Source organism: Lactuca saligna, chromosome 4, assembly GCF_052625555.1.
Source record: "Lactuca saligna cultivar CGN05327 chromosome 4, ASM5262555v1, whole genome shotgun sequence".
Lineage (NCBI taxonomy): Eukaryota > Viridiplantae > Streptophyta > Magnoliopsida > Asterales > Asteraceae > Lactuca > Lactuca saligna.
The window spans coordinates 324,095,924-324,157,878 of NC_136420.1; the positions used below are offsets into that span (position 1 = coordinate 324,095,924).

The 61,955-nt window shown below is 40.0% G+C and overlaps 2 protein-coding genes across 2 annotated transcripts; both read left to right on the forward strand.

The window, feature by feature from the left end:
- Nucleotides 1–20,360: 20,360 nt before the first annotated feature.
- On the forward strand, nt 20,361–21,741 carry LOC145040910 (uncharacterized). Its single transcript, XM_078988793.1, has 3 exons — nt 20,361–20,623; nt 21,082–21,428; nt 21,506–21,741. The coding sequence occupies exons 1-3, from the start codon at nt 20,361–20,363 to the stop codon at nt 21,739–21,741; spliced, it is 846 nt and encodes a 281-aa protein (XP_078844919.1).
- A 188-nt stretch (nt 21,742–21,929) lies between these two features.
- On the forward strand, nt 21,930–33,384 carry LOC145040911 (uncharacterized). Its single transcript, XM_078988795.1, has 4 exons — nt 21,930–22,570; nt 22,874–22,965; nt 32,547–32,762; nt 32,912–33,384. The coding sequence occupies exons 1-4, from the start codon at nt 21,930–21,932 to the stop codon at nt 33,382–33,384; spliced, it is 1,422 nt and encodes a 473-aa protein (XP_078844921.1).
- Nucleotides 33,385–61,955: the final 28,571 nt, after the last annotated feature.

The following is a 61,955-nucleotide window of genomic DNA, read 5'->3' on the forward strand; positions in this document are numbered from 1 at the left end:
TAGTTTCATTACTTAAAATAAAACCACGTATCGTATTCCCTGGAATCCTCCAGTTTATAGTAGCTCTATTTATTAAAATAACACTAATGAATAATGAAATCCCATAAACAAAGGTTGGTTATACTGTTGTGAGTTTGGCATAACCATGCTTGATATCACTAGTGACCTCTTCGACACTCTTCAGGCATCGAGATGGTATGATATTTGTCAACCCAGGCATGCCTGCCTAACTATAGATAACAATTTAGGTGTAGGATTGTCACTCCCTAATAGATCTACTCATAACTATCATGCTCTCCCTCTAGGAGACTATGGTTATATTGTGGTAAGATTTAGCCCGCACCCCGAAGGGTACACCTGAAATAGTGCCTCACAACCCTGTATTAACTAATTTACGTGTAGTGTGGTATTGTTCTCTTGTACTTGAAACCGTATGTATACTTGTAGAGTAAAAATAATTATACTTAAATAATTATTTAGCGTTGTACTCTTGTGTTTAGAAGGTAGTAAGGTATACCATAAATAATCTCTACCATAGTTTACATGTTCGTTAATGTATAAGATCTGAATTGGAAAAACTGTGTATTGAAATCCCAAACTATACCTATTATAGTTTGCATGTATGTTATGCATTCGATCCATGTATTGTACTAAAAACCTTGCAATTATGGTTGTATGTTGAAAACTTCCATAATGCTCAGCATGTTACAAAAGGGATAAAATATCTAAATATTTTATAAAATGTAGTAATCTCTTAGCTATATCAATTGCATAAAAGTTTTAATTTTGTTAACATCCTATGCATAAGAACACAAAAATTATTTCTATTTGAATTGTATTCCCCCCCCCCCCCCCCCCAAAAAAAAAACGTAAGGGTATTAACTCACAGTTGATTATGTGCACGCGCTCAAAGGCAAAACGGGAAGGATGACCCTCGACTTGTAGTATGCAATATTAACGGTTTCCTAATGATAAATAAGCACATACTTGTATTTTAATTAGTGAAACCATTAATTATAGTGTTCGAAAACACTTGCTTTTTGTTTAGGAATGTTACTATGACATGTTTGAAATGGGAAAAGTGGGTTTTCAGCCAAAGTTGACGGTCCAAGGCTGTTTTCGGTTGGAATCTCGAGTTTACGGCTGGGAACTGTTTGCAGCCGTGAACCGTTTGCAGTCTTTGAAGATTTGATGGCTGCTCTTCATGTTCTTGGTGAAAAAATTGAAGATTTGAAGGTTTGCTCTTGATGATATGAATGTTTTTGGGAGATTCTTAGGAGAGATTTGAGAGTGTTTTTGTGTGAAAAGGATGAAAAATGAAGAATCTCTCCAGGAAAAATCTTTATACCGGTTGTGTTTGTGGTAAGAATCGTGTTCTAGGCTGTAAACGGGTTTACCTCCCAGGGTTTACGGCCAGAGGTTTACGGCCAGGGGTTTTCGGTCATAAACGTAGGGCTGATGGGATTTTTGCTGATTTTTTAAGGAAAACCCGGTTTTCATGTGTTTTTGGTTCCAACTCTTATGTAAATTTTAATATATAATTTGAATGATTTCTAACCCACAAGAATTTAACGGAACAAATAAAATTCAAAATTTTATTTAACGGGATTTGACTTTCTATGACTAAAGAAGGTTCGGGTTGTCACAAATGTATCCTACGAAAAGACATACCACACTTTTAAAACTTGTAACAAGTTGCAACGCCATATTCCAAATCGTTTCATATTTCAGGGTAGTCATCAAAGATCGGGTATTAGCAGGCTCAGGACCTTTGAAGAATTGAGATCTGGACTCATTTGGAGGTGGGTGATGTATATTAGATGATTCGGGTGTTCGGTTTGTCGCTTGGAGCCAAAGGGAATAAGAAACCCTAATTTTAGGGTGTTGCACCATATATAAACACCTTAAGTCATTAAGGATGGCCTCTTTACCAGCCTTTAAGCCTTTAAAACCTGAGAAGTCATCCCTTAGCCTCCATGGTTGTGCATTTGAGTTCCTAAGAAGATTTTGGTGGTTATTTTTCTCCTTGTGAAGGAAGTATAGAAGTTGGAAGTTTCTTTGCTTTGTGAGAAGGTTATAGATCCAAAATCATCACCATTGTTACAAGATTATTCAAATATCAATTTTAAACGTTTTATTCTCCATGATTGGATCTCTTCATTTATTTGTTTTATGCCTTAGGTCCCTTTTTGGGTTGGTTTGAGGAGTTGTATCGTTTTAAGGACCCATTCTTTTAGATCTGAGCTTGTTATGGACTCCTATGGCATAAAGTTGCAAAATTTATGGGATTTTTGGTCACATGCATGCACTAAGTCACTTGTTAACTCCTTGTGAGCTTTAAGAGCTTCATTAAGCCATGCATGAGCGTAAAGCTAGCAACTTTATGTGAATACACAACTCAAAAAAGTCAGATCTACATTTTTGGGAACAATGTCTTAGTGGATTAAGAAGCAAATAGATTTTGGGCTGAATGGAGGAGTATGTTGGGCATACAAGCCTATACGTGTAACGAACAATCCTTTAAGCCAGTACGCTTAACGTACAAGCAAAGTATGCACCTCGTACTCAACAGGAATGGATTTCGATGGTTGGCCTTCGTTTTGGGCTATCCTTTGGACTTTAATGTTTTGGGCCCTATTGGACCATCACATTTTGGATTGATAATTATTTTGAAAGGCCCACTATGGGATTTGGGCCCATTTTGGAAAATTTGGTCATATCTGGGCCATGGGTGTTTATTTGGAATTTGGCCTTTTGGATTGTTGAATTGGGCCTTCGCTTTAGGAAAAATTATGATGAGGGTAAAAGGTATGTTACCCTAGTTTGAGCACTTATGTGGGTCGAGTCTGATTTTTGATGGATGATTAACTTGTGATTGATAGTGTGGGGATTCTTGTGGGCCAGCAGCCAGAGCTTTTTTTTTGTGAGATTCGACAGTGTGAGGTGAGTCTCCTCACTAATATTAGCGGGTCGGAAGCACCAATGTCGTCCCATGGTTTATATGTTAGGATGCTAGATGTATGTGATGGGTTTTATACAAACAATCCTATGTGTGCATGCAACCCTAGTATTGGATCTATGTTTTCACTATTAGTTATACAACTTTATGAACACAAAAAGAAACCTGGCATGCTACTATAATTTTCGAAATTCATATATAAAGCTAGAATACATACCTTTTGTTGTTATATAGCAATAACAACTAGTTCCTTGAATTTCCTTAGCTCTTGAAAGCAAGTACCACAAGTGTAGTACCTCTAATGGAGTCACAAACACCATATGCAACTTGGATGAAGAGGAGAAGAAAAGGAGGCACCAAAAACGGCTGGAAACCCTAATGGAAGTGTTGTCCACGTTTTTGGGGCCTAAGGGGTCCTTTATATACTAGTGTGGGCTTCTAGGGTTTCAGTCAAAACCCTAATGGACAGCTTAAACTCTAAGCAGCCCATGGAACCTTCTGGACAAGGCTATGGACGAAAATATGATGGGCTTCCATCATAATTTCGTTCACCCCTTATTCCTATAGCATTCCTTAGCCCAATAACTCAATTATCCAATAATTGCAATCCAGTCCCCTATATTTAATTAATCTCTTTTAGCCACAAAATTAATTCTTAATTAATTCTTGACTAATATTAATTAAACAATATGATTTCTCCTTTAAATATATTATTCTCATAATATATTAATAAATCATATTTAAACCTTAATCTCCTTAAATCATCCTACATATTGCTATGGTGAAGGCAACCCAAAAGGACCATGCTCATAATCGGGTCAAGTACATACCAAAATAGTTATGGACTTAGACACTAATCCAACAGTCTCCCACTTGGATAAGTCTAATAACTATTTTCCGTATGACTTCAGAACCTGATCAGCAATCGTAGCTTTCAAAAGCCGCTGTCAACTCTGATCTTATCAGATAACGTGTCCTTTAGATAAGGGATTATATATTCCTCCATTCTCAAGATATCGTATAGACATAAGACATGAATTTCAATCATTCTCTCTATACTGTTTCCCGACTTCCGATTCATGACGACTGATAACAGACTACAATTGAACACATCAACTTAGTCCCGGCTTGGCCAAGCGCTTTGGTGTCATCACTAAATCATCGAGAGGCCCATAGATATCGCTTTTATCCCACTTTGGGTAAAAGGAATGGATAAACTTCGACTCAAATGCTCGCTTGCATTTACTAATCGAATCACACACAACAATAAGTTTTATAACACCAAGTTACCGGTGCGTTTACTTATTATCAATGTGTAACTGACCAACAAATAATAACTCACACGTCTCGGTTTCAAGAATATACAATATTATCGTCTCACTAATCACTCGTGATAAAACCGTGAAGTGATCCAAGTGAGCGTGGGTTTAATCCAATACTTTAATCTTATCAAAGCACTCACGAACTCTGCAGCAAACTTGTGCCATGTCTAAACACTTCAGACAATCTACAGACAGATTCATGACAGTCTTTATTCATACCTACTCCCAACGTATGACCAACTGTGGATGTTTGAATAACCTAGTTATTCTGGAAGTCAAAACATGCAAATTGAAACATGACAACAATACTTAATCCTATATGGCCTCAAACTTGTGAGAGTAAATAAAACCCTTCTATTTATCCACCATATTGATTACTCATTATTTATCATTTAATGTTTCGGATAATCAACTCATTACTTGAATTATACCAACAATTGTCCCATGCTCTAAACATGCACACTTTGTTTCCTATGGTCCATGCTTTGCGAAATAGATCACCTGAAAACTTTTCCAATGATGCTCATTTCACAATTCCTTAATCCTAATTATTAGTGTAAGAACACAAGGTTCTTGCCACTACTAGAATATGCTAGATTCTAACATTTTATGCAACGATCCCTTTGCAAAATCATAGCACAAAAGTCACCAAGACGTAGCTAATGAAATTACAAAGTACTTTCTTAGAAATTGTTACAAGACAATTCCATAGATGTGAAGTCTCACATTCAAAGTACATTCCTTTGAACATCCTTCTTGCATAAAAGTTTCTAATATAGGCATAGACTCTCAATATCCAACTCCCAATTTGGAAACATTTCCACATTTGCCATATGACAACTCATTCTTAATAGAATCTTATCTATTCATAAGAATGTCGATATGGTCCATCCAATACCATACTTCCAACTACTTATAAGCGATCAATCCTCAGCGAACTTTGGATCGTCCTTTGATAGTTGTTAAATTCTTTCAGTCAAAACCAATTCTATTCCTTTTTCCCTCTTAATGCGCTAGACATTTGGAAAATTTTAGAATGGTAAAATACTATAGCATTTACAATCGATCCTATACCCGAAGCGTATGGGACACGATGCATAATGTCTTACATAAAGATATGATACTTTACCAATCTTTTGCCATAATATTTTATGTGTCATGTTCTCACAATTCGAACTATGAAGAGGGATGCCGTAATCATAATCGAATTTTAAGAACACACAATGTATCCTTTGACTGAAAATATTAAAATTTCTTAATCTAAGCTTTAGATTTTGAAACGGAGTATAATATTCTCTCCCTTAATTATAGCAAAACAACTTTTCAACCCATGCAACTTTGCAAATGGAATCTTTGTTTTTCTATAATTAATATTGCTAACTTGCAATACTCGCCATAACAATCATACAAGCATAACACTTATGCTCCCACTATCATGATGATTATCATATAAGCATAACATTTATGCTCCCACTAGCTTTGACATGTATTCAGAAAACAAATGAACTTCCAGAAAACAATGTCTATTGAATTTCTGAAATTCATATTTCTAATACCAGATGCTTCGATAAGCCTTTATCTAAGCTTCTTAACCTTATACACCTTTGCCTTAGATAGCTCATATGTGTGTTTAAACAATTCATAACTTATGTTACTAAGCTCCAAATGTTGAAACTAATTGCCAAATCTCACAATTCGAACTATGGAAAGGGATGCCGTAACCATAATCGAATTTGAGAATACAATTTTCACAATTGCTATCTTCTTAAAATCTCTCTTAGTGAAAGCATTTCCTCACAGTCATTTTCATGAAGGAGGGAATCTTATGACACTTAGATTTTATGGTGTATGAGTTCCTATCCATGTGAATTTGCCAAAAACAAGGTTTGCGACAAATCCAAACTCATATGGACTGAACTTTCTTAATCTTGATTTCTTGCCCTATGGTAACACGAGTGCCCACCATGCCTTCCAAGTAGTTTAGTAACTTGTCCTTACATATCAATTTACTTTCCATCGACTAAGGCTTTAGTGTGTATTCAAATGAGAACTCATAGAACTCATATACACAATTAACTCAATTGGAATGGCACAGAAACAAAACAATGTCAGCACGATAGGTTGTAAACCTCAAGTCGTGTGCTAGTGATGATCGATAAGGTTTATTCTTGATTTGTTCTTGAAACATTTCAAGACCATTAAGACTCCCACTGACTTCTTGACATATAAGATTCTCTTGTCAAGAAACATTTCTTGACAAACAAATATTCAAGAGTTAGTGAAGTATTTATCAAGACAAAACACTTCACACAATTGGTCCTAGTTGGTCTTTGTCTTATCCAAGACAGCACAACTTACCAATTTCAAATGTGCAAGAATAAGAAAACTTTTCCAAATTCCACATTTGATGAGTGTTATAAACCTACTTAAGACTTTTCACTCAATGTCACAATCTTGACTCTAAGACTCGATATTGGAACGAAGTATGATTGACTTATTGATATATCCATTTCTACAATACTTGATTCCTCTTCTTAGACATGCAATTGCACTAAGACTCACTTAGAGGATCTATTGAGACATGGTTCTTAATCTTTAAGACTTATCATAAAACACAATAAAAGGTACTCTCCCTTCTTCCTAGAAAAGAGAAACTTTTATCTTTCTGCCTACTCGATTCTTCTTTATTCGTTTTACTATTCATTGAAACTTTTTCAATCAACTCAGAATTATACTTAATCTTATAAGTATAATCATATTTACTAAGCTTTAGTAAATCATGACGAATATCTTTGTCACTCTTGTGGTGGACTTGATCAACACACAACCTTGTGTACTTGACCTCCTTGTCCTTTAATTGACACTTTGCCAAAGAATTAGTCTAAGTTTCCCAAATGTGAAAGTTTTCCATTCATCATACAATACACATTGCATGATTCCAAGTTTCTGTCCAATTGAAACTTGGGCGATGAGAAACTCTCCTTACTTGGTAAACTCTTGACACTTCCACAAATAATACAATTAAGAATCAAATCCATTATCTCTAATAATAGAAACATTCAAACATCAATTTTTCATACATGCCATCGCAAGGATAAATAAATAAGATAAAATCAAAATTTATTTTATTGCGGAAAAATTTGTCCTTACAATGTAATTCAATTGAAAAACTATGTTATTACATATTTCTTAACAATCTATTCTAACTCCAAGTAGTAGCTCAAGAATCCATTCTTCAAGTAATGCGATCGACATCCATTTCTTCATGATTAGATTCAGCTCACTTCTTTTCTCAAGCTTCCTCTCTTTTCCTCGATCCTTCAAAACATCAAAATGTAATCTTATCACATCATGTATTAAGAATCTAGAATAGGAACTTAAAAGAGTTAGTTAATGGATTTTACCTGAAGCAGAGCCATACGTCTTGACTCTCCCATCTCTTAGATCTCTCAGGTAATTTGGGCAGCTTCGTCTCCAATGCCCCTTCTCTTGGCAATAAAAGCAAATAGACTCCTTTGTCACAACACATCGGACAATCACAGACTTAGTTCTTTCTGGACTTCCAATGTTGCCAGTGTGCATTAAAGTTTGGGAGATTGATTCACTAGACAAATTTGCTTGACCAGCACGCCAAATCATTGCTGATTCAGCAGCTATAAGCAAATAGGTGAGATCAATTAGGGTCACGTCGTGGTCCATCATATAGTACTCTCTAACGAACTCACTATATGATTCAGGAAGTGACTGAAGAACCCAGTCAACAGCCAACTCACTTGAAATCTCGACACCCAACATGTTTAACCTATCAATGTATGACTTCATCTCTAAGACGTGCGCACACACAGGTTTCCCATCTTCGTGTTTACTTGCCAAAAGGGCTTGAGTGAGCTTGAACTTTTCAAGCCTTTGAACTTGTGGGTCAGGGAGAATAGTTGGAGGAGGTGGAGGAAGTGAAGCATGACTCTCATTTCCTTGATCATATCTCGGAACGTCATCTTCATTTGGAAAGCTTGTTCCAAAGGATTTGGGAAGACCATTGTAAGATTCTACAAAACGGGAGAAATTCAAGTTAAGTTGATTGAGTCCTTAATAAAACACCCAAATGAGTTATTAAGGCTAGGATCCAACACAATATTCTACAACCTAGAAAAGGGATGCCGTAATCTAGTTGCAAAATATTTGAAGGTAGGTAAATGACGATTTACCAATTTCCACCATGAAAAACGAAAAGAAGTTTAAGTTTTAAATGAATTGAAACTCCTAGATCCTTTGAGATTCATTGAACTTTTCAATGGCATGTTTAATCTCGATTATGCCCTACTATTTGTGACTGGGATGCCGAGGATCACAAACAAGGTGTGAATAACCATACAAATCACGTGGTGCACACAATGCTACAATCACCTAATCAATGTGCCGGTTAGCCACACACGCTCCATTGATCTATGATAAGCATCGAGCCACCCTTCGCCACCAATGTCATCCCCAAATTAGTGTGCCAGTTAACCACACACGCTCCACTAACGTTTGACAAGGGTACGAAGTGTAATTCCATGGGTTAGCATACAATTTCACATTTTGCCTAAAGTAACTATGATTTGGGAATTTGAAAAAAAAACATTTAGTTACTTTGTACTTCATTATACTTATAATGGAAGGTTTCTGTCCTATCCTACCCGTTCGGCTAACGACCCTCCACTAGTCAAGAGTGCGGTGGGTAAGAGTGGATACCCATTCAATCGCCATTTTATAGGCAATTTCCTTAAACACCCCTTATAGACTAGCTTCGTGAATGAGGCCTACTAACGGTAAGACTGACTTTTTGGTTATACATATATAATATTAAACTTTTAATGTTATATATAGTATAAGGGTGTATTTTACACTTTTAAAATACTAGGTGGCTTAAATTATACTTTTAATTAACCAAAATCATTATGGATTTATTAACTCTCTTTTAATTATACACTTATTTAATTTAATAAAACCATAAGGGTTTAATTTGAACTTTTCAAAATCAGGGTTTTGGAATTTAGACTTTCAAAATTAACTTTTAATCAACAATTTAAATTCCAAAACTTGAGGGCAAGTTTTGAAACTCTTCAAAACAATTAGGTTTTAATCTCACTTAAAATTTTCGAATTTAAGACATTTAAATTAAAATTTTAAATATTAAAGCACTTGATTTAATAATTACCATAAATTAAATAATTAATTTAAATTATTAAATCACAAGGGATTATCTAGATCATGAGGATAATTACTAATTATACATCTAAGATATCCTTATCCCTTGAATCCCTCTCTAAATCTCGAAAATAAGGGATGGGATAAATCATGATCTTTAATTACCATATTTAACAATTAAAAGATAATTACAAGATATGGGATTATCCAAATCCCTAAAATTTAGGATCTAACCTTGGGGAAGGAGGTAATTTCGAAATCCAAGGGTTAGATAACCCTAGATTTCAAAATCTTGGAGGCTAAGGAAAGGATTTGGGAAACCCTAGCAAAATCCCCATCTAGGGTTTTGCAACCCCAATTGCGAAAATTACCTAGCCTTTAGGGTTTATTAGCCATAAACCCTAATATGTCAAGTTCACAAATTTGAATAAAAGCTAATTGAAAACAAAAACCAATGGCTCTGATACCACTGATGGGTTTTATACAAACAATCCTATGTGTGCATGCAACCCTAGTATTGGATCTATGTTTTCACTATTAGTTATACAACTTTATGAACACAAAAAGAAACCTGGCATGCTACTATAATTTTCGAAATTCATATATAAAGCTAGAATACATACCTTTTGTTGTTATATAGCAATAACAACTAGTTCCTTGAATTTCCTTAGCTCTTGAAAGCAAGTACCACAAGTGTAGTACCTCTAATGGAGTCACAAACACCATATGCAACTTGGATGAAGAGGAGAAGAAAAGGAGGCACCAAAAACGGCTGGAAACCCTAATGGAAGTGTTGTCCACGTTTTTGGGGCCTAAGGGGTCCTTTATATACTAGTGTGGGCTTCTAGGGTTTCAGTCAAAACCCTAATGGACAGCTTAAACTCTAAGCAGCCCATGGAACCTTCTGGACAAGGCTATGGACGAAAATATGATGGGCTTCCATCATAATTTCGTTCACCCCTTATTCCTATAGAATTCCTTAGCCCAATAACTCAATTATCCAATAATTGCAATCCAGTCCCCTATATTTAATTAATCTCTTTTAGCCACAAAATTAATTCTTAATTAATTCTTGACTAATATTAATTAAACAATATGATTTCTCCTTTAAATATATTATTCTCATAATATATTAATAAATCATATTTAAACCTTAATCTCCTTAAATCATCCTACATATTGCTATGGTGAAGGCAACCCAAAAGGACCATGCTCATAATCGGGTCAAGTACATACCAAAATAGTTATGGACTTAGACACTAATCCAACAGTATGTGTGTCTCTTACATGTGTTATGTGATGGCATGTTTACCGTGAGAGGCCTGATTCCAGGTGAGGCTTGATGAGTATATTGTAGGCTACTTATCAGTATGTGTGTTATGCTACCGGGCAAGACATGATGTTGGGCAGGTCTCGCAGACTGTATGGTATGCTATTGTCTTTTTGATTATTGCAGGTGTTAGTATGATTATATACATCAGGCGGGGCCCGATGTCAGGTTGGGCTTGGTGATTGACAGATCTGTAAGACGAGTGGGGACCAAAATCGAGTAGGACGCGATGCTGGGCGGGAGCCTAATATGTGATTTAGTATGTTTAGTATGTGGAGTATTAGGGAACTCACTAAACTTTATGCTTATGGTTTTCAGTTTATGTTTCAGGTACTTCAGTTTTAAATTGGAAGACCTCGGGATGATTGTAGAGCACACACCACATGTTTCTGCATTCTGTGATTTACTTTGATAACAATGATGTATTAATTAAGCTTGATTTACCTTGGTTCATGAAAACGAGATGATGTATTATTTTAGTAATCCTAAAAATGAAAAGTTTTTTTCGGGTCTTATTTTTGGGACTTTTCACAAGTATACAAAGTAATAAATATTTTCTAAAACTGGTGGATCGGTCATTGAAGAATTTAATCAAGTAACATAGGTTGGAAAGATAATAGGTTCCAACATGAACTGATTGGAAAAATTGTAACATCCTAAAAATAAAAAGGAAAAAAAAATCATTTTAATTAAGTCAAAACCATTCATTCATTATTTCAATAGACGATTAGAGTATGAGTATCCACAAAACATCAAAGTAAAATCATAAACATTTGTTGTGGAATAATCTCCATTGGAAGAAATGTTATCAAGTCGGACCCTTCCTTCTGAAACCAGAAATACTTGAAAACATTTTAAACATAAACCGTAAGCACAAAGCTTAGCGAGTTCCCAAAAATACCATATACCATACAAATCAGTGGGCCTAGCCCTCATGTATATTCCAACCAAACATACAATCATGGGCCCAGCCCTGGGGCCCTACCCTGGGGTTTCTTTCAACTTGAACACATAATAATGGGCCCAGCCCTAGGGTTTCATTAAACCCAACATACAATCATGGCGCAACCCTGGGGTATATTTCATTCCAATCAAACATGGAAGCGTCACAAAGATAGCTAGCATCCTATATAATATATTCTAGTGGGTTGGTATTGGTTCCTTCGACCCACAAGCATAGTGAGAAGACTCACCTGAATCACAGCACCGACTAAAACCCTGCTCACTAACGTGCCGACCATAGATAACAAATCTCATTGCTAAAAGATAGGTGTTAAACACCTCCTAATAATCCATGCAAGGCAAACGCTAAGTGTGCCTTCTAAAAATAGAAATATGACCAAAAGTCAACCCATGCTGAAACTCAACAGTCAAAGTTGACGGTTAACATTGACTTTCGTCAACTGCCATGTTGTGGCCCTCATACAACGTTTACGGTTATGAATTTCCTAGTTGCCATGCCATGAAATACAGACTATCAATATTGAATTAAAAGAATAAATCTTTTAAATTTGAATGGATGTATATAGTGTTATGTGAAGATAATATGAAATAACATAAAGTCTTATATTTTTAGTTATTAAAAAAAATTATCAGTTGGTGTTCTAAGGGTTGTCATAGTTCAAAAATATATGATAATTTTCTTCCAAGCCACAATTAAAGATCTTACGGTTTATATAGGCATATTTAATTTACTGAAAAAATATTAACAAATAAATATTTAAATGGGAATTAAAACTTTATCAAATTTTATAAATTATTTGTCAAAACTTATTTATGATTCAAATGTAAATAATATCAATTTAAAAATTAATTAAATAAGAAGCTAATTAGATTACTAGTATAAACAATATTGAAAAATTGTTAATTATATTAATTTTAAAACAATAATGAAGTACCTACAAAAAATTACAGCTAAAAGGGAATACAATTATAAATAACAAAAATACAGGGGCCATTTATGTTAGGGACTCATACATTATTCTCTATTTCTCTAAAACGATTTTTGTATTATACTATAAGCATATGTTCAATTCAAAAGAAGATGACCAGCAAAGAATGAGTTTTTGAGGGTATAAAGTTAAAAATCAATCATCGATTTGAATAACAGAGGGAAAGAATCGGTAGATGGTTTGATATGATATGAGGTAATCTTCAATATTGATTCTGATTTATTAATAGAAAAAAAAAAAGAACCACGCCAGGAAGAAGATTATATTGCTTTAAAAGGTTAGGAAGCGGAGTTCTTACATAGTGGCTCGGTTTGTGTTGGTCTTCAGTTCGTATTACGTGGTCTAGTACGATTAAAGTAAGGAAGCCTCCGATTAACATCCAATAAACATCAGGTGTAAATTTAGGTTTTTTTGGAGATAAATACTTGCCACATATATAATTCCAATATATATACTTTGATTGTTGTGCAAATTTGAATTCATAAATTATCTCCTATATATTCTGAAAATTTTGATTCCTGCTTTTTTAATATTAATAGATTTTTTGTTTATGGGTTTCAATTCCAATTAAAGTTAACCCCTTGCAAGTTCAAAACATAACACACCTATAAAGCATCAAAAATATAGATATTAGAAAAAATTACTTCAAATCAGCTATCAGTTCAAAAAAGGATAAGATAGGAATTATTAAGAGCTCGATGCATAAATTACATTTTGGGCAATCACGAGACTATAGCTTTTACAGCGGTATTTTTGTAGTTTAAATATGTAAGAAGAAAAATGTTGCAGACTTGTAGTTTTGAAAGAATCTAAATCATTAGTTTAAGAAATAATTTTGATAATCATAAGAGTTGTTTTTTCTTTATTGATTTATTCCCTTTATTTGTATGTCAAGAAACCTTCTTATTCTCTCAGCCTCACCCTTTATATTCATATATCTAACAGATATCCAATTTGTCAAATTTGAACTCATTTCATCACTGGTTATCTCTAATAAAAAACCGACAAAAAATTTAGTTTTTGATTATATTTTTTTATATCTCATACGGGTTTTCACTAAATCCATAAAAAATTGGTTTTTTTGGAATAATTTAAGTGTGTTATTCTCATTGTTTTCTATTTTGACATTTTTGAACCGAGCAACAAAATTATATGCATATTTAATTGCACACACAGACATATACATAATCATATAAAACAAAATTATATACTATCAGTTATAAATAAAAAAAATGTATAAATTTTTTGCCCTTCCGATTACAACTTAGCATTTTGTATTACATACATTGGTTTTTAGAAAACAGCAACCTGCAACAAAAATACAGCAACAATAAAGAACCGAATGTCGGTCCAACAATGTAAATAAAAAAATACATTTACTGTCAAAACATTCAAACTTTCGTTTCTTCATGAAAGTATAATGATATTTTAGAAAATGGTATCTTTGGTAGACAAAAAAAATGGGAAGTATAAGAAGAGGCTAGTTTGCAGGGATATGGATATCTTTGAGACCTCAATTATGATTTATGCCCTTACATTGGGTGGTTATAATCCAGTGGCCAAGTTATTTTCAAACATTTTGGATTATAATCCACTGTTAAGAGTAAAGAACGATAACAAGTAAAATAAATGGGGAAAAACTGATAAAAGTTGGTTGCTATTCCTCGAAATGGTTAACATTTTAATAAAAAAGAATGAATTTTTGAACTCTAAAATTGTATTGAAACAGGAATGAAAACTGAGTTGAAATCGATTAAGACTTTGAAAAAAAAAAAAAAAAAAAAAAAAAAAAAATCTAAAAGTTAAAGAACAATGTAGTCTTGCTAACTTGATAATGAATTTTTGACATCTGAAAGCATATTGAAACAGGAACGTAATTGAAACAAGAACGTAAACTGGTAAATGTGTATATGTATACAAATATTTAAATTAGGAAGAGTAAACATGAACGTAATTGATTGCCTGGGATTAATATTTCATATTCCATAGATAGATAGAGATAGAGTTAACAGATATTATCTTCTAGATTTTTTGCAGATATGTATGTTATAATTGAAATTTGAATTTGAAATTTTGTGATTTACTGATTCATAGTATTTCGTTTCTTGATTTGCAACATGTTTTTCGATTGCAAGGATAAAATAGGAACTTCAGTTATAAGTTTTGAGCGGGAACAATGAAGGGGAATGCCTTATTGGAATTATACGTGGCGAGTTTAGTACGGTTTTACTAGAAGAGAAGATACAAATTAAGATGGGCTACAAATTTAATAGACAAAGGGCCGTATAACACAGTGGGCCAAATAAACAAATACATATAAAAGTAAACAAATACATATAAAAATCAGTAATACTAATTATATAGCTTACATTTCGAAAACCCATTATGTTTAGTTGAGAAGCCATTAATCTCAAAACCTCATTTTATGGATGAAAACCCCATAAATTATTTATAAACTATTTGGTACAATAACTATTAACACTAATTATGTAGCTATCATTTCCAAACCCCATTGTGTTTAGTTGAGAAGCCATTAATCTCAACACCTCATTTTATCACTTCTATGGATGAAAAACCCATAAATTATTTATAAACTATTGAGTTCCACAAAGAATCTCCAACGTCATTTCAAGAGCAACACTCTATTTAATTCGAAAAATATAAACCTCTCCCTTCTTCTTTAGAAGTCGCACCTTTCTCCATTTAACCCATGAAATAATTAATTCACCAATATTACCTCTCCAAAAGAACTTAGCATGCAAAGTTTCATGAAGATAAAGAACATAAATAGGAGCTCTCTATAGATAGGCAAAAACAAGTAGATACACAGATTGCCAAGTACCGATTTAAGAATTGTCACAATCCTCCAATAGATAACACAATTGTGATTTTCGGATAGATGTACGATTTTACGTTTAGTATTACTAGTAAACGTGAGAGCATAAGCAGTAATATGTCAACAATTGCAAATTTTATTAGAGTAAAAATGACTTCATCGGGGTTATTTGTTTATGTGATAACTCAAATTAAAATAAATATTTAAATATATGATATAAATATATTATTATAATTATGATTAAGGAATTTATTAGGAGTAAATAGAGAAAGTATGAAGTTTTAATTCCAAAACTCATTACTTTGATTAAAATCATAAATTTGGATTTTTTGGTGAACTAGAAAGATTACAAACTTGGGTATTATAAAAGGCATGAAAAAATAGAGTGGAATGCCCACTAGAATTGCAAGAAATGTTGATAATCAAGTGAGAAATCGGAGAAATAAAGTGTGAAGATTTACATAGCTTTCTAGCAAATTAAGGTATGATTCTTTGATTTTAGTTTGGTATAGTCATTTGATTAGGGTTGTACCTCTGCATTAAGTGTTTTGGTTCCATTTAATATCTCTGATCTGACCAATAAGAGTTTAATTGATGAAAATCTTGAAGTGTTTGAATTTTGATAAAAAAAAACTTGAATTCATATTCATTCGAGAGTATTCCTGAAAAAAAAATTATGATTACGTTTGATAAGAAGCAGAGATGATTAATGTTGGTTTTACAAATTAATTTACATAAATTTTGAAGCGTCAAATTGATAAAAAAAGAAATGGTAGAAAAATATTGTCGAGTAAAGAAGAAATGAAATTCAGGTATTGTTTTGGGTGGGTAGTAAGAACGGTCAAAACAATGTAGTCAACTATTTATTTTTTATTTTTGAGGGATTCTGGTTTTGATCATGTTTTCGTTTCCTTGAAATGCTTCATTCTTTTTATTTTGAATTAAAAATTAAAGTTACAAAAATGGTAATTGAACTGTTAACATGTTGACAATACTAAATTCTTTTATATGAAAATAAGAAAGACAAAAGTGGTGCATCAAATTTTACTAAACAGCTAGTTTTATTGTTATTATTAAAACCAAACATGTTTGTATTTCAAAGTTTCAATTGTTTTAATATATGAGTATTATATTTGAGAGTGAAACTTTATTTATATGAAAATATTGATGCAAAAAAAGATAATACATGTACTAAAACTATTACGTACGTTTTAACTAACATAGATGGTGATTATTTTGATTGACCGAACGAGACACATGGATAGTTGAACCAAAATGAACACATAGGATGTTGTTCTAAAATTGTAGCCTTAGAAAACATGTTGGCTAAATGTAGGGTGTGTTTAGCGTAACAAGCTTCGGTTAAGGCCTAACGTCATCGAGGTGAGTTTTTTTTTTCGTGTTCTGTGGTTGCTCACACATAAATGTTTATCATTCGTTTATTATGTGGTTTTTATATATTTATTGATAGTATGTTTTATGATAGGTATGAGTGTGTGCAAATGTCATTTTGAGTTGTATATCTATTGTGTGTGTTTTTTTTTTTTTTTTTTTTGGTGACATGTTTAGTGGGAACATGTGGGGTGTTTAATCGCCGTGAGTATGACGGATGTGTGTGATCGGCGGTGATAAGAATTGAGATTTATACTCATTTCCTTGGATATTTAAAATACTTGAGTACAATGGATGATGAGTTGTCTCAAGGAGGAGTTGTACTTGTCTCAAGAAGAAGGGAAATGAACCTTTAGTTTTTTCTCTGGATAATTAATCGTTCCCCTAAATTCTGTTATCGAATGATATGTTTTGTTGTATGATTTATTGAAGATATGATAAAACTATATGTTTTTTTTAAGTGATGGACATGTATGTGCAACATGAACTCACTAAGCCCTAGGTTTACCCTTTTAGAAACTTTAAATGTGCGTAGCCCAGGAAACTACTTAACAAATGATAGTAAGAAGGCTAGGGAGAGGGATTGGTCAACAAAACAACAAAGGAGTTCCGCAAAGACGTAACACCCGAAGCTCTTCCAGTGAAGACTATATTTGGGAGATGTTGGAACGATTATTTATAATTTAAACGATATTTGAAAATTGGGGTGTTACAGTTTCTACTTTTCACTTTTTATTTTAACTATAAATAACTATTGTTTCAAATCTAATTATTATTTTTATATATGGCAATATGAACTTTTAATTGAACATTTTTTAAAATCTAAATACATTTTAAATGCCTTTTTTTACGTATACGACTAATTTCTCATTCTAGCATTTTTATTTAACTTGTTTTATCTATTGAAAATAAAATATAAACCAAGCTTTTATATTTTACTTGTTCTACAAATTACAATATCAATATTTTATATCTTTAATACTTGATATCACGTAGCCCAATCTTAATAAACATATGAGAAAATAAAAGGTATTTTGTTTTGGGTTGGGCTATCGGACTATTGAGCTTATTAATATTTTTTGCTCTTGATAGGCAAAAATCCAAGGCCAGAAATAACACATCAATTCGGACTTAAGAGTACTTCATTTCACACTTTCGACCATGTTAGAACAATATTTGAAATAGTTTTCTTAGAAAATGAAAAATCATATCGAAACGATTAATTATAACCTACTTTAGTTACATAATAAATACGGAATACCATCACGAACTTCTTCAAAGTATTTTAAATTTTTTATGTTTTAATTTCAATTGCAATTGTTTTTTCTTTAGAACATATTTATATTATAAATTCATAATAGCAAAGAGCTAGAGAAAAAAGATACAATTATAAAATAATAGCATCAATTGGGTTTGTACCAAGAAACCTAATTAATATGGAGTTTATGATTTCTAGTACCAAATTATCAAACACTAGGGCTCACGCAAATCAAATGGAGTGGAAGGAAGTTCGCAGGAGAAAAACAACGGAGAAACTAGGTATCGAGATAACTACTTTCTTTGTCACAAATGTCCCAAAGGAAGCCTCAAAGAGGGAGATCTATGAAGCGTTCATCTGATTCGGTAGACTGACGGACGTATTCATGGGGTAAAGAAAAGGAAAAAATGGAAGATATTACGCCTTCATCAGTTTTTGCAGATGTGAAGAATGTAAAACATATGGAGAACCGAATTGATGGCACAATGGTTAGAGGAACAAGACTGGATGTGAATCTGGCGTTACACAAGAGAAAAGAGCTCCCGTCCATGACAAAGAAGATTAACAGCAACCCTTCCGCGAGACACAATGACCCCTTCACTAATAAAAAACCTGCACAGGGGGTGTGGGGGAGACCAAGGGACCATAGGACGTTTGCAAAAGTTCTTGGCAAGAAAACGCATTCACATACTGCACCCCCGCCACCGCCTCCAATTCCCCCACATATCGCCCTAAGCAAAAATACAGAAAACTGGATATGGAAGACGTCTCTCATGGGTGAGGCAATGTCGTTAGATCATTTGGGACACATGCCCAAGCTGTTGTCATTCCGAAATGATATTCTCATGGAGATTAAGTATGTGGGGGGAGGGGGGGGGCTGAAAGTTCTGTTGCAGTTCAATGACTCAGTTACTGCAAAGGAGTTCAAAGACAATAAGCAACGATGGCAAGAGCATTTGAAATGGGTTGATTGGGCAGAGAAGATTGATCGGGAATTTGATAGGGTTGCATGGATTAGGATTGTTGGTCTTCCTATACATCTTTGGGGGGAACGTAATTTCTCAAAAATAACAGAAGGATACGGGGTTACAATCTCACCATTTGATGAACTTCCTAACCGGGTGGATCTCTCCTGTGTAAAAATTGGTATTCTTACCAAAAGAAGGACAAGAATAAATGATGAGATCTTTGTTTCATGTGAAGGGAAGTTTATAAAGCTTGGTATTATTGAATTCGATGAAGATTGGTTTCCCTTTAAGTTTGATCATAGTGAAGATTATTATGAGAAAGATGATCTAAGTGAAGTTGATGAAACTGATGAAGAAAATGAAGACGAGGAGGGAGTCTCGGATACGTGGATGCATGAAGATGGCGGTGAAATGGAAGAAGGAGAAATAAGTCCATTTTCAGTTGTTAGGGAGGAACCATTGCAGGGTGACAGATCGCCAGAGACGGAAAAATCTGTAGGTGCGCCGGTGAAATCGACGATGTCGATTAGGGCAAACCAAGAGACACCTGGGAGCCCTCAACGAATGGAGACATATCCTAGGGAGTCAGGTGGACCGCCACATGATACTCTCTCGGGAATAGTTGGTAACAGTATAATCCCTTCCCACCAGTTCTGTGATGAGATGATTGGCGCCACTAATGTAATTACTACTCCTCCTCCAAAGGCCCACATGAATAACTTAGTAAACGGGCTTCCACATGGGTGTTTTGGGCCCTTCCCTTCCCACAATATCAATGGATCTTCATACATCCAAGTCCAAAAAAAATCCATCCCCGGGTCATTAGGCAAAAGAAAACGATATGATATTTCCGGGTCCGATTTTCCATTAACTCAGTAGCCCATATGATTGACCTAACGGATACAGGGCACATTTCTCCTTCTACCATGGTGTCCCAAGTAAGGAACAATGTTGAAATTAACAATATCCCCACCAACATCGATCTTAATAAAAACCCGGCTACTCTCCACAATGATCTTTCTTCGTGCTCCAGGTCTCTTTCTGTGGAATTAGATAAAACGACAGAGGTTGGTAAGGAATTGGGTTTTGAGATAGACTCAACTAACCCAATTCTACTTGAAACAATGGGTGTAACCGGAGAGGAAAACAATCCGCGATGAATTGTCTAAGTCTGAATATAAGGGGAATCGGAGAAGAGTATAAGGTTTCATGGGTGAGAAGGTTAACAATGAAATACCGCACAATGTTCCTAGGGGTGCAGGAAACACAAATTTCTGATGAAAATCCCATAGATGTATCTGGTTGTTGGTATAATGGTGAATTCGGATTTGCGGCAACACCTTCCACTAGAAGATCGGGTGGACTACTCAGTATTTGGGACTCCAAGCTATTCCAGGTCGATGAAGTCATAAAGGCGAGGTATTTTCTAATCAGAATTAGTAAGTGGTCGGGTATTCAAGGTTAATTTATCCTTGCAAATATTTACGACCCTCATGATCCACAAAACAAAAAGAAGCTCTGGGAAGACCTGGGGCAGATTAAAACCACTAAAGCTGGAACCTGGGTATTTTTTGGAGACTTTAATACTATAAGAAAGGAAAGGGAAAGATTTAATTCCCAGTTCAATCGGTCTGAAGCTTTCTGGTTTAATCGATTCATTGAAAAAGAATGTCTGCATGAACCTAGAATTAGGGGGGATGGGCACAGATTCACCTACTTTTGCCAGTCAGACATCAAGATGAGCAAACTTGATACATTTCTTGTGTGCAATAATACCCTAAGTCTATTCCCCTCTGTGTCAGTCACAGCTGCTCCATGGGAGACTTCAAATCACTACCCCATCATTCTCCAGACAACCAAAGTTGACTTTGGCAAAGAGATGGATTTGAGCAACTCATCAAAGATTTGTGGAAGAAATTCAAGGGATACAACAACCCAGATGCTTACCTTCCTGCCAAATTCCAATTTCTAAAAAATGAAATCAAGAAGTGGAGAGCAAAAGATCACCCTAAGAAGATGGACGAACTAGCGAAGCTTAAACACAGGGTACATGAACTCGATATAGCTGCTGAAACAAAGATGCTATCAGATTTGGAATTACAGGAAAGGAGACTTGATGTCCAAAGGATAACCGAACTTGAAAAATTGGTTGTTCTTGACCTAAAACAAAAGGCTAGAATCCGATGGATAATAGATGGAGATGAAAACTCCCGTTTTTCCATGGGTATGTAAACAACAAGAAAAGTAAGAACCATATTCACGGGTTGTGTATCAATGGTTCTTGGAACACAAATGTGGCAGCAATTAAAGATGAAGTTCTCTCGTTCTATCAGAAAAAATTTCAAGAAAAGTTGCCTTCCAAGCCAAAACTTATCAGCAGTGATTTCTGCATGCTAGACGCAGTCACTCGATCAAAAATCGAATCCCCCTTCATAATGGTTGAAATCAAACAAGCCATTTGGGCGTGTGGAGGATACAAGGCTCCAAGCCCAGATGGATTCACCTTTGAATTCATAAAAAATATTGGGACGTATTGAAGGGCGAGATTATGGAATTCGTTAAATACTTTGAGAAATACGGAACGTTGGCCCGGGGCTGTAACTCTTCCTTCATCACCCTTGTACTAAAGATAAAAGACCCACTGCTCATTGGTGATTACAGGCCAATTAGCTTAATTGGCTCGCTATACAAAATAATCTCCAAGACCTTAGCCAACAGACTCAGTATGGTGATTAGCAAGAACAATGGAGATATTCAAACGACTTTTGTGAAGGGATGCAATATCCTTGATGGTCCGCTAATCGTAAATGAGAAAGCCTTTGACTCCGTTAACTGGGAGTACCTTGAATCGGTACTTATTCAAATGGGATATGGAGATAAATGGCGCATGTGGATCAAAGGATGCCTCCAATCAGCAAGTCTCTCAGTTCTTATAAACCGGTCTCCAATGGTGGAATTTGGAATGGAAAAAGGTGTACGGCAGGGCGACCCTCTCTCACCATTTCTATTTATAATTGCCATGGAGGGATTAAATGTTGCAATGAATGTAGATTGCAAGAAGGGTCTTTTCCAGGGTATAAAAATTCCATATTCAGAAATCGAAATCTCCCACCTGTACTATGCCGATGATGCCATTTTTGTGGGTGAGTGGAATCAAAGAAACATAAAAAATCTAGCAAGGGTGTTAAGATGCTTTCAGGTGGCGTCAGGATTAAAGGTAAACTTTAACAAATCCACGGTATTTGATGTCGGAGTAGACATGACTGAAGTTGCTCGATGGGCCGCTCCCTTGGGTTGTCAACCATCGTTACATCCCTTCACTTACCTGGGGGTCCCGGTAGGTGCGAATGTAGCACCTGGCTCCTGGTATGTATTCTTGATTATTAACTCTCCTTATGTATTGCATTTTTATCTTGGACTCAGCGAGTTGAAGGACTAACTCGTCGAGTAGAAGCAGGTCTAGACACGGGATTAGTTATGTCTACTCGACGAGTAGGCCCGTGGGACTCGGCGAGTAGACCCTGTCTGGACTAAAACCCTAACCCGGGTGTTTGCAGCCTATTTAAACGATCTAACCCAACCTCCATTTCCCCTAGCACTCCCAGAGGTCTGTAGAACGAAACCCTATCCCTTTGTGTCCTTGTGGGTGATCTTTTTAGCATTGTGAAGGTGGTTTGGAGCTTGGGAGAAGAAAGAGAAAGTTGAGGAGTGCAAGGAGAGAAGAAGATCCGGAATCTACTCTGTGAGGGACTTCTATTCAGGTAGAAAAGTTCCTACCTTGATCTTTAGTTCATTGAACCCCCTTCTTGTCCCTAAAAAGAGGTTTTAAGCCCTAAGAACCTACATCTCTATGTGTTTATAGTTAATGTTCCACAAGGACTTCGTATTTGGACCTTTAGGACATCCTAGTAGCATAAAGTCTCTGTGGTTGAAGTGATTGAGGTCCCTATTGAGTGTAGGACCTCTTAAAGAGCTTGGAATTGCATGTTTGAACTCATTAGGCCGTGCATGCACGTAAAGTTTGCAACTTTACGTCGTAAACATGCCCTAGGACCATAGATCTGTGGTTTTGAAGCATTGCATGTCTCAGATTTGGCCTACTTGGGAAATGGGTCGAGGAACTCGGCAAGTCCCAAAGTGGAACTCGGCGAGTTCTATGAAGATGGTCTTAGACTAGGCGAGTCCTATGAAGATTTCCTGGAGCTCGTCAAGTTGTTCCTCAAACTCGGTGAATCGGTACTCGAGTCGGCCCCATAGTCCCGAGTGTTGAGTCGAGGGTGACTCAGTGAGTGGGGAGAGAGACTTGGCGAGTAGGACCAGATTAGTAAGGGAAGGACTCGTCGAGTTGCTCGCGGACTCAGCGAGTCCAGTCAACTGGAAGTTGACTTTGACTTGGATTTCGACTTGGTTAAGGGTAAAATGGTCATTTTACCCTAAGCGCATCTAGTAGTGTTTGACTGATCGTTTTGTGGGAATTATAGCCGGAGGGCGTCCGCAGCAGTAGCAGTATACAGTCAGTTTCCGATCAGATCAGTAGCTACTTTGAGGTGAGTTACCTTCCAGTAGCGGTGGGTCTACGGCCACAATGCCGGCCCACCAGTAGGAGTTGTATGTAGATGATTGTCTCTGTGATATTCATCTAAGGGATTACTACTACCTGTGCTGTATTTATGTGCTAGTGACAATAGGTGGAGATAGTCCCCAAGATATCTGGTCAGTAGGGCCGAAGGGGTAGTCATACCCAGCAATGTTAGATAGATTCTGATATTGTGATACATGTTATGTGGTAGTAGTAGAGGGGAGAAATAGCTTCCCGAGTATCCAGTCAAGAGGACCGAAGGGGAGGCCAGCACCCAGATATGCTAGGCAGTATCCGGTCGAGAGGACCGAAGGGGAGGCCAGCACCCAGATATGCTAGGCAGTATCCGGTCGAGAGGACCGAAGGGGTAGGTCGGGCACCCAGATATGCCTGACAATTTGTGTATGTTATGTGATTATATGGTATGTGGTACAGTGGGGGAACTCACTAAGCTTCGTGCTTATAGTTTTCAGTTTTGGTTTCAGGTACCTCTTCAGCTAAGGGAAAGGAGTCGGCGCGGTAGCAGCATATCACACACACTCTTGTTTTCTCAGTTATGAGTTTATTCTGGGATTGATACTCTGATATTTTGGTTGTTTACATGTTGTGGATTTCAAATTTGGGTTTTCGATGTGAAATGGTTTAATTAAACAACGTTTTAATTATTAGTGTTTTCTAAGTAAAGTTTTAAAAATGAAATTTCTGGATGTGAAAATTGGGTCGTTACAAGTTGGTATCAGAGCCTTGGTTTGAGGGATTCGGACACACCTTTGGGGGTGTTTGAACTCAAATGGAGGGATTAAAAGATTTTGGAAAGAGAAAGTGTTTTCTAAAAGGCTAAGTAAAGGGTTTTACGAAAGTACAAAGTGTGTGATGTGTGCGATCGGCCGAGCTCAAGTAAGTATTCCCCAATGTACCCATACAAGTTTATTTATGTTATCAGTTTCTGTAGAACATCATCCTAGAATAGGACTAAGGATCTAGGAGTGATGCCTTATGTGCTTCAGTATATGAAAGAGTTACATGCCAGAGTTGAGTAGATAGCAGTAGGGTAGCCTGTTTAGGTTATTCCTGATAGTACGAGTTTAACATTGCATGCTAGTTCAGTTTTCTCTACGAGGATAGAGTTGCTTGAGATTGTTTTCCTTATGTCCAAATGCTATTTGCTTTGTGCTATGTGGGATTTGAAGTGATGGGAGTTAACTGTTAGGTGAATACGTTAAAGTTACATGTGATCAGGGTTGATTAATCTCATAGTGTTGGATTTGACTCTATTGTGTAGCTCTTGTTTGAGTCCTAACCATTGTAGAGATGAGACCCTTACTTGAAGGATTATCCGAGCCTCATCACATGTGATTGTATTCAGGTAATAGTTAATTGGCATCACCAAAAGGCCTTTAACAGCTGAGGACTGGGTTGGGTGGAGTCAGAGGTTTCCTAGGGTAAGCCTAGGATAAAGAGTAGCAGTGATCAGCGGTAGTGGAAGGGACCTGGTTGAGTCGAGGTGGTCTTTGGGGAAGGTACGGATTGATGTGGAAGGTAGTATGGGCCCATACTACTGAAAGCAGAGGATCCGTACCCGAACCGAGGAAGGCTAAGATAAGACCAGGGAACTTGTAGTGGGTGGGATCCCTCCAGGGGTATCAGTATCGCTAACAATTGTTATTTCTCTGTATTTCATAATGGTGGTACTACGCCTGAGGCCAGCAGTTGGCAATTCAGGAGAGGGATCGGGTTCAAGATCAGGTTCCGAGCCAGGAGATGAGAGGCTGCGCGAGTTCATCGCGTCTGAGATCACCTGAGGTATCCTTGAGTCGACCCCCATTATCTTCGGGTCGATCAAGGAGGGGATATTGGAGATGATGGAGGATCGCCTCCGGGCATTCAGGAGTGACATGGCATCTGGCCAGTCGGGATCTCGCACACTGTCCTTCAAGGACTTTCGGGGCAGTGGTGTATCGGAATTTCATGGGGCGAAGGACCCCATAGCTGCCACACGATGGATTGCAAACATCGAGTCTGCACAGTTGACTAGCTTCTGCCCCGAGGGGTCGAAGGTAGGGTATGCGGCAGGGTGTTTACGAGACCGAGCTCGAGACTGGTGGGAGTCAGTGGGTGACTCATTGGGAGCCTCAGCGATCGAGGCTATGACCTGGTCAGATTTTGTGACCAGATTCAGGGCAGAGGTTACGCCGGCTGTCGAGCTTCAGCAGCTGGCCGGGGAGTTTTTAGACATGAGACAGACGACGGAGACTGTGGCGGAGATCACCGCCAAGTTCCGGGAGAGGGCACTGTTGGTGCCTCAATATGCGGGCGATGAGGACATGAGGAGGACCCGCTATCATGATATGCTTCGGGTTGATATCCGAGAGCACGTTAGTTTTTCAGCTTGCCCCACCTTGGACTCCATGATTGCCAGGGCGAGGGAGAGGGAGATAGATTTGGAGCACATCCAAAAATGGAAGGCGGAAGAGGGACAGTCAGGAGGGGCTTCAGGGAAGAAGCCCAAGGGATTAGATGTGGGGCCGAAAGGCCAACAGGGACGGGGCCGCTACAGGAAATGCGACAAGATGCACGAGGGGGCGTGCAGGTCGGGATTACCAGGCTACTATAAGTGCGGCAAGCTTGGGCACTTTAGCAGAGATTGCACTGCTCCGGCAGCAGTTATTCAGACATCTGAGTTGTTGTGCTTCCACTGCAACCAGAGGGGCTACAAGAAGGCCTGCCCCCAGTTGACAGTTCCAGCGCCGGTAAACGCGCCAGCTCTGGCGACCCTACGGATCACGGATGCTCGGCAGGGCAAGGCAGAGACTCCAGTGGTGAGGAGTCGGGCATTTCAGCTGACCACTGAGGAGGCACGCGCTGCACTCGATGTGGTGACGGGTATGATTCGTTCCTTCTCATTCATTTTTATAATGCTATGATATTGATATGTGCTCGGTTTATATATATATATATATATGTGTGTGTGTGTGTGTGTGTGTGCGTGTGTGTGTGTGTGTTAGGATCGTTCCATGTGAACGGTATCCCAGTCCAGGTGTTGTTCGACTCGGGTGCTACCCGATCATTTGTTTCCTTTGCGCTTAGCAAGAAGTTCACTGAGTCTTCAGGCATGTTGGATTGCCCTTTAGAGGTAGAGATTGCCGATGATCGATCGGTGCGAGCATCAGCAGTGTTCAAGGATTGTGTTTTGAGGTTATTTGAAGAGCGTTATCTGGTGGACTTGGTTCCCATTCCGTTGCGTGGGAACAAGGTAATTATAGGCATGGATTGGTTGAGCCCCAATGGGGCGGTGATAGATTGCGCACAGTAGCTAGTGCAGGTCAGGACCCCAAGTGGGGGAGAGTTAGTCATTCATGGCGAGAGGCCATAGTGTGGACCTTCAGTCTGTTCAACAGCGAGGGCTAGACGATACCTTCAGCAGGGATACGCAGGTTATGTTGCATGTGTGATGGATACCCGGGAGGAGGGTAAGGTGACGGTGAGCGAGGTTCTGATGGTGCAAGATTTCGCAGATGTTTTTCCAGAGGAGCTTCCTGGGATACCTCTGGAGCGACAGGTGGAGTTCAGGATTGACCTCGTTCCTGGTGCGGCTCCAATAGCCAAGGCACCGTATCGGTTGGCTTCTCCTGAGATTCAGGAGTTGTCTACGCTGCTACAGGAGCTGTTAGACAAGGGATTCATTCGACCGAGCAGTTCTCCCTGGGTATCCCCGATTCTGTTCGTGAAAAAGAAGGACGGGTCGCATCGGATGTGTATAGATTACCGGGAGCTGAACAAGGTAATGGTGAAGAACCGATACCCACTCCCGAGGATTGATGATCTCTTTGACCAGATTCAGGGAGAGTCTTGGTTTTCCAAGATCGATTTGCGTTCGGGTTATCATCAGATGAGGGTCAGAGAGGAGGATGCACAGAAGACCGCGTTTCAGACGTGCTATGGGCATTATGAGTTCGTGGTGATGCCGTTTGGGCTCACCAATGCTCCTGCCGTGTTCATGGACCTCATGAACCGCGTATGCAGACTGATGCCGGATCGGTCTGTGATAGTTTTCATTGGTGACATCTTGGTTTATTCCAAGACACAGGAGTAGCACGAGGAGCATCTGAGAGAGTTTTTGGAGACCCTAAGGAGGGAGAGCTTGTATGACAAGTTCTCCAAGTGCTAGTTTTGGTTGCGCGAGGTGCAATTTCTCGGACACCTTATCAACCAGAAAAGGATTCTAGTCGACCCAGCCAAGGTCGAGGCCGTGATGAGATGGGAGATTCCTAAGTCTCCATTCGAGATTCGGAGTTTCCTAGGATTAGTAGGCTACTATCGGAGATTCATTCAGGATTTCTCCAAGATAGTCGTACCCCTAACGCGGCTGACGAAGAAAGTTGTGGTCTTTCGGTGGGGACCCGAGCAGCAGGCTGCATTTGAGACGCTGAGATAGAGATTGTGCGAGGCACCAATCTTTGCCCTGCCCGAGGACGTAGAGGATTTTGTGGTATATTGTGATGCGTCGATCTCAGGCATGGGTGCAGTATTGATGCAGAGGGGGCATGTCATTGCTTATGCCTCGAGGCAGCTGAAGCCTCACGAGGCGAACTACCCGACGCATGATTTAGAGTTGGTGGCGGTGGTTTTCGCTCTCAAGATTTGGCGGCATTACCTCTACGAGGTTCGTTGTACCATCTACACGGACCACAAGAGTTTGAGGTACCTCATGGATCAGCCGAACGTGAACATGAGGCAGCGTCGGTGGTTGGACGTGGTACAGGATTATGATTGCGAGATCCTTTACCACCCAGGGAAGGCTAATGTGGTGGTTGATGTGCTTAGCCGCAAGGCGGCACCGATTAGGGATGTTTGCATGAGGATGACCGTGGTGACTCCTCTGTTGGAGTAGATTCGGGAGGCTCAACAGGAGGCCATCAAGGAGGCGCATCAGAAGAGCGAGCGTGTGGTGGGTCAGGTTTCCTCCTTCGATTATGATAGTCGAGGGCTATTAACACTACACCGAAGGGTGTGGGTGCTGTATCACGGAGGCGTGCGCCAGATTTTGATGGAGGAGGAGCATAAATCCCGAATCTCTATTCATCTAGGGGCGACGAAGATGTATAGGGATCTTCGTCTAGATTATTGGTGGCCCTGCATGAAGCGGGATGTGGCTTGGTATGTCGAGCGGTGCTTGACCTGCAGGAAGGTATGACGATGGATTTTATCACGAAGCTTCCCAGGACCGCGCGTGGAGTAGATTCAATTTGGGTCATCGTGGATCGATTGACCAAGAGTGCTCATTTTATTCCGATTGAGGAGAGCATTTCGGCTGAGAAATTGGCCGACATTTATATTAGGGAGATTGTGGCGCGGCACGGGGTGTCAGTATCTGTTATCTCAGACAGGGATGTGCATTTTACTTCCAGGTTTTGGAATAGGTTTCATGACGAGTTGGGTACTCGTTTGCATTTTAGCACCGCCTTTCACCCGCAGACAGATGGTCAGAGCGAGCGGACCATCCAGACTCTAGAGGATATGTTGCGGGCGTGCGTGCTAGACTTCGGTGGTAGCTGGGATACTTATCTTCCCTTGGCCGAGTTCTCTTACAACAACAGCTACCACGCGAGTATCGACCGCCCTCCATTCGAGCTGTTGTACGGACGGAGGTGCAGGACCCTAATATGCTGGGGAGAGGTTGGCCAGAGAGTTATGGGGAGCACCGAAGTGGTGCTCAAGACTACCGAGAGGATTCAGCAGGTTCAGAGCAGGCTATAGACTACGTAGAGTCGGCATAAAAGTTACGCCGACAAGCGTCGATCAGACCTGGAGTTCCAGGTCGGGGATATGGTTCTCCTGAAGGTGTCGCCTTGGAAAGGTGTCATTCGATTCAGGAAGCGGGGCAAGTTAGGCCCGAGATTCATTGGTCTGTTCAGGGTTGTATCACGGGTGGGCAAGGTGGCATATAGGCTGGATCTGCCAGCCGAGCTCAGTCAGATCCACAGCACCTTCCATGTCTCCCAGCTGCGGAAGTGTCTCGTGGATGATTCAGCGGTGGTACCATTAGAGGATATACAGGTTGATGACAACTTGAATTACATTGAGCGCCTAGTCGCAATCCTCGACCGGAAGTCGAAGGATCTGAGGAACAAGAAGGTGGAGTTAGTGAAGGTGCAGTGGCAGCACCGAAAGGGGTCCGAGTGGACTTGGGAGCCGGTGGAAGAAATGATGGAACATTACCCCGAGCTGTTTCAGGATCGAGCAGCAGACTTCGAGGATGAAGTCTAAAATAAGTGGGGGAGATTTGTAGCACCTGGTTCCTGGTATGTATTCTTGATTATTAACTCTCCTTATGTATTTCATTTTTATCATGGACTCGGCGAGTTGAAGGACTAACTCGCCGAGTAGAAGCAGGTCTAGACACGGGATCAGTTCTGTCTACTTGGCGAGTAGGCCCGTGGGACTCGGCGAGTAGACCTTGTCTGGACTAAAACCCTAACTCGGGTGTTTGCACCCTATTTAAAGAATCTAACCCAACCTCCATTTCCCCTAGCACTCCCAGAGGTCTGTAGAATAAAACCCAAGCCCTTTGTGTCCTTGTGGGTGATCATTTTAGCATTGTGAAGGTGGTTTGGAGCTTTAGAGAAGAAAGAGAAGGTTGAGGAGTGCAAGGAGAGAAGAAGATCCGGAATCTACTCTGTGAGGGGCTTCTATTCAGGTAGAAAAGTTCCTACCTTGATCTTTAGTTCATTGAACCCCCTTCTTGTCCCTAAAAAGAGGTTTAAGCCCTAAGAACCTAAATCTCTATGTGTTTATGGTTAATGTTCCACAAGGACTTCGGATTTGGACCTTTAGGACATCCTAGTAGCATAAAGTCTCTGTGGTTGAAGTGATTGAGGTCCCTATTGAGTGTAGGACCTCTTAAAGAGCTTGGAATTGCATGTTTGGGCTCATTAGGCCGTGCACGCACGTAAATTTTGCAACTTTACGTGGTAAACATGCCCTAGGACCATAGATCTGTGGTTTTGATGAATTGCAAGTCTCAGATTTGGCCTACTTGGGAAATGGGTCGAGGAACTCGGCGAGTCCCAAAGTGGAACTCGGCGAGTTCTATGAAGATGTTCTTAGACTCGGCGAGTTGGATGAACAACTTGCCGATTCGTATGAAGATTACATAGAGCTCGCCAAGTTGTTCCTCAAACTCGGCGAGTCGGTACTCGAGTCTGCCCCGTAGTCCCGAGTGGTGAGTCGAGGGTGACTCAGTGAGTGGGGAGAGGGACTTGGCGAATAGGACCGGATTAGTAAGGGAAGGACTCGGCGAATTGCTTGCGGACTCGGCAAGTCCAGTCAACTGGAAGTTGACTTTGACTTGGATTTCGACTTGGTTAAGGGTAAAAGGGTCATTTTACCCTAAGCGCATCTAGCAGTGTTTGAATGATCGTTTTGTGGGAATTATAGCCGGAGGGCGTCCGCAGCAGCAGCAGTAGACAGTCAGTTTCCGATCAGATCAGCAGCTACTTTGAGGTGAGTTACCTTCCAATAGCGGTGGGTCTACGGCCACAATGTCGGCCCACCAGTAGGAGTTGTATGTAGATGATTGTCTCTGTGATATTCATATAAGGGATTACTACTACATGTGTTGTATTTATGTGCTAATGATAATAGGGGGAGATATTCCCCAAGATATCCGGTCGGTAGGGCCGAAGGGGTAGTCATACCCATCCATGTTAGATAGATTCTGATATTGTGATACATGTTATGTGGTAGTAGTAGAGGGGAGAAATAGCTTCCCCAATATCCGGTCGAGAGGACCGAAGGGGAGGCCAGCACCCAGATATGCTAGGTAGTATCCGGTCGAGAGGACCGAAGGGGAGGCTAGCACCCAGATATGCTAGGCAGTATCCGGTCGATGGGACCGAAGGGGAGGCCAGCACCCAGATATGCTAGGCAGTATCCGATCGAGAGGACCGAAAGGGTAGGTCGGGCACCCAGATATGCTTGACAATTTATGTATGTTATGTGATTATATGGTATGTGGTACAGTGGGGGAACTCACTAAGCTTCGTGCTTACAGTTTTCAGTTTTGGTTTCAGGTACCACTTTAGCTAAGGGAAAGGAGCCGACATGGTAGCAGCATATCACACACACTCTTGTTTCCGCAGTTATGAGTTTATTCTGGGATTGATACTCTGATATTTTGGTTGTTTACATGTTGTGGATTTCAAATTTGGGTTTTCGATGTGAAATGGTTTAATTAAAAAACGTTTTAATTATTAGTGTTTTCTAAGTAAAGTTTTAAAAACGAAATTTCTGGACGTGAAAATTGGGTCGTTACAGCGAACATGAAGCTAAAGAAGCATTGGAAGCCTATAATTGATCGTTTTTACTCTAAACTCTCGCCTTGGAAATTGAAAGCATTGTCATTTGGAGGAAGACTAACCTTAGCCAAAGAAGTCCTAGGCTGTTTACCGTCGTATTATTTCTCTATATTTGTGGCCCCGGTGGGAATTATTGATCTTCTTGAAAAAATTCGGTGGCAGTTCTTATGGGGCGGGTGTGACAACAAGTTTAAAATTGCTTGGGTATCGTGGGAAAAGATAGTTAGCCCAAAGGACATAGGGGGCCTTGGTCTTGGATCGCTCAGGGCCTTCAACATTTCAATGATTGTCAAATGGTGGTGGGCACTAAAAACAAACAAATCAGCTTTGTGGAGTCAAGTAATTACGGGTATTCATAATTTTTATAATAAACCTGCTAACATCTTATCAAAAAGAACTATTGCAGGTGTGTGGAACAATATTGCGAAGGTGATGAAGGATCTACCTAAAGCTGGGATAAGCTTTCGAGACATCCTAAAGAAAAAAGTGAAGAACGACAACGATACCCTATTCTGGATGGACGACTGGTGTGATGGTGAACCATTAAAGGATCAATTCCCAGGATTGTATCAACTTGAAAGACGTAAAACTTGCAAGGCTAGCCAAAGAGTGAAAGCAGATGGTTATTCTTGGGAATGGAGATCACCCCTGCAACTGATGAGCAGATCCATAGCTTTCAGCTGTTGTACGAGACCATTAGCGAGCACCGTCCATCTCCAGAGCCTGATTCTTGGATCTATCCTTTATCGGATGATGGTGTTATCCATGTAGAGACGATCAAATCAAAAATCGATAACATAGAGCTGGCAATTAATGAAGTTATCATCCCATGGATTCATGAAATCCCCATAAAGGTCAATTCCTTTATCTGGAGAGCTAATATGGGACGTATCCCATCTAACCTGGCACTAAAAAGGAGAGGAGTTGCAATTATAAACACATCATGCCCCCAGTGTCATCTTGAGAATGAAGATACGGAGCACATTCTTATACGCTGTCCAGTGGCGAGCAATGTCTGGGATTTGATATTTAAATGGTGCAACATTCCGAAACCACAATTTCAAACCGTCGGGGAACTTATCGGATTTGTAAAAACTTGGGGGATACGTAGGAGAAGGAGAAACAACCTAATATGTGTTTGTTTTGGTGTAATGTGGATATTATGGAAAACAAGATGTGACGGTGTATTAAAAAACAAACGAACTTCTCCTCCACTTGTAAAGAGCACAAAGGCGAAGCACTGAAAGAACATCGAACCCTTTGCCATCAAATTCGACCTAGTTGGAAGACGATTAAGCAACACTCTCCACGCCGAAATATTTACTTTTCTTGGAAGAAAACAAGTTCATCTAGCAGACATATGTGCATCCCCAACTGTATCTAAATCTCAAACAAATTTACCAAGTTGGTTATTGAAATATACATTAGCAAGAACCAAAATCAACTCCACAAAGTAATCTTTATCATGTGCCAATTCCAGCACTCAAAACCATCAATCTACCTATCAAGAACTAACTAATATTATCTTTTTCAAGATAAAACAATCGATGAAATTTCACTTTTAGTGTAATGCCATAAATTTTCAAACAAAATTTTCATTTTTAAAATCATATAAATTTTATCAACACGTTTCACAAAATCCCCAAAATATCAATTTATCAAAAACACATATTCATAATTGATTGAATAATAATCCAAGATCCTCAAAAACATAACTCCATCTCGTGTGTACAATCAATCTGGTGCCTTACTGCGATCCTGAGAAGTACCTGAAACACATATCACATAACACGGTAAGCACAAAGCTTAGTGAGTTCCCTGAAATATCACACATAACTCATTAGCCTCTCATGGATATATCTCAAATAAGACCCTCTGGTCTATGTGTCTTAGTGTTGGGTTTTGAGCAATCTAACACTTCCTAAGTGTGCATGCAACCCTAATAAACCTTGGATCTATGTTTGTCTAAATACACGCAAAATAATAATTTTCCAAGGTTTATAACCTATCTAACATGGCATGGGGAACATTTCAACATAAAAGAGTTAGAAAAGATTACATACCTTTTGGTGAGTTTGTTTCTAAGGAGTTTGAGGGCCAAGCACCAATAGTGTGAATGCCTCAAATGGAATCACAAACACCACAAACTCTTGGAAAACTTTGAGAGAGTATACACCTTGTATAAAATCGGCCACACACATGCACACACACACTAGTTCACTAGTTTTTTCTTAGGCTCCATTTCATGCTCCATAAGCATGCTTATATAGTGTGCATGGTTAGGGTGAAACCCTAATAACCCATGTCTTTTCCTTTTCCAAGGATCCATGGGTTAAAAGCTCCATGGATCATCCATGGACTTCCACATAAGCCTAGCCCATTAACAAATGAGTATTAGCCCACACTATATAAAACAAATAGCCCATAATTTAATTAGTCTTCCTTTTAATCTCTAAATTAATTCATAATTAATTTAAGACTAAAACTAATTAAATAACGTAACTTCATATTAATATATTATAACTCATAATATATTAATAAACATATGTGTATAACTCTCATAAAATTATCCATAATAGTTTGGATGAGATGCAACCCAAATGGACCATGCCGGTCGGGTCAAGTATATACCAAATAAGTTATGGACTTAGACACCTTATCCAACAGACTCCCACTTGGATAAGTCTAATAACTATATTTTCCTATAACTTCAGGAACCAACCAGCAATCGTAGCTCTCAAAAACTCCCTTGAACAATGAAGACTCTGTCGAACTATGAAGCGCCATTTTAGATAAGTGATCACATAATCCTCTGTTCTCATGATATCAGCCGGACAAACACATGGAACTATGTCTTGCTTATTGTCTAGCAGTTGTTTCTCGTTTTTTCGATTTGTTTGACGAAGAACTTCACTGAACACATCGGTTTAGTTCTGACCAGGCCTGGTACATGGGTCAACACAAAATCATCGAGGGGCCCAGATATCGCTTCTATTTCTAGAAGGAACAGATAAACTTCGACTGATATGCTTGTTCTACTACTTATTGAATTGTACACAAAGGCACGTTTTATAACATCAAGTTACTGATGCGTTTACGTGCAATCAATGCACAACCAACTCATAGGTAACAACTCATATCTCTAGGTTTAAAGATTTATATGATGTTATCATCTCACGATCACTCGAGATAAATTCCATGAAGTGATACAAGTGAGCGTGGGTTTATACCAATACTCATAAGTTATGAGTACTCATGAATGTTGCAGCAACCATTGCCATGTCTAAACACCTTTAAGGCATCTACAAACCCAATTCATGACAATCTTGATTCATACCTACTTCCGACATATGATCGATTGTGGAGGTTTGAATAAATTAATTATTCTGGAAGTCAAAACATGCAAAACTAAAACAATAGTAAATAATTGAAAATGATAGCAACACTTTACTCATAAATAAATCACAAATTTTATTCATCATCAAACGTCGATTACATTTTACAAGTTTCAGGAAAACTATCTAATCTGTAAAACTAATATCGTCCCTCAGCCCGATGCATCTCGCATGCTGAAAATGCTTAACCCTCGTCAGTCCCTTCGTAAGGGGATCTGCAGGATTCTCATCCGACGATATCCTCCTTGTCACAAGGAGTCATTCTTCAATCTTGTGTCTTATGAAGTGATATTTTCTGTCAATGTGTCGGGATCTGCCATGATCTCTTGGTTCCTTGGCTAAGGTAACCGCACTATTGTTGTCACAGAAAATCTCTATAGGTTCCTTAATAGCTGGTACAACTCCAAGGTCTCCGATGAAGTTCTTTAGCCATATCGCCTCCTTTGCTGCTTCACTCGCTGCTATATACTCTGATTCACAAGTCGAATCAGCCACCGTCTCCTGCTTGGAACTCTTCCAGGAAATAGCCCCTCCATTTAAGGTAAAGATCCAGCCCGACTGAGAGCGGAAATTATCCCTATCAGTCTGAAAACCAGCATCACTGTACCCTAATACTTTCAAGTCATCACAGCCACCAAGGGTAAGAATCCAATCCTTAGTCCTCCGTAGGTACTTGAGAATGTTCTTTACCGCGGTCCAATGAGCCTTGCCAGGGTTCCCCTGATACCTACTGACCATGCTCAAAGCAAATGCCACATCAGGACGGGTACAAGTCATAGTATACATGATCGAGCCAACTGCGGAAGCATATGGTAATTGGCTCATCTCAACTATCTTTGCCTCTGTACTCGGACTCTGAGTCTTACTCAGTTTGGTATTGCTTTGGATTGGTAAATCTCCTTTCTTGGAATTCTCCATGTTGAACCTTTTCAACACCTTATCCAAGTAGATACTCTAACTAAGTCTAATTAGTCTTCTACTCCTTTCTCTTAATATCCTTATCCCTAGGATATAGGTAGCCTCCCCTAGGTCCTTCATAGCAAAGCACTTCCCAAGCCAGGACTTAACCTCCTGCAAGGTTGGGATGTCATTTCCTATGAGTAGTATGTCATCCACATACAGTACCAAGAAGCTAACTATACTCCCACTAGCTCTGACATACACGCAAGACTCATCTTCGCTTCTTGAGAAGCCAAACTCTTTTACCTTCTCATCAAAACAAATATTCCAGCTACGAGATGCTTGTTTTAATCCATAAATGGATTTCTCAAGCTTACATACTCTATTAGGGTACTCTGCACTGACATAACCCTCTGGCTGATTCATGTACACATCCTCAGCCAACTTTCCATTAAGGAAAGCGGTTTTGACATCCATTTGCCATATTTCATAATCATGAAATGCTGCAATGGCTAACATAACCCTAATAGACTTAATCTTGGCTACCGGCGAGAAGGTTTCATCATAATCAATACCTTGAGTTTGAGTAAAACCCTTCGCAAATAGTCGAGCCTTATAAGTATGCACTTTTCCTTCCATGTCTGTCTTCTTCTTGAAGACCCATTTGCACCCGACTGTTTTACGGCCTGGTACATTATCAACCAAGTTCCAAACATGATTGTCATACATGGACTGTATCTCGCTGTCCATAGCCTCCTTCCATTTAGCAGACTCCGGGCCTACCATGGCTTCCTTAACACTGCTAGGTTCATCCAAATTTAATAGTGTACTATCACTAATAAACGTATCACCTTCCGTAGTAATATGAAAACCATAATAAAACGAAGGTGTGTTCCCAACCCGTGTGGAACGCCTCGGAGGTACAGACTCGTCAGCTGGATCAACAGGAGTTTCCTCCTCAGGTTGATTGCTAGTGTCTGAGGTTCCTTCACCAATTGATTCTTGAATTTCTTCAAGATCAATCTGCCTCCCACTGTCTCCTTGGCTTATAAATTCTTTCTCGCGAAATATCCCTCTTCGTGCTACAAAGACCACATTCTCACTAGGTCTGTAGAAGAGGTAACCGAAGGATTTCTGTGGGTAGTCGATGAAAATACACCTTTCACTTCGGGGTTCAAGCTTATCATGAGTTTCACGCCTCACGAAAGCTTCGCAACCCCAAACTTTGATGTGGTCCAAATTGGGAACCTTCCCAGTCCACATCTCATGAGGTGTTTTGGTAACCTTCTTTGTAGGGACTAGATTAAGGATATGGGCGGCAGTCTTTAAGGCATACCCCCAAAAAGAGATTGGTAACGAAACTCGACTCATCATAGAGCGAACCATGTCCAAAAAAGTTCAATTACGCCTCTCAGCTACACCATTCAGCTGTGGTGTCCTGGGAGGAGTCAATTGTGAGACAATCCCACACTCCTTAAGATAGTCAAGGAACTCGGTACTAAGATACTCACCACCTCGATCGGATCGAAGCATCTTAATGTTCCTGCCCAATTGATTTTCTACTTCCTGTTTGAATTCCTTAAACCTTTCAAAGGTTTCTGACTTATGTTTGATTAAGTAGACATACCCATATCTACTAAAATCATCAATAAAAGTCACATAATACCGATTAGCATCCCTTGTGGTGGTTTTGAATGGCCCACATACATCAGTATGTATTAGGTCCAACAAACCTTCACCCCTCTCACAAGTTCCAGTGAAGGGTGATTTTTTCATTTTTCCAAGTAGACAAGATTCACAACTATCATCTGATTTAAGGTCAAATGATTCCAAGACTCCACTCTTTTGGAGTTGGCCTATGCGTTTCTTGTTTACATGTCCAAGACGACAATGCCACAATGATGCTTTATCTAGGCTAGTAGAAGAATCAATATACAACACATTATTTCCTAAGTTGTCTACAATCGACAAAGTTTCATACACGCCATCACAAGGTAATGCTTTAAAATAAAACACATTATTAAAGAAAGCATTAATACCACCACATTCATTATCAAACGAAAAGGTAAAACCTTGTTTGTACAAAGCATGAAAAGAAATAATATTCCTCGCCATTTCAGACGAGTACACACATTTATTCAAATATAATTTTAACCCATTATTAAGCAACAAAGTATAAACTCCAATCTTGGAAACAGGTGAAGCCTTCCTATTCCCCATGATCAAGTTTATCTTCCCGTGCTCCACATTCTCACTTCTTCTTAGGCCCTGCAAATCAGAACATATGTGAATACCACATCCTGTATCAAGCACCCAAGAGTTAGAGTATGTTGAGTAATTAGACAATATGGTGTAAATACCTGCATAGGTGGGTTTCACTTTCCCATCCTTTAGATCCTGTAAGTACTTAGGGCAGTTTCGCTTCCAGTGTGCCTTTTCATGGCAATAAAAGCATTCAGCATCCTTGGGAATGGCAGAAGGAATGGCAGAACCGTTCTTGGTCTTTGATGAGGAGCCTTCAAGAGACTTTCCCTTGGTACCCTTCGAAGGGTGCTTCCTCTTCTTCCCTTTGCCTTGCCCAATAGCTAAAACAGGGGTAGATGTTGGAGTAGGAGTAGTAGAGGTAACAACCGCTTTACCCTTAAGACCGATTTCAGTAGTCTTCAAGAGTCCTTGAAGCTTGGTGAGGGTAACTTCCTCCTTGTTCATATGATATGTCATTCGAAAATGATCATAACAAGAAGGCAAGGAGTGCAAAATGATGTCAATTGCCAACTCCTCGGGGATGTTAACATTCAGCTTCAGCAAACGGTCCACATACCTTTGCATCTTTTACATGTGGCCCGTGACGGATTCACCGTCCTTCATGCGGGTAGTTATTATGGAGGAGATTATTTCATACCGCTCCTGACGAGCACTCTGATGGTACCTTTCCATCAGGTCTTGGTGCATCTCAAAAGGGTAGAAATCTTCATACGACTTTTGGAGCTCGGCTGTCATCGTGGCCATCATGATACATGCCACCTTAGTAGCATCTCTCTCATGAGTCCTGAATTCAGCGATCTCCTCAGGAGTAGCAGTAGACTCATCAAGTTCTTTTAACTCCTTATCGAGGACATATTCCTTGTCCTCGTAACGAGTAACCATCCTGATGTTCCTAATCCAATCCATGAAGTTGGAACCATCAAAGATGACCCTCCCACAAAGATTCATGAGAGAGAAAGAACCAGTTGGGTTAGAGCCTGAAGCATTAGTGTTGGAAGACATCTGAAAGAAGAAAGTAAGTTTAGATTAGATATTTGTAGGATCCTTAATAAGACACCCAAATGTAATATTAAGGCTAGGATCCAATCACAATATATTACACTTAGAAGAGGGATGCCGTAATCTAAGTAATAATATATTTGAAAGGTAGGTGAATGACGATTCACCAATTTCCACCATGAAAACGAAATGATTTATTAGGTTTAATTGGATTTGAAATTCCTAGATTCTTTTGAGATTCATTGAACTTTTCAATGGCATGTTTCAATCTCGATTGTGCCCTTCACGTTTTGTGACTGGGATGTCGAGGATCACAAAACAAGGTGTGAATAACCATGCTAATTCACTTGGTACTCTTAATATTATCACCTAATCAATGTGCCGGTTAACCACACACGCTCCATTGATCTATGACAAACATTAAGTCACCCTTCGTGATCCTTACTAGTCCTAGTTAGTGTGCCGGTTAACCACACACGCTCCACCAACGACTTAGTAAGGTACAAAGTGTGAATTCCATGGACTAGCACCATGTTCACATTTTCCTAAAATAACTAAGATTGGGAATTAAAAGAGTTTAGTTATTTTATAATATTCATTATACTTTTAATGAGGATTTAAAGTCATTGTTCTACCCGTTCGGCTAACGACCCTCCACCGATCAAGCAAGCGGTGGGTGAGAGTATACACCCATTAAGTCGCCATTTTATAGGCAACAACCTTATACCCACCTTATAGACCGGCTTCGTGAATGAGGCCTACTAACGGTAAAATGACTTATTCTTATACATATATATAATAATTAACCATTAATGTTATAAATAGTATAAGGGTTGAATTTTAACTATTAAAACTCTAAGGTTTGGAATTAAAGTTTATTAAAGTGTGTGAAACTTTACAAATTCCAAAACTTGAGGGCAAGTTTTGTAACTTTGCAAAACTCTTCATTTCATAACTTATGAATTAAAGGTTCATAAAAATGAAGACTCTTCATTTTCATGTAACTTATGTGCTTTAAGTGTGTGTTAAATGAAAGTGACCTTTGGTAATCCATAACTTGAGGACAAATTATGGACTGCTTTAAAACACATAAATGATAAAAAATTAATCCTAAACAATTCAGCAAATAATTCCTATCATTTTCTAAATTCATAAGAACATGAACATGATCATCAAAAATTCAAGAATTATATGAACACATTAAATCATGGAATTTTGATATATGCTATTGTAAATGGATTAGAACAACCATTACACCAACTAAAATAAGTTTTATAACATCAAAACAATTTAGGGTAATGTTTCTAGTCCATTTGCAGCAGCAAAAGTCGAGAATCTGTATTCTTTCGATCCTACTCGTCGAGTGCATGAACTGACTCGTCGAGTAGGTTGAAGTTTGCCATGGACTTGTCGAGTCCCCCCAATGTACTCGGCGAGTCCACCATGCTGACAGCAACAATTTCGACTTTTTCACTATTTTGCATCAAGTATCAAACAAGCAAGCCTAGGCTCTGATACCACTGTTGGGTTTTGAGCAATCTAACACTTCCTAAGTGTGCATGCAACCCTAATAAACCTTGGATCTATGTTTGTCTAAATACATGCAAAATAATAATTTTCCAAGGTTTATAACCTATCTAACATGGCATGGGGAACATTTCAACATAAAAGAGTCAGAAGAGATTACATACCTTTTGGTGAGTTTGGTTCTAAGGATTTTGAGGGCCAAGCACCAATAGTGTGAATGCCTCAAATGGAATCACAAACACCACAAACTCTTGGAAAACTTTGAGAGAGTATACACCTTGTATAAAATCGGCCACACACATGCACACACACACTAGTTCACTAGTTTTTTCTTAGGCTCCATTTCATGCTCCATAAGCATGCTTATATAGTGTGCATGGTTAGGGTGAAACCCTAATAACCCATGTCTTTTCCTTTTCCAAGGATCCATGGGTTAAAAGCTCCATGGATCATCCATGGACTTCCACATAAGCCTAGCCCCTTAACAAATGAGTATTAGCCCACACTATATAAAACAAATAGCCCATAATTTAATTAGTCTTCCTTTTAATCTCTAAATTAATTCATAATTAATTTAAGACTAAAACTAATTAAATAACATAACTTCATATTAATATATTATAACTCATAATATATTAATAAACATATGTGTATAACTCTCATAAAATTATCCATAATAGTTTGGATGAGATGCAACCCAAATGGACCATGTCGGTCAGGTCAAGTATATACCAAATAAGTTATGGACTTAGACACCTTATCCAACACTTAGTGGAACCCTCCGGTCCCACAACTCGGGTGGACCCTCTCGTCATAACTCAATAAAGCTCAGCATAATACACAACATAAATCACAAAGACATAATGCATGATATCACACTACTCAATAAATACCATACAAGACCCTCCGATCACACAAAGTTTCCACTCATGGTAAGTATAGTGAGAAGACTCACCTCATAAGTAAGCAAAGAAAATCACATAACCCTCGAACGGTCTAATCCCCACCTACATGTCATAAGTATCTCTAACTAACACTTAAAAATCACAACTCTAAATAACCAAGCTATCATCTCTCTCTAACTCTTGGGATGGGTAAAAGAAGATTTTACCCCTTCATGGTCTCCACAATCTCTATCTTAACCAAACCCTAAAAGTCAATAGAAGTCAGCACTCGAGTCAACAGTTCATGTTGACCCAACTCGTTGAGTGCATCTATGTGACTCGATGAGTTCCCTCATTTCTTCAGCAATGTCGCGAAACTCCAACTTAATTTGTTGATTTGTCTTGTCAACTCGCCAAGTTACACATGTCCGGACTCGTCGGTGGGAAACCCTAGCCGACTCGTCGAGTCTGCTCATCAACTCGTCGAGTCTCTTAAGTTTGTTTTCTCATTCAGATGTTTTAAGGTAGAGTTACAACCCCAAACTCTAGATCTAGCCTCCCAAGGCTAAGATACCATGTAAAGCTGCAAGCTTTACGTCCATGCATGACACTTAGGGCTTGAAATGCCAAAACAAGTTCCATTTAGAGTCCCAAGCGTAAAAGCTCTCCTCTAGCTTGATAAAGCATGGATTTTTGGGCTTAAGCGGCCTAATAAGGTCTAGATCTGTAGTCTCAATCTCTTGGCAAGCTTGAAATACTCAAAGTCTCAAGGAAAGATGGAAAAAGCCCTAAAACTTCCTAAACACAGGATCTAGGCAAAATAATGAGCAAGGTGGTGACTTTTACCTTCAAAGAGAAGCTAAGGATGGATAAAGATTGGATCCAATAGCCCCTTCTCGTTCCAAGCCTCCATACTCTTCTCTTCTCTTCCAAAGGTGCACTAAAATGCCCAAAGTTAGCTCTTCTTTCTCTCTTAAATCAATCTAAAAGGTTAGGGTTTCACACAGGGGAGTAAGGTGACATGGGAGGTGGAAATGAGCACTTAAGGTCCTTTAAATATGACACAACCCAGAAAAATTAGGGTTTCCTCTAACAGCGCCAACTCATTGAGTTGGGGCCTCCAAATCGTCGAGTTGCTCAATCGAAAGCATGAAAATTATATAAATATTATATCTGGGAGTTGGCATGTTACAATTCTCCCCTACTAGAATCAGAATTCTCCCTCGAAGTCATGCTCCAGAAACAACTCTGGGTACTGCTCCCGCATCTTAGACTCCGGCTCCTAAGTCCACACTGATCCTCTTCGGTGCTCCCCTTGTACCTTAAGTAGTCGCACCTCCTTATTCCTCGGGGTCTTAAATTTTCTATCCAAAATCGTTATCGGTCTCTCGATATAGTTCAGGATTGCATCAACCTGAATGTCCTCTAAAGGTACCATTTTCGTCTCATCGGCTACACACTTCCTCATTTGAGATACATGGAAGGTGTTATGAATCTAGCTTAACTCTGCAGGTAGCTCCAACCGGTAAGCTATCCTACCCACTCGGGCAGTCACCCTGAAAGGACCAATGTATCTAGGGACCAGCTTGCTCCATTTCCTGAATTGGATTACCCCTTTCCATGGGGATACCTTCTAGAGGACAAAATCTCCAACCTGGAACTCTAACGCGAATTATCGCCGGTCTGCATAACTCTTCTGGCGACTCTGGGCGTCAGTAACCTCTCTCTGACCTACTGAATCTGCTCAGTCATCTTGAGCACTATCTCAGTGTTCCCCATCACTCTCTTACCTACCTCACCCCAACAAATGAGAGTCCGACATCTCCTCTTGTATAAGATCTTGAAGGGAGGCATACTGATACTGGAATGATGGTTGTTGTTGTATGAAAACTCAGCCAGGGAAAGTAAGTGTCCCAACTTCCACCGAAGTCCATAACACATGCATGGAGCATGTCCTCGAGCATATGAATCATCCGTTCACTCTCCCCGTTTGTCTGTGGGTGGTATGCGGTACTGAAGTGCAATGGGGTACCCAACTCCTCATGAAACTTCTTCCACCAAAGTCCATAAAACATGCACAGAGCATGTCCTCGAGCGTCTGAATCGTCCGCTCACTCTCCCCATTTGTCTGTGGGTGGTATGCGGTACTGATGTGCAACGGGGTACCCAACTCCTCATGAAACTTCTTCTAGAACCTGGAAGTGAAGCGCACATATCGATCTGACACTATCGATGTCAGCACTCCATGCCAAAAAGTGAGCACTCTTTGTCAACCAATCCACAATCACCCATATCGGGTCGACACCTCACACGGTTCTCGGTAATTTGGTGATAAAATACATGGATATCTGTTCCCACTTCCACTGGGGACTCACTAGAGGCTGCAACGGGCCATGTGGATGCTGGTGCTCCACCTTAACCTGATGACAAGTCAAGCACCTATCAACTACCTATGCCACATCTCTCTTCATACAGGGCCACCAATAATCCCTCTTCAAATCAAAATACATCTTAGTGGCCCATGGATGGATCAAGAATCTTGATCTATGTGCCTCCTCCAACAATACATGTCGAGCCCGCCTGTATAAGGCACCCAAATCCGCCCACGAATGGTCATAAGCCCCCGACTATCCATCTCAAACTCGGGAACCTGTCCAATCACTCGCTCCCTCTTGCGGTTCTCTGGCCTCAAAGCTTCCACCTGAACCTCTCGAATGGTATTTAGGATTGGACTTATCACCCTCATCCTTATACACATGTCTCAAATAGGAGCACTCTCTGTTCTACGGCTCAAGGCATCAGCTACCACATTAGCCTTGCCTGGGTGATATAATATCTTGCAGTCGTAGTCAATCACTACATCCAACCACCTCCTCAGTCTCATATTCAGGTTGGGCTGATCCATGAGGTACTTCAAACTCTTATGGTTCGTGTATATGTTGCACCGGATTCCATACAGATAGTGGCGCCAGATCTTGAGGGCAAACACCACCAATCCTAGCTCTAAATCGTGGGTGGGATACCTCGTCTCATGAGGCTTCAACTACCTTGATGCATATGCGATCACATTCCCCCTCTACATCAACACCGCACCCATCCCTGATATAGATGCATCACATTAAACTACAAAGTCCTCCACTCCCTTGGGAAGGGCTAACACTAGAGCTTCGCACAATCTTTGGCGAAGAGTCTCAAATGAGGCCTGCTACTCGGGCCCCCAGGCAAAAGTAACACCCTTTCAGGCCAATCTGGTAAGAGGAACAACAATCTTGGAGAAATATCTGATAAATCTCCGGTAGTAGCCAGCCAAACCCAGAAAGCTCCTGATCTCCGACGGGGATCTCGACACCTCCCATCGCATAACTTCCTCAATCTTGGCTGGGTCGACCAAAATCCCATTCTGATTAACGATGCGCCCGAAGAACTCGACGTATCGTAACAAGAAATCACACTTGGAGAATTTGGCGTAAAGCCTCTCCGTCCTCAATACTCCAAGAATCTCTCGAAGATGCTCCTCGTGATGCTCTCTGGTCCTTGAGTATACCAGAATATCATTGATGAACACGATCACCAACCGATTTAACATGGGTCTGCAGACCCAGTTCATGACATCCATGAATGATGTCAATGCGTTGGTGAGTCTAAAAGGCATCACCACAAACTCATAGTGCCCATAACAAGCCCTAAAGGTCGTCTTCTGGATATCCTCCTCGCAAACTCTCATCTGATGATATCCAGATCTCAAATCAATCTTGGAAAACCAAGATGCCCCCTAAAACTGATCAAATAAGTCGTCTATCATCGGTAGTGGATAACGGTTCTTGACCGTCAACTTGTTCAACTCCCGGTAATCGATGCACATCCAGTATGAACCATCCTTTTTATTGGAAAAAAGAATCGGCGCTCCCCACGGTGAGCTACTCGGTCTAATAAAACCCTTCCCCAGCAGCTCCTAGAGCTATGAGGATAACTCCTGCATATCAGAGCGCAAGGCGATAAGGTACCTTGCCAATAGGCGCCGCACCCGGAACCAAATCAATCCGAAACTCCCTGCCTCTCGGTAGGCACACCTGACAACTCCTCGTGGAAAACGTTCGGGAACTCTCACACTATCGGAACCTCAGAGATAGAATTCAGCCTCTCTATAGCAACCCGCGTATCCATCACGTACGCCAAAAAGCCCATACAACCCTACCGTAGACTCTATCTCACCCTGACAGCAGAGTAGAAAGCTGTTCCAGATCTGCTACCCTCGTCATACACCGTAAGAACTCCCCTACTAGGGTCTCGTATGGTCATCATCTGATGCTCACAGTCCATCACAACTCTAGACCGACTCAACCAATCTATGCCCACTATAACACAGACATCACCGAACGTTATCTACACCAGCTCTATCAGGAACTCAACACCAAAAATCTCTAGTACACATCCCCGGAATACATCAGTGGCAAAAACCACACGCTCGTCGACTATAGAAACCCTCAGAGGTCGACTCAACACCTCACGTATGATACTGATGTGACGGCCAAAAGCTAAAGACACAAAGGATCGACTCGCACCCGAGTCAAATAACACCAAAGAAGGTACATAACTAACAAGAAAAGTACCTATATACAACACAATATAAGCACAACAAATCTCAAAATAATATAGATAACGAAATACATACCAGCCATGACATCAGGTGCTGCGCGGACCTCCTCCGCTGTCAGCTGAAAAACTCTCCTACGAGCCCTCGGTGTCTCGACCTTTGCTGGCCGATTATCAGCAGCACGTAAGACAGTAGGTGTTGAACCCTGGACTGATCCCTGAATGAGTTAAGGGCACTCGGCCTTCCGATGTCCGGTCTGGTTGTCGTGAAAGCAAACTGCAAACCCCTTGGGGAAATCCTTCGCCATATGCCCCCTTTGCCACATTTGTAGCAAATCCCTGCTCGACATGATCCCTCGTGACTCTTGTCACACTTGCAAAAAGTGTGGCCCTCCTGGACCCCAACACTTATTTCAGCGCACTTTTCCCGCTTTGACTCCGGCTGTGACTGTATCGGTCTCATGTCTCTACTTCGGGACCCTTCCTCCTCTCTGGTCTGCAAATCTAACTCAATCTCCCTCCTCCTGGCATTAGTCTGAAGCTCAGCCAATGTCTAGTATGATGAGTTCGCTACGAACTCCCATATATCCCTCCTTAGTATGCTCAGATATCTGCTCACATGTGCCAGCTTAGTAGACACGTGCTCACGGAAAAACAACGCCTTTTCATGGAACATCCTCGTGATCTCAGTCACAGTTTCTGTCTTCCGCTTGAGAGACAGAAACTCATGGGCTACTCGTTCCCTCTCCAATGGGGAACATACACATCTCAGAACAGCTATGTAAATCTCTCCCATGACACTAAATCATGATCTGTGGGAGTAAAGTTGGCTGTCACAAACTTCCACCAGTCCTTCACTCCCAAGTGAAGCTGGTTCAGCACAAACCAAAGTCGTAGGTGCTCGGCGCATAAATACATGTAAAAACAACCCTCAATGTCGGATATCCATCTCATAGCAGCAATCGGATCCTGAGTCCCATCAAACTCTAATTGCTTTGTGTTTTTGAACTCTCGGAACAACAATGAGTCACCTCCCTGTGGCCTAGCAGCAGCTAAGGCTGCAGCCGCAGTAGCAGCCTCAGTAACAGCATCATATCGCTCATCGAATGTCTTAATCGATGTGATCTTAATAGACTCAAACATCTCTGGTATCACCTCACGGATAGCTGCAACCACCTCCTCATGCATGATCCAGCGGATCTCCTCATCGCCTTGGGGTTTTGGCGTGTACCCACAATGATGTCCCTGAAGCACAACACAAAAATCATCATAGACTCCTTCAAGCATACTCATGCGCTATTTCCCATCCCTACATGCTCCTTAGTACCCTAACTATTATTAGTTGGGTTGCATACATATCCGATGTTTTCAGTAGTATGAGCCTAATACTACCTTCCACAGCAACTTGTAGTCACCCCAAGTCCTCCTCCTAGGATCCCAATTCACAAGTACTCTATCTCTCACGAATATCAGACTACTCTTTCATTAGACCCTCATTTGCTCATCTAGGTATCTCTCCTAGACTATCCCTTGACTTAGAACTCTTTCTAAGTGATTCATGCTAGATACACTTACTCTTACTTAGCACAGTGGGGTCCTTCACCCAGTGGAAGTCTGGTGCACCACATCCCTTGAAGTCCTTAAAGGATAGTGTGCATGCCCTTGATTGGCTAGACACCTAGTCACTCCTAAATGCCCTGAGGTGATCCTCCATCAGCTTGATAATCCCTTCCTTGATCGGCCCGAAAATCACTGGGGTTGCCTCAAGGATGCCTATCGTAATCTCTGATGCGATGAACTCGTGTAGTCCGTCATCAACTTGCTCGGATCCCACACCCACACCCAAACCTGATCCTGATCCTGATCCAGGCCCTGAACCTCCCGCTCCATGTCATGTCACCACCATTCTTAAACAAAACACATAAGTGTCAGGTTCATATATAACCTCGAGAGGTCTCATACATTCTACAAGTTCCCTGGTTCTATCTCAACCCTCCTTGACTTGAATACGGATCCTCTGCTTTCAGTAGTACGTGTCCATACTACCTTCCATATCTATCCATACTACCCTTAAGGATTGCTTTGACTTCACCAAGTCCCTTCTACTATTACTGCTCGCTGCACTAATCTCATCCTAGGCTTACCCTAGGGTAACTCTCTCCAGCCCACTCTCCACCATCAACTGCATAAGAAGTCCCTGTCATCTCTCCATATTACTAATACCATATAATTCTTCTAATGAGAGGTCCTGCCCTACAATGGTTGGACTCAAACAACAGCCGTGAAATAGGACTAGACCTAACCTTCTGAAATTTTTGCATCCTCATAATATGTAACTTAATGTATTCGTCTACCATTTAATTACAAATAACTAGGACTCCTAAAAATCACAAAGTAAGTAGCGCTCGGGCATTGAGTACCTGAACCAAGCATATCCTATTCAAGCCATCATATCACTGTCTAATCAGTTCTAGCATGAAATTCAATAAGCACATATAGCAGGCATGTAAGGCATTTTCCTAGATCCTTAGCCCTAATCTAGCATCCAGTTCTCATAATCATACCATAACATAACATAAATGTATGGGTATCTTGGGGAAAACTTACTTGAGCTCGACCGATCACACACATCACACACGTTATTCTTTTCAAAGTTCTTTTCTCTTTTCAATTTCTTTTCAAACTCCTTTTTATAAAAATTATTTTACCTTTGAAAATTTTCATACCAAGTCCTTAGTTTGAGTTCAGACACACCCGAGAGTGCACCCGAATCCCTCAAACAAAGGTTCTGATACCAACTTGTAACATCCTAATTTTCAAGACCAAAAATTTTGTTTTTAATTATGTTACTTATAAAACAGTTTACTGAAAAATATCACCAATATCATATTAATCCATAAAACCATAATCACATGTCTCAAAAATCATATCATCAATAGTAATAATGTCAGAGTACAATCCCATGGATCTCAAAATGCAGAAATTATGTGTGTGTGATGCGTTGCTACCGTGCCATCTCCTTCTCCTTCGACGAAGAGGTACCTGAAACCAAAACTGAAAACCATAAGCACAAGCTTAGTGAGTTCCCCCATCATACCACATACCATACATAAAGCATACTATCAGGCATATCTGGGTGCCCGACCTACCCTGCTGAGCATACCGAGGTGCTCAACCTACCCCTGCTAGGCATACCGAGGTGCCTAACCTACCCCTGTCAGACATACCGGGGTGTCCGACCTACCCCTTTGAGTTACCTCAACTGGTTACGGTGACTATTTCACCCCTACTACTACCACATAAAACATAACATAACCATACTGTTAGGGATACCGGGGTTCCCAACCTACCCCTTCACCCTATCGACCAGATATGGGAACTATTCCCCTACTACCACTATCACATAACATAATATCATGCTAGCACATAAACATATCAAACAGTGGCAAACCTGAAAATTATCATGAAGATAATCATCCATAATCACTCCTACTAGTGGGACGACATTGTGGCCTTACACCCACTTCTACTGGAAGGTAACTCACCTCAATGTCGTGTAGTAACTAAACTGTCCTCGATGTTGGGATCAACTCCACACATAGCATCCTTCCTTAATTTACCATCACATACTTTTAACCCTTACAAGGGTTACTCGGGTCAAAGCCAAAGTCAAGTCAACACCTTGGTCAAAGTCAACTCTGGGTCAAAGTCAACGTCTGGTTGACTCAACTCACCGAGTTGACCCAACAACTTGCCGAGTACCTGAATCCTCAAAACACTACAACGTAGACCCTACTCGTCGAGTCTTGCACGCACTCGCTGACTTCTCCTTCATATAAAGTCAGGAACTTCTACAACTGACTCACCTAGTTCATCCTTGAACTCATCGAGTCCTTCTTCATGCATGAAGACACATTTAGCCCTCGACTCACCGAGTTCCTTATGAACTCGTCGAGTTTGTCTTCATGCAGTTGGGACTTGTCTTGAACTCATCGAGTTCTTTTCTTGAACTCGCCGAGTTCCATAATCTTCAGGTCCATATTCACATCCATCTTGTTGAGTCCTCTTCTATACTCAACCAGTTCGATAAAAAACAGGAAAGGTTGGGGAACCATACCCCGAATAGTCTAGTCCCATGGACGACTCGTTGAGTCCCCTAAAGTCCATGTCCATACAGTTGATTTCAGTCGAGTTCAATACATCCAAAATATACATCTAACCTCGTAGGGTCCATAATACACGTAAAGTTACAAACTTGACGTTCATGCATGGGGTAATTTGCTCAAATGGCCTTAAAATGGAGTCTACAAGGTGAATAGGGATCTTATGGCAATAAAGTTGGCATCTTTATGCCATGGGAACCCTCAATGGTTCCAAATCTGAATTTATACCCCCTTAGAACCACAAAATCCCAAATATGGCTCTATTAAAGCTTAGAAAAGGTAGAAATCAACCCTAATTAGAGATCTAAGAGATAGATGGTAAAGGTTGAAACTTTTTACCTTGAATGAGCTGAAAATGAAGCAACACCTCTGCATCTACTTGCTTCTTCTGGAACCCCCAATCTTCCACTTCCTTCTTCAAGCTTCAAACAACCAAAAATACACAAAAATGGCTCAAGAACACTCCAAATTCTTTAAGGTTTCGAGTTAGGGCTTTTTTGTACTGAGAGAGACGATGAAGGTTGGATTGGGACTGATGGGTTTTGAGCATTCTAACACCCCTAAGTGTACATGCAACCCTAGAAAACCTTGGATCTATGTTTGTCTAAAATACATGCAAAATATGATTTCCAAGGTTCATAATCCAATCTAGCATACATGGGGAACTTTTATTCTAAAAGATGGCTAGAATTACATACCTTGTAGTTGATTTGATTCCTTGAAAACCTTGAGAGCCTAGCACCCCAAGTGTGATGACTCAAATGCTTTGGAATAACTTTAGAGTATGAATAACAATTGTAAAAATTGGCCTAGCCCTCTCTTGTTCTTAGTGTAGCCGATTTTGGTGAGTATCATGTTCCTTATATAGTGTGTCACATCTAGGGTTACACCATGTAAACCCTAATGTGACATGACTCTTCATTTCCATGACCCATGGGTTTGTAACTCCCATGGAGCATCCTATGGGTTTAATCTGTCACACCCCGAAAACCGAAGGCGGAAACATTTCCGGGGTTGACTCCACGTTGAGTATCAAATGCAATGCACATAGTAAGTAAAGTAAAACAACCATTACATTACATAAGAAAAGTTTTACAGTTGTTTCAAAAGTAAAATTTGTACTGATGTGATACATAGCATATAAATATGAACAAAATGAAACGGGTCTTCTGAGTACTCCGTCTTCAAGCAAAAAGGATCTTCGGGTACCTGTTCTAATGCTGACCTGAGAACACAAGCGGTTTGAAAATTCAGCATAACGCTGGTGAGTGCATAAGCGGTTTTGTTTGTGAAATTGTTCAAGTTTCCTTTTTTTTTCTGAAATGTTACGCACACCAAGAAAATCTCATATTTTCTTAGTAAAGGTTGGTTATCGTTTGTCAACATGTAAAGTAAAGTTGTACATTGAAAACATGTTTTCTCTTGTAAAGATGTATAGTTAAGTTATCTGGATTGACATACTGTTCTAGTTATGTATCAATGTATTCCCAGGAAAGTCCCATACTTTCCTGATTTGTATGTTATCAATTGTAAAAGATGTAAAGTAAGGTTATCTGATTTGTTACCCTTTCTGGTTATGTAATGTTTTCCCCAGGAAAGTTTCGTACTTTCCTGAATGTTGGTTACCGTATGTAAATGATGTATTCTTGTTAGACCTGGTTATGTACAAGGTTTCCCAGGAAAGTCCCATACTTTCCTGAATGTTAGTTACTATATGTAAAAGATGTTTTCCGAATACGTGGTTATGTTCAATGTTTCCCCAGGAAAGTCCCATGCTTTCCTGAATGTTGGTTCCCAATGTGAAAGATGTATACTAGAGAACTGGTTATCTTGTGAATTGTATAAGGTTGTTCATTATTACCATAAGTAAATCTCTGTTATACTAATTGCGAGTTCCATAACCATACAACGGACTAAACCTGTGGCAATAAGTAGTCCACATACTTATGACTTTCGTCACCCTTGAACCAATTCGGTTCGGCTGTAGCTAGCAGCCAGGTGTGGGGTAGTCAGCCCCGTATAGATCTATACACTCAAGTCACGCTCTCTAAATCCCAAAGATTCTGGTTACGGGTGTAGTCCTCCACTCGCGTATCTTTGTGGAGTGTTCGCCGCGGATGTGTCTCCAATCATACAGGATTAACAAAGTTACTAGTAATAATATGATAATCCTCCACTTGCATATATATAAGTGGAGTGTTACCAAGGACCAAACAGTGTACAGATATTATGTTCAAATGTTCTAATGTCATGCTTTTAACTGATAGAATGTGGAAAGCCATTCATGAAATATATGTGAAACATAACAATTTAAAACCCATTTCACAAATATATGTTACGTGATCTGCATGTTCAAACGGTTATCAGTTGTAGTAATTAGTGTTTAAAAGCATATGAAATGTGAAACACACATTTGAAAACATGTTTTCAGTACAAGAAATCCCTTGTACTTTGCTTGTGTTCCCCCCTGAAAACAGTGAAAACGGTGAAAAAGGGTAGGGGTATGAACTCACCAGACTCGGGAATGCGACGGTTTCGGACACTAGATGTTGGTTCGGGGTTTAATTACTCGCGATGTCCCTATGCCAAATGAAATAATGTCCATATATATTCAATTAGGTATACATTCACTAATTATATGGAACATTACACTCCGATGAGGTTAAACACCTCAAAACAAGCGTTTGGAGTGACCCAGGTGACATCTACGGACGTGTATTGGTACTAGGGACTTGGGACTTGAGTTTACTTCCCAAGAGTAAACATTTAAGTCAGTTTACATCCATAAAACACACACATACATGAGTTTACGGCCGTAAACTCATGTTGGTGTGGTTTTGAGTGTTAAAATGGCTTAAATAGACAAGGGGATGTTGGAATGAACTTCTAAAATGCCTTGGATTAATTTGCTTTGGATTTATACCATTTAAAAGGGAGTTCACATCTATAAACTTGGAGTTTACGACCGTAAACTCTCTTATGGTCAAGGATAATTGATTTGAAGCACTTAAAGCAATCACATGTGATTCTAGTAATTTTTCCAAGCCTTGGGGTGGTTTAAGGGCATCATTTGACACACTTTTATGAGTTTACAGCCTAAGAGTATGTGCTATGGCAGTAAACTCCTAAATGTGGTGTTTTAATATGTTTAAGGCCTCCAAACTATTTTTAGGTGGTTCTATGATTTATTCCAAGGCTATTGGTTAAGTTTCAAGGCATTCTAACATGATGTAAGGTGTTTAATCCCCATTTTTGAGGAGTTTACGGACCAAGAAGGAGCCTTGGCCATAAACTCTCTTTTGTCCCACAAAATTCATGTTTTAAATGTTTCAAGTCCCGATTTGCAAGCCTTAAGGTCGTATCTAAGTCCCAACAATGATTTAGAAGGGTTAAATGGCTCAAAAACCCCTTTATTGTGTGTTTACGGCCCAAGCTTATTCCTTGGCTGTAAACACATGTTCCAAGTCCTAAATCTCATTTTGAACTCGGATTTGAAGGCCTAAGAGGTTGAATAATAAGCTAGGAAGGTTACCTCTACGATTTGGAGCCTTAATTCTTTGATTTTGGACCTTAATTTAGATTGAGGAGAGAGGTTAGAGAGAGAGTAGTGAGAAGTAGCGAAAAGATTCAAATGAAGGCTTAGAACACTTTATATAGTGTCTAAGTTTTGGACACGGTGGTATTCTACCTGATACCGGCGTTAGGCGATGCTTTTGGTCGTACCCGATTGAGTTGTCGTAACCCGATACGCTAAATTCTAGAAATATTCCGATCACTAATATGGGGCATTAAAATGATTTCTAAATGTATTAAGACACCCATTAAGTCATTTGAGATGCGTACAATTTAATGACTTAATTAAACAAGAAAATCGGAATCGAATTTGGAAACGACGATTGGTTGCTTGAATTGAACTACGAAAGAGTTACAAGAGATGGTACGAAATTTCGGGTTGTTACATTATCCCCCTGTTCAAGGGAATTTTTTCCCGAAATTCAAAGTTAAAACACGAGACAAGATACAAATCATGGATCTGAAAAGAGTTGTGGATACTTCTGTTTCATTGACTCTTCCCGCTCCCAAGTGAATTCCGGTCCCCGCTTGGCATTCCAGCGAACCTTAACTAACAGGATGCGACTTTGCTTTGTACGTTTGACTTCTCGATCCATGATTTTGATCGGTTCCTCCACAAAGTTGAGGTTTTCATTGATCTCGATCTCGTCTATAGGAATTGTAAGGGTTTCATTGGATAGGCACTTTTTAAGATTTGAGACATGGAAGACAGGATGAATGTTACTGACTTCGTGAGGTAAACGAAGTTTATAGGCAACTGGACCGATCTTGGAGAGGATCTCGAAGGGTCCAATGTACCTCGGAGGGTCCAATGTACACTTAACAAAACGTACAGTGCCTTTCCAGGGCGAGACTTTTAATAGGAAACAGTCTCCAACCTGAAATTCTAGTGGTTTCTGACGGTTATCAGCGTAACTCTTTTGGCGATCTCGTGAAGCTTTCAATCGGTTACGGATTTGAATGATTTTTTCGGTGGTTTTGCGTATGATTTCAGGACCAGTGAGAGCACTATCAGGGACTCGACTCCTGGTTAACTGTGTATTCCCCACCTCGGCCCAGCACAGAGGGGATCTGCACTTACGACCGTATACGGCTTCAAACGGAGCAGCCCTAATGCTGGTGTGATAACTGTTGTTGTATGATAATTCGATCAAGGATAGATGTGTGTCCCACGACTTTCCAAAGTCAATGACACATTCCCTAAGCATGTCCTCCAGGGTTTGGATTGTTCTCTCACTCTGTCCATAGGTCAGAGGATGATACGTCGTGCTCATATCTAGTTTGGTTCCAAGGGCTTTTTGATGGGACTGCCAGAATCTGGAGGTAAACCTACTATCTCGATTAGAGATAATGGATACAGGTACACCGTGTAGACGTACTACCTCCTGGATGTAGATTTGCGCGGGTCTTTCCATCTTGTATGATTCTTTGATCGGAATGAAGTGAGCGGATTTTGTCAAACGATCTACAATTACCCAAATGGTATCGTACCCACTAGAACACTTGGGCAGTTTGGTGATGAAGTACATGGTAATCATCTCCCATTTCCATTCGGGGATATCGGGCTGTTGGAGCAGACCCGAGGGTTTCTGGTGCTCAACTTTAACCTTGGCGTAGGTCAGACACTTGCCCACGAATGTAGCTATCTCAGCTTTCATGTTTGGCCACCAGTATTGTTTCTTGAGATCTAGGTACATCTTGTCCGAACCTGGGTGAACAGAGTATTTGGTTTTGTGTGCCTCCTCCATGACAATCTCCCTGAATCCTCCGGACTTTGGAATCCAGATCCGATCCATGAAACAACAGAATCCGTCACCTCTGATCTCAAGTTTCTTTTCCATTCCTCTCAAGGTTTCGATCAACACGTTCTCGGGTTTGAAAGCTTCTAACTGGGCTTCTCGGATTTGCATGGGTAAGTTGGAATGGATAGTCATCGTCTGGTTCTTCACTTTGTGGCCTGCACTTTCTTTTCGGCTAAGGGCATCTGCTACCACACTGGCCTTGCCGGGGCAGTAACAGGTTTCACACTCATAATCACTGAGTAGTTCTACCCATCATCGTTGCCTCATGTTCAAGTCTTTCTGGTCAAAGATGTGCTGCAAGCTCTTGTGATCAGTGAAGATCGTGCACTTGGTTCCGTAGAGATAATGTCTCCAAATCTTCAATGCAAAGACTACGGCTCCTAGTTCCAAGTCATGTGTGGTATAGTTGACCTCGTGTGCTTTCAGCTGTCTTGAGGCATAAGCAATCACTTTTCCTCTTTGCATAAGCACACAACCTAAGCCTTGATTAGACGCATCGCAGTAGACAACGAAGTCCTCTATCCCTTCGGGCAGGGACATAATAGGTGCGCTGCATAAGGCTCTCTTCAACGTTTGGAATGTAGTTTCTTGTTTATCACTCCAACAAAAGGGTACACCTTTCTGCATTAGAGTGGTTAAAGGTTTGGCAATTTTCGAAAAATTCTAAATGAATCTCCGTTAGTAGCCGGCGAGACCCAAGAATTGATGGATTTCTGTGGGTGTCTTCAGTGCCGACCAATTCTCTATCGCTTTAATCTTGAAAGGATCCACGTGAATTCCCTCCTTGCTTACCACATGACCGAGCAAAGTTACCTTCCGTATCCAGAATTCACACTTGGAGAATTTCGCGTATAGCTTTTCGGATCTAAGGGTCTCCAATACTAACTTCAAGTGTTGCTTGTGGTCTTCTTCGCTTCGGGAATACACGAGGATGTCGTCAATGAACACGATGACGAACTTTTCTAAGAAGGGATGGCACACCCGGTTCATCAGGTCCATGAACACAGCCTGTGCATTGGTTAGACCGAAGGGCATCACTACGAACTCGTAGTGTCCATACCGAGTCCTGAAAGCTGTTTTGGAAACATCATTCTCCTGAACTCGTAATTAATGGTACCCTGACCGTAGGTCTATCTTTCAGAAATAGTTAGCTCCCTGAAGGTTATCGAAGAGGTCATCTATTCGCGGAAGAGGATATCGGTTCTTAACAGTCAACTTGTTCAGCTTACGGTAGTCGATACACATCCGAAAGGATCCATCTTTCTTCTTGACAAACAGTACCGGAGCTCCCCAGGGTGAGGAACTCGGTCTAATGAATCCTTTACTAAGCAACTCATTGAGTTGACTGGATAACTCCTAGGGCTGGCAATTCTCGACACGACACGTGACACGACCCGCGACACGGCACGAAATAAATGGGTTTGGGTTGAGTTTTTCAACCCGCCAACCCGCTAACCCGTCAACCCGCCAACCTGTTTATTAAACGGGTCATATATGGGTTTCTCAAAAAATAAACGGGTTGACCCGCCAACCCATTTATATTATTAATAATTTTTTTTATATTTTTAAATGTATTTATGTATCAAGTATTAATATTTAATAAATATTATATAATATATACAATTTATTCATAGACCATTTGATTGTTTTGACATTATTACTCGTGGTTGATGGTCTAAGGTTATAAGTCGTAACCTATAAGGCTAAGTCTGTAACATGTTTCTATGAATGTTTTTAATTTTCATTTGGATGTTTAAGACTTAAATATCTAAAATTTGGACCCACGAACCCAAATCTGACCCATCAACCCGCCAACTTGTGAACCCGTATAAATAAATGGGTTGGTGGGTCATATATGGGTTTATGTTCCAAACCCGCCAACCCGTGACCTGTATAGTTAAATGGGTCACGTTTGGGTTGGCATATTTTGACCCGCCAACCCGCGACACGCCATCCTGAACACGACACGATTATCAGGCCTAATAACTCCTGCATTTCTGCTGGAGCAAAGCGATACGGAGACTTTGCTACGGGGGTAGCTCCAGGAATTAGGTCAATACGGAACTCGACCTGACACTCGGGAGGAATTCCTGGAAGCTCTTCGGGAAACACATCTGGAAAGTTACAGACTTCGGGGATACTCGTGAGGTCCATAACTTGTTCTTTCTCGTTGATTACATGGGCTAAGAGTGCAATGCACTCCTTTCGTAGGAGCTTTCAAGCTTTGATGCAGGAAATGATATGAAGATTGGAACTGGGTTTATCGTCGTAGATTACGAGAGTTTGGTCCGAGGGAAGGTTGAGACGGATGGCTTTTTCGTAACAAAGGATATCAGCATGATTGGGACTCAACCAATCCATGCCAATGATAATGTCAAAGCTATTAATGGAAACCGGCATGAGATCTATAGGAAATGAGTGGTTATTTAGGGTAAGCGTACAACCTATGAATACATCGTTAGCGCTTTCGTTCTCACCGTTAGCCATCTCGACGGTAAACGTTTCAGTTAGTGGTTGAGGATTATGTTTTAGGTTAAGTTTGAATGCATGACTAACAAAACTCCTTTCAGCACCCGAATCGAAAAGAATACTAGCATATGAGTTGTCGAGAAGGAACGTACCCGAAACAACAGTGGGATGAGGCGACTGCTTCCTCCCGTCCCATGGTTAAAACCCTTCCGGTGTTATCAGCAGTTGACTTCTTGGGACTGTTCCTTTTAAAGTTCCCAATCTCTCCACAGTTGTAGCAAGCTTGATTAACGCCTGCTCCAGATGATTGGTTGGCTGATTAGGTTGGAGTTTTGCAGAATCGAACTGTGTGCCCTTTCTTACCACAGTTGGCACAGGATAGTTCTCAACAGGGACCAGGATTGTGATGGTATTTGCACTTGTCACACAGAGGAAGATTACCAGCATATCTACTGCTAGGAGTTGGAGCTGTGGATCCAACAACAGAAGCAACAGCAACGGGGGTAGTAGCAGCATGGACTGCTACAGTTTGCTGTTCTTGGAAGATCGTTGAGAAGATTGACCCTTCTTCTTCTTCCAGAATTTTCTCTTTTCACCACTCCTTTGAGTCGGCTCAGAAGTGGTAGTGATTTCCTTAACATCATCGCTGTGATCGATCAGGGTTTGAGCTAAAGTCTTGGCACTATCATAGGTATCCGGACGAGCAGCCAAAACATGACTCTTTGTCGGTTGGGATAACCCCCAAATGAACCTTTTGATCTTTTTTTTAGGAGTGACTAATCCCGAGCAGAGAAGTGAGAGATCATCGAATCAGGAAGTGTATGCAGCAATGTTGGAACCTTTCATCTTGAGGTTCCAAAGCTCGTGTTCTAGTTTCTGCATTTCACCACGGGGACAGTACTAAGTTATGAGGAGTTCTTTCATGGCTTCCCAGCCCATGGAATTGGCTACGGGTAGGGTCAGAGATTTGACTCGGCCATTCCACCAAGTCAAGGCTTTATCAACAAAGGTACATGCTAGGAATTTGACTTTATCGGACTCCGCACAGGCACAGATTTCGAAGATGGATTCGATTTTCTCGAACCATCGGGACAAGGAAATGACACCTCCAGCGCCATTGAAGGATGTTGGTTTCGTGTTCATGAAATCCTTATAGGAACCCCCTTTTTGGTGTCCTTGGCTAACTTCGGGGTTCTGGGATTGGGGGCCACCTTCTGAGCCACCAGGGTTCATCTGTGACATGGCTGCCACCATTGCAGCAGTCAGGACTGTCTGGAGCGATGCAAGGTCAAAATTGAGGAGGAGGTGGTGGCGAAGAAGGATTGTTGTTTTTCTTTGAGCTGGGTCTCTTTCTGGGAGGCATCTTGATCTAATAAGATCAAGAAAAAGAGAGGATGATAAGTCCTCAACATTGAATCGATAGATATTGACGTTATATGTTCTGAATAAGCGATAAAGCAGGAAAGAGTTATCAAAATAGATAATTTATCGCTAAGAATGATCACAGAACGCCACTAGAGTGAGGATCTCTACAGAGGATTGGGTCGATAAATACTCCCATAGTATTTCATGATTTGATTACGACATTGGTTCGATGTTTGGGATATTAGGGTAAGTTTTAGGCATTCCGCATACCACAGTCACTCCCAAGCACATGTTGGCCGTGTCTCGAATGAATATAGTTGGCCAGGCTATATTGACCCTAGACACGACTATATAACTGCCCAGATTTAACCGTAGTACACAACACCCAATTACTTATGTTCTGTTCTACTTGTAGTTACGGATCACGACGATTCGATATGCTTGTATACTTTTGAAAATACTTGTAGTTTGAAGATACTTTTAATTCAGAGTACTTAGGCCCTTTAGTGTTTATAGTTTTATACCATGTAAGGTTTGGTATACTTCATTCACTATAAACAAGGGCTCTGATACCAATATGTCACACCCCGAAAGCCGAAGGCGGAAACATTTCCGGGGTTGACTCCACGTTGAGTATCAAATCCAATGCACATAGCAAGTAAAGTAAAACAACCATTACATTACATAAGAAAAGTTTTATAGTTGTTTCAAAAGTAAAATTTGTACTGATGTGATACATAGCATATAAATATGAACAAAATGAAACGGGTCTTCTGAGTACTCCGTCTTCAAGCAAAAAGGATCTTCGGGTACCTGTTCTAATGTTGACCTGAGAACACAAGCGGTTTGAAAATTCAGCATAACGCTAGTGAGTTCATAAGCGGTTTTGTTTGTGAAATTGTTCAAGTTTCCTTTCTGTTTCTGAAATGTTACGCACACCAAGAAAATCTCATATATTCTTAATAAAGGTTGGTTATCGTTTCTCAACATGTAAAGTAAAGTTGTACATTGAAAAACATGTTTTCTCTTGTAAAGATGTATAGTTAAGTTATCTGTATTGACATACTGTTCTAGTTATGTATCAATGTATTCCCAGGAAAGTCCCATACTTTCCTGATTTGTATGTTATCAATTGCAAAAGATGTAAAGTAAGGTTATCTAATTTGTTACCCTTTCTGGTTATGTAATGTTTTCCCCAGGAGTGTCCCGTACTTTCCTGAATGTTGGTTACCATATGTAAATGATGTATTCTTATTAGACCTGGTTATGTACAAGGTTTCCTAGGAAAGTCCCATACTTTCCTGAATGTTAGTTACTATATGTAAAAGATGTTTTCCAAATACGTGGTTATGTTCAATGTTTCCCCAGGAAAGTCCCATACTTTCCTGAATGTTGGTTCCCAATCTGAAAGATGTATACTAGAGAACTGGTTATCTTGTGAATTGTATAAGGTTGTTCATTATTACGAATAAGTAAATCTCTGTTATCCTAATTGTGAGTTCCATAACCATACAACAGACTAAACCTGTGGCAATAAGTAGTCCACATACTTATGACTTTCGTCACCCTTGAACCAATTCGGTTCGGCTGTAGCTAGCAGCCAGGTGTGGGGTAGTCAGCCCCGTATAGATCTATTAACAAATTTACTAGTAATAATATGATAGTCCTCCACTCGCGTATATAAGTGGAGTGTTACCGAGGACCAAACAGTGTACAGATATTACGTTCAAATGTTCTAATGTCATGCTTTTAACTGATAAAATGTGGAAATCCATTCGTGAAATGTATGTGAAACATAACAGTTTAAAACCCATTTCACAAATATATGTTACGCGATCTGCATGTTCAAACGATTATAAGTTGTAGTAATCAGTGTTTAA

What these genes read in the sequence shown, in the direction of transcription:
- LOC145040910 (XM_078988793.1), top strand. Translation starts at nt 20,361, where the DNA reads ATGAATTGTCTAAGTCTGAATATAAGGGGAATCGGAGAAGAGTATAAG. An exon ending in GATGAAGTCATAAAGGCGAG is followed by an intron (nt 20,624 to 21,081) that starts GTATTTTCTAAT and finishes ACTTTGGCAAAG; the next exon opens with AGATGGATTTGAGCAACTCA. An exon ending in AAACTCCCGTTTTTCCATGG is followed by an intron (nt 21,429 to 21,505) that starts GTATGTAAACAA and finishes CAAATGTGGCAG; the next exon opens with CAATTAAAGATGAAGTTCTC.
- LOC145040911 (XM_078988795.1), top strand. Translation starts at nt 21,930, where the DNA reads ATGGTGATTAGCAAGAACAATGGAGATATTCAAACGACTTTTGTGAAG. An exon ending in AATGTAGCACCTGGCTCCTG is followed by an intron (nt 22,571 to 22,873) that starts GTATGTATTCTT and finishes AGCATTGTGAAG; the next exon opens with GTGGTTTGGAGCTTGGGAGA. An exon ending in CCAAAGAGTGAAAGCAGATG is followed by an intron (nt 32,763 to 32,911) that starts GTTATTCTTGGG and finishes TTATCCATGTAG; the next exon opens with AGACGATCAAATCAAAAATC.